The sequence below is a fragment of the Triticum aestivum genome, chromosome 2D (genome assembly GCF_018294505.1).
Source record: "Triticum aestivum cultivar Chinese Spring chromosome 2D, IWGSC CS RefSeq v2.1, whole genome shotgun sequence".
In the NCBI taxonomy this organism is placed as follows: Eukaryota; Viridiplantae; Streptophyta; class Magnoliopsida; order Poales; family Poaceae; genus Triticum; species Triticum aestivum.
Window position 1 is genome coordinate 186,598,864 of NC_057799.1, and position 72,089 is coordinate 186,670,952.

Sequence of the window (72,089 nt, forward strand, 5' to 3'; positions counted from 1 at the left end):
GACTATTCTGCAGCAGGACAGCTCAGCCCGTCAAGAGCTCGACTAGCAATTTGGCCTCCGTCTCATCCCCGATCAAGTGGCGGCATTCATAGCGCGTGTACATAACTACGCACTCAAAATTCCTTGGGCATCGACGGAGGCATAGCTAGCTTGTGATAAACAGTACGGCTCAACCGACCCCAGATACACACATACTTTCACTTTTCCCCTTTTCCCCTTTTAGGTTTCTTTCTTGCAGGCGCCCTCTGATGGCCTGATCACCGGTCCTCTCGAAGGACAAACACACCAAGACGGCAGTAAGCTTGGACGTATAGGGGAACTTCTAGGTGGTCTCTTTAAATGATCACTCTACCTGTCTTCAGGACCCACACGCAGCTCTCCCTTGGTTGCGGCATATTAAATAGCCAATTGCTTACTGCACTACTTGTATAAATCTGCTTTGATGTATTGCTCAAATTATAATGGAAATAGTTTGCGGCCTAAATTCTGTGGCTTTAGCTTACTCTCTTTCTTCTTTCTTCCTTTTTTTGATATCTCTATCAAGTAGCACCCATACACTTTGGTACGTTTCAATCTGCCAGGGGCTTCATAGCGCCCCGCAATACGGCAACAAAGTCCAAACACCTATTTACAGTATAGTTCGGCACCCTGAATTTAGCACTATATGCATTGGCTCCGAATCATGTCTTTGGTCAATAGTTGGGTTGCCCGGATCCTGTGCTTGCTACCTTACGTTCCGCTATATTAGCTAAGGTAGTAAAGGGAGAACTACTGCGATTGTGCCCTGGTTTATCCGGATGAGCACCTTAGTAGAGAAAGCCGAAAACTGACTGTGATGATGCGGCGGGAGCTAGTCAGCTCTTCGGAGGTCTCAAATCTTTAGAGATTTTTTCCACGTTACGCGAAGGATGGGTACATACCCGATCAGGTGTTTACAGCATCCTAGTTCACATACTAGGGGCTACGCCTAAATTTTTTCTTGTGAAACTCCTATGGCTAACTGAGGGTGCTAAAGCCGCATAGTCCGATTGCCTGGTTCATTGCGCTAAACACCTCCTTCAAGGACCAAATAATTGGATCAAGAGTGTTTAGATTGCATCCTGAACACCCCCGTACTACCTACGTGGGGGCAGAAGCCGATGACTGGCCAACTCTCAGATTTTACAATACACGGCCACAAATGAGGTAAAATAATTTAAATACCAAACATTATATTACATAACGGCTTTGTTTCATCATACAAGGCAGAGACAACATGAATGTATTCATTCAAAAATAATGTCTTGCGAACACTGCGTCGCTACAATACGAGACCCCTCTAGGACGTCTTCAAAATACCGCTCGGGTGTGCGGTGCTCCTTGCCCTCAGGCGGCCCCTCGGTCAGAAGCTTGACGGCGTCCATCTTGGCCCACCACACCTTGACACGGGCGAAGGCCATGCGTGCGCCCTCGATGCAGACCGACCGCTTGATGACGTCCAGCCAAGGATAGGCATTCACCAGCCGCTTCACCAGGCTGAAGGAGCTGCTGGGTATAGCTTCGGCAGGCCACAGCCGGATTATTAAATCCTTCATGGCTAGTTCATCCACCCTATGCAGCTCGACCAGCTGTTTTAGCTGGTCGTTAAAAGGCACTGGATGTTCTGGCGCAAGATATTGCAACTAGAATAGCTTCTTCGTGGAGCTCCCTTGTTCGGCCCGGAAGAACTCCGCAGCATCAGATACACTGTGCGGCAGATCCGCAAAAGCCCCTGGAGAACATCAAATCCGGGTTAGTAAAATATACTTCTTCTTCACATACTTGCTTTGCATACTAAACACCTTACCCTCCATGATCTTCCTGGCCTCCTGGATCTCCTAGAGGGCGCCCTGGGCTTCAACCCGGGCCGCTTCTGTGCTTTGGCGAGCCTTGCCGAGTTCGGTCTCTTGAGACGAAGCATTACGCTCCAAGGCCTCGCACTTTTTCACAATGTCCTGCAGCTCTTGCTGGACCTCATTGAGTCGGGCATCATGCTTTTTTGCGGGAGACTTGCTCCTTCGCAGCCTTCTCCTCGGCCTCGGCCATTGCCTTCTTAAGGGCCTCGACCTTGATCGCCACCCCTACATAGATCAGGGCACTCCGGTCAGTATACATCACTTATGCTTTCCGAATATACAGCGAGTCATTACATACCTTGCTTCTCTTGGAGCTGCCTCCTCACCTGGTCGAGCTCCTCCTCGGCCTGCTCCCGTCTCTGCTTCAGTCCGGAGACTTGCAGTGTGTGAGGCCGCGGCCAGCAGCGACGCCTGCTTATTCATATAAGACATATTTAGTTAGTTTCCTGCAATAATGGATTGATCCTTTGTCCGGCCTTCCTTTCTGAACACCGGACAGTCTCTCAGGGGCTACTGTCTATATGGGGATTCTCTCTTTTTGTGTCGCTTACCTCAAAACCTGTCAGCAGGCTGTTGCAGGCTTCAGTTAGTCCGTTCTTGGCGGACTGAACCCTCTCAATCACCGTACCCATAAGGATACGGTGCTCATCCATAATGGAAGCGCCTCGTAGCGCTTCCAGCAGATTATCCGGTGCCCCTGGTTGGACAGAGGTCACCGGCGGAATGGGCATACCCCCTTCTTTCGAAGGAGGTTGCACACCGGATTCCGGAGCCATGGGTCTCCGGAATCGTATTCGGCTGAGGGCCGAACTGTTGGGGAACGTAGTAATTTCAAAAAAAATCCTACGCACACACAGGATCATGATGATGCATAGCAACGAGAGGGGAGAGTGTGTCCACGTACCCTCGTAGACCGAAAGCGAAAGCGTTAGCACAACGCGGTTGATGTAGTTGTACGTCTTCACGATCCGACCGATCCAAGTACCGAATGTACGGCACCTCCGAGTTCAGCACACTTCAGCTCGATGATGTTCCGCGAACTCCGATCCAGCAGAGCTTCACGGGAGAGTTCCGTCAGCATGACGGCGTGGTGACGGTGATGATGTTGCTACCGACGCAGGGCTTCGCCTAAGCACCGCTACGATATGACCGAGGTGGAATATGGTGGAGGGGGGCACCGCACACGGCTGGGAGAGATCATAAGATCAACTTGTGTGTCCATGGGGTGACCCCCTGCCCCCGTATATAAAGCAGGGAGGGAGAGGCCGGCTCTAGAGGGGGCGCGCCAAGTGTGGGGAGTCCTACTAGGACTCCCATGTCCTAGTAGGATTCCCCTTTCCTTTCCGGAGTAGGAGAGAAGGAAAGAGGGGGAGAGGGAGAAGGAAAAGGGGGCTGCACCCCTTGTCCAATTCGGACCAGAGGGGGGGCGCGCGCCCTTCCTTTTGGCCTCTCTCCCCTATTCCCGTATGGCCCAATAAGGCCATTGGTAGCACACAAAGTGTTCCTCCGGTAAACGGGAGTTGCATAATCTCATAGTCATAGGAACATGTATAAGTCATGAAGAAAGCAATAGCAGAATACTAAACGGTCAAGTGCTAAGCTAACGGAATGGGTCAAGTCAATCACATCATTCTCTTAATGATGTGATCCCATTAATCAAATGACAACTCATGTCTATGGTTAGGAAACTTAACCATCTTTGATTAACGAGCTAGTCAAGTAGAGGCATACTAGTGACACTATATTTGTCTATGTATTCACACATTATGTTTCCGGTTAATATAATTATGGCATGAATAATAAACATTTATCATGAAATATGGAAATAAATAATAACTTTATTATTGCCTCTAGGGCATATTTCCTTCAGTGTCCCACTTGCACTAGAGTGAATAATCTAGTTCACATCATCATGTGATTTAACACCAATATTCATATCTGTATATGACAAACACCCATAGTTCACATCATCATGTGACCAACACCCAAAGGGTTTACTAGAGTCAATAATCTAGTTCACATCGCTATGTGATTAACACCCAAAGAGTACTAAGGTATGATCATGTTTTGCTCATGAGAGAAGTTTAGTCAACGGGTCTGTCACATTCAGAGCCGTATGTATTTTGCAAATATTCTATGTCTACAATGCTCTGCACGGAGCTACTCTAGCTAATTGCTCCCACTTTTAATATGTATCCAGATTGAGACTTAGAGTCATCTGGATCGGTGTAAAAGCTTGCACCGATGTAACTCTTTATGACGAACTCTTTTATCACCTCCATAATCGAGAAACATTTCCTTAGTCCTCACTAAGGATATTCTTGACCGTTGTCCAGTGATCTACTCCTAGATCAAAATTGTACTCCCTTGCCCAACTCAGAGCAAGGTATACAATAGGTCTGGTACACAGCATAGCATACTTTATAGAACCTATGACTGAGGCATAGGGAATGACTTTTCAGTCTCTTTCTATTTTCTGCCATGGTCGGGTTTTTGAGTCTTACTCAACTTCACACCTTGCAACACAGGCAAGAACTCCTTCTTTGACTGTTCCATTTTGAACTACTTCAAAATCTTTTCAAGGTATGTACTCATTGAAAAATCTTATCAAGTGTCTTGATCTATCTCTATAGATCTTGATGCTCAATGTGTAAGCAGCTTCACCGAGGTCTTTCTTTTGAAGAACTCCTTTCAAGCACTCCTTTATGCTTTCCAGAAAATTCTTAAGGCGTCGTCTCAATGGATTTTGATGGTGCCCTTTTTAACGTGAATGCAGCTCTCTCTAATGCATAACCCCAAAACTATAGTGGTAAATCGGTAAGAAACATCATAGATTGCACTATATCCAATAAAGTACAGTTATGACGTTCGGACACACCATTATGCTGTGGTGTTCCAGGTGGCATGAATTTGTTAAACTATTCCACATTGTTTTAATTGAAGACCAAACTCGTAACTCAAATATTCATCTCTGCGATAAGATCGTAGAAACTTTATTTCTTGTCACGATGATTTTCCACTTCACTCTGAAATTCTTTGAACTTTTCAAATGTTTGAGACATATGTTTCATCAAGTATATATACCCATATCTGCTCAAATCATCTGTGAAGGTCAGAAAATAACAATACTTGCCGTGAGCCTTAACACTCATCGGACCGCATCCATCAGTATGTATTATATCCAATAAGTCAGTTGCTCGCTCCATTGTTCCGGAGAACGGAGTCGTAGTCATCTTGCCCATGAGGCATGGTTCGCAAGCATCAAGTGATTCCAAAACCTAATCAGCATGGAGTTTTTTTATGCGCTTTACACCAATATGATCTAAACGGCAGTGCCACAAATAAGTTGCACTATCATTATTAACTTTGCATCTTTTGGCTTCAATATTATGAATACGTGTATCACTACGATCGAGATCCAACAAACTATTTTCATTGGGTGTATGATCATCGAAGGTTTTATTCATGTAAACAGAACAACAATTATTCTCTGACTTTAAATGAATAACCATATTGCAATAAACATGATCAAATCATATTTATGCTCAACGCAAACTCCAAATAACATTTATTTAGGTTTAACACTAATCTCGAAAGTATAGGGAGTGTGCGATGATGATTACATCAATCTTGGAACCACTTCCAACACACATCGTCACTTCACCCTTAACTAGTCTCTGTTTATTTTGTAACTCCCGTTTCGAGTTACTACTCTTAGCAACTGAACCAGTATCAAATACCCAGGGGCTACTATAAACACTGGTAAGGTACACATCAATAACATGTATATCAAATATACCCTTGTTCACTTTGCCATCCTACTTATCCGCCAAATACTTGGGGTAGTTCCGCTTCAAGTGACCAGTCCCTTTGAAGTAGAAGCACTCAGTTTCAGGCTTAGGTCCAGACTTGGGCTTCTTCACTTGAACAGCAACTTGCTTGCCGTTCTTCTTGAAGTTCCCCTTCTTCCATTTGCCCTTTTCTTGAAACTAGTGGTCTTTGTCAACCATCAACACTTGATGCTCTTTCTTGATTTCTACCTTTGCCGATTTCATCATCACGAAGAGCTTGGGAATCGTTTCTGTTATCCCTTGCATATTATAGTTCATCACGAAGTTCTAGTAACTTGGTGATGGTGACTAGAGAACTCTGTCAATCACTATCTTATCTGGAAGATTAACTCCCACTTGATTCAAGTGATTGTAGTACCCAAACATTCTGAGCACATGCTCACCAGTTGAGCAATTCTCCTCCATCTTACAGCTGTAGAACTTATTGGAGACTTCATATCTCTCAATCGGGGCATTTGCTTGAAATATTAACTTCAACTCCTGGAACATCTCATATGCTCCATGACGTTCAAAACATTTTTGAAGTGCCGGTTCTAAGCCGTAAAGCATGGTGCACCAAACTATCAAGTAGTCATCATACCGAGCTTTGCCAAACGTTCATAACGTCTGCATATGCTCCTGCAATAGGTCTGTCACCTAGCGGTGCATTAAGGACATAATTCTTCTGTGCAGCAATGAGGATAATCCTCAGATCACGGATCTAATCCGCATCATTGCTACTAACATCTTTCAATTTTGCTTTCTCAAGGAACGCATTAAAATTCAACGGAACAACAGCACGGGCCATCTATCTACAGCAACATAGACCTGCAAAATACTATCAGGTACTAAGTTCATGATAAATTTAAGTTCAATTAATCATATTACTTAAGAACTCCCACTTAGATAGACATCCCTCTAATCCTCTAAGTGATGACGTGATCCATATCAACTAAACCATGTCCGATCATCACGTGAGATGGAGTAGTATCAATGGTGAACATCACTATGTTGATCATATCTACTATATGATTCATGCTCGATCTTTCGATATCAGTGTTCCGAGGCCATATCTGCATATGCTAGGCTCGTCAAGTTTAACCTGAGTATTCCGCGTGTGCAACTGTTTTCACCCGTTGTATTTGAACGTAGAGCCTATCACACCCTATCATCACGTGGTGTATCAGCACAACGAACTTCCGCAACGGTGCATACTCAGGGAGAACACTTATACCTTGAAATTTAGTGAGAGATCATCTTATAATGCTATCATCAATCAAAGCAAAATAAGATGCATAAAAGATAAACATCACATGCAATCAATATAAGTGATATGATATAGCCATCATCATATTGTGCTTGTGATCTCCATCTCCGAAGCACCGTCATGATCACCATCGTCACCAGCGCGACTCCTTGATCTCCATCGTAGCATCGTTGTCGTCTCGCCAACTATTGCTTCTACGACTATCGCTGCCGCTTAGATAAAGTAAAGCAATTACAGGGCGATTGCATTGCATACAATAAAGCGACAACCATATGGCCCCTGCCAGTTGCCGATAAGTCGGTTACAAAACATGATCATCTCATACAATAAAATATAGCATCATGCCTTGACCATATCACGTCACAACATGCCCTGCAAAAACAAGTTAGACGTCCTCTACTTTGTTGTTGCAAGTTTTACGTGGCTGCTACGGGCTGAGCAAGAACGGTTGTTACCTACGCATCAAAACCACAATGATAGTTCATCAAGTTAGTGTTGTTTTAACCTTCTCAAGGACCGGGCGTAGCCACACTCGGTTCAACTAAAGTTGGAGAAACTGACACCCGCCAGCCACCTGTGTGCAAAGCACGTCGGTAGAACCAGTCTCGCATAAGCGTACGCGTAATGTCGGTCCGGGCCGCTTCATCCAACAATACCGCCGAACCAAAGTATGACATGCTGGTAAGCAGTATGACTTGTATCGCCCACAACTCACTTGCGTGCTACTCGTGCATATAATATCTATGCATAAAACCTGGCTCTGATACCACTATTGGGGAACGTAGTAATTTCAAAAAAATTCCTACGCACACACAGGATCATGATGATGGATAGCAACGAGAGGGGAGAGTGTGTCCACGTATCCTCGTAGACCGAAAGCGGAAGCGTTAGCACAACGCGGTTGATGTAGTCGTACGGCTTCACGATCCGACCGATCCAAGTACCGAACGTACGGCACCTCCGAGTTCAGCACACGTTTAGCTCGACGACGTCCTGCGAACTCCGATCCAGCAGAGCTTCACGGGAGACTTCCATCAGCACGACGGCGTGGTGACGGTTATGATGTTGCTACCGATGCAGGGCTTCGCCTAAGCACCGCTACGATATGACCGTGGTGGAATATGGTGGAGGGGGGCACCGCACACGGCTGGGAGAGATCAACAGATCAACTTGTGTGTCCATGGGGTGTCCCCCAGCCCCCGTATATAAAGGATGGAGGGAGAGGCCGGCCCTAGAGGGGGCGCGCCAAGTGTGGGGAGTCCTACTAGGACTCCCAAGTCCTAGTAGGATTCCCTTTCCTTTCCGGAGTAGGAGAGAAGGAAAGAGGGGGAGAGGGAGAAGGAAAAGGGGGCTGCACCCCTTGTCCAATTCAGACCAGAGGGGGGGCGCGCGCCTCCTTCCTTTTGGCCTCTCTCCTCTATTCCCGTATGGCCCAATAAGGCCCAATACTTCTCCCGGTGAATTTCCGTAACTCCCCGGTACTCAAAAAATACCCGAATCACTCGGAACCTTTCCGATGTCCGAATATAGTCGTCCAATATATCGATCTTTATGTCTCGACCATTTCGAGACTCCTCGTCATGTCCCCGATCTCATCTGGGACTCTGAACTACCTTCAGTACATCAAAACACATAACTCATAATACAAATCGTCACCGAACTTTAAGCGTCCGGACCCTACGGGTTCGAGAACTATGTAGACATGACCGAGACACTTCTCCGGTCAATAACCAATAGCGGAACCTGGATGCTCATATTGGCTCCCACATATTCTACGAAGATCTTTTTCGGTCAAACCGCATAACAACATACGTTGTTCCCTTTGTCATCGGTATGTTACTTGCCCGAGATTCGATCGTCGGTATCTCAATACCTAGTTCAATCTCGTTACCGACAAGTCTCTTTACTCGTTCCGTAACACATCATCCCGCAACTAACTCATTAGTTACAATGCTTGCAAGGCTTATAGTGATGTGCGTTACCGAGTGGGCCCAGAGATACCTCTCCGACAATCGGAGTGACAAATCCTAATCTCGAAATACGCCAACCCAACAAGTACCTTTGGAGACACCTGTAGAGCACCTTTATAATCACCCAGTTACGTTGTGACGTTTGGTAGCACACAAAGTGTTCCTCTGGTAAACGGGAGTTGCATAATCTCATAGTCATAGGAACATGTATAAGTCATGAAGAAAGCAATAGCAGAATACTAAACGATCAAGTGCTAAGCTACGGAATGGGTCAAGTCAATCACATCATTCTCCTAATGATGTGATCCCATTAAACGAATGACAACTCATGTCTATGGTTAGGAAACTTAACCATCTTTGATTAACGAGCTAGTCAAGTAGAGGCATACTACTGACACTATGTTTGTCTATGTATTCACACATGTATTATGTTTCCGGTTAATACAATTATAGCATGAATAATAAACATTTATCATGAAATAAGGAAATAAATAATAACTTTATTATTGCCTCTAGGGCATATTTCCTTCACGAACTAAACACGACCCTCATCGCCAGTCTCCATGGGGATTTGTTCCCCCTGGTGTCCGACAACGGAGGCTTCGCCTTCTGGCGCCTCTTGAACCTCTCCCCGGCCTGGGAAGGTCCTTCGGGACAGCACCTCGGCGTCGCCTTTGGCCTTGGAAGAGTGAGCGGCCTGCGGTGACTCGCTGGCCATCGCCTTCGAATCCAGGGAACCCCTTGATGAGGATCGCTAGGAGCTGTCGTGGGCCGGACTGCAACAGCACAATTTGACATGATTAATACCATGAAGAGGAAGTGTCGGACATGGGGACATATACAAGTTTTTTAGTACATACGATGCGGCCAGGGGCTTGGTCCGGGGGCGTCGCTCCGGACTGCTGTCGACATCCCACGCAGAGTTATCCGCAAGGGCGCCCTTCCCCCTCTTAGACGTCTCTGCCTCCAGATTTGTGGAGGCTGCCCTCTTCTTCTTTCCCCCATCAGGGGGGGTTGTTTTCCTCCTCCTCCTCCTCGTCATCGTCCTCAGCGGCGGAGGAATGCGTCTCTTCGTCTTCAGACGTCACATCCGAAGCACCCTTGCGACGGGGGCCACTTTTGGCCCCCTTGGCCTTCTTCTTGGCCTTCTTCTCCGGCGGCAGGTAGGGCGCCGGAACCAGCATCTTCGCCAGGAGCAGGATGACTGGCTCTTCGGGCAGCGGAGCCGAACACTGTATCCGCTCTGCTTTCTCCGTCCATACCTAAAAAAATATAGTAAAGATTAGACATCCTCGCCTAGAGAAGTGAAGGACTTACCGCATTAGCGGGATGGGTAAAATCGTGCCCACGGTCTGAATCTATGGCCGGCGGCTTCTCGTTGCCCTTGAAGAGCAACTTCCAGGCATCTTGGTGAGTAGTTCTGAAGAGCCTCTCCCAGGTTTGGTGCTTCTCTGGATCGAATTCCCATAAAGGAAAGCTTCGGCTTTGGCAGGGGAGGATCCGGCGAACCAGCATCACCTGGATCATGTCGACGAGCTTGATGTTTTTATCCACCATGCTCTGAATGCGCGTTTGCAGCGCTATCAGTTCGTCTGACAAAGACAAGTTGGGGCCCTTCTCTATCCAGGAGGTGAGCCGCATTGGAGCTCCGTACTTGAATTCGGGAGCCGCCGCCCAAGTGGCGTCGCGTGGCTCTGTGATGTAAAACCATTGCTTCTGCCACTCTTTGACAGTCTCCACAAAAGTGCCCTTAGGCCATGTGATGTTGGGCATCTTGCTCACCATGGCGCCTCCGCACTCCATGTGTTGACCATCCACCACTTTCGGCTTCACGTTGAAGATCTTGAGCCATAGTCCAAAGTGGGGTTGGATGCGAAGGAAAGCCTCACACATGACAATGAATGCCGAGATGTTGAGGAAGGAGTTCGGGGCCAGATCATGGAAATCTAGCCCGTAATAGAACATAAGTCTGCAGACGAAAGGGTGGAGAGGAAACCCTAACCCGCAGAAGAAGTGAGGGAGGAAGACCACCCTCTTAGTGGGCTTCGGGGTGGGGATGATTTGCCCCTTGGTTGGCAGACGGTGGGCGATTTCTTTCGCCAGATACCCGGCCGCCCGAAGCTGGTTAATGTCCTTCTCCTTGACGGAGGAGACCATCCACTTGCCTTGACCTCCGGATCCGGACATGGTTGAGTGCTTCCCTGAGATGGAGAAGATGAGAACTTGGGGGCTGGAGCTCAAGAATGGAAGGGCAGGGAAAGAGAGAAGGCGTGGGTGAAGAAAGGGAATCCTTATCTCCTTATAAAGGCCGTGAATGTCAAGTGCCTCCCCACTCACCTTAAAACTCGCCTGTTCCCAAGGGCTGTGTAAATGGCATGATTAGATTACCCATGCCCGTATTGATGAGAATCCCGCAATAAGGGGACACGATCTCTGCTTCGACAAGACATGCCAATGGCAACCACGTCTCGAAACGTGGAGCGGCAGACAAAAAACGGTTCGAAATAATGACCGGCAGACTTGATGTCATATTACAAAAAGTTGTCAGCAGATGGGACTCGTGAAATATTATACTCTCTACGGTTGTGTGTGGTACTTGTGTTGCAGAGCCAAACACGTTTGTTACGTCCGAAGACCATTGTGGAGTATTCGGAAAGGGGAACCCGCCTTGCAATGCCGAAGACAAATCTGCACGCGGGACACCTCGTCACTGAAGCCAAGTTCAGGGGCTACTGAGGGAGTCCTGGACTAAGGGGTCCTCGGGCGTCCGGCCTGATAGCCATGGGCCGAACTGATGGGTTGTGAAGATACGAAGACCGAAGAATCTCACCCTTGTCCGGATGGGACTCTCCTTGGCGTGGAAGGCAAGCTTGGCGTCCAAATATGAAGATTCCTTTCTCTGTAACCGACCTTTTGTAACCCTAGATCCTTCCGGTGTCTATATAAACCGGAGGGCTTAGTCCGGAGGATGAATACTCATTACCATAGTCATACAGGCTAGACTTCTTGGGTTTTAGCCATTATGATCTCGTGGTAGATCAACTCTTGTAATACTCATATTCATCAAGATCAATCAAGCAGGAAGTAGGGTATTACCTCCATAGAGAGGGCCCGAACCTGGGTAAACATCGTGTCCCCTGTCTCCTGTTACCATCGACCTTAGAGACACAGTTCGGGACCCCCTACCCGAGATCCGCCAGTTTTGACACCAACAATGAGCCCAAGAATAAATGGGCCCTGAGAAGGCCGAAAGATAACATGGGTTGGAAATGGCCCAATGGAATAATGGGCCGTTAATGGCTATAAAGGGGTACACTGTTCATTGCGGGCCAGATTCACCACGGGCCGTTAATGGGCCAAGAGTTACCAATTGCCTCGTATGGGCCGAAAGACATCATGGGCCATACATGGGCCGGAGGTTACAACGGGCTGGAATCATATCGGACGGCCCAAATGAAGCTACTGGGCTTAATTCTGATAGGCCGTGACGGGCCGTGAGTTAGCGGGCCGTAAATGGGCTATATAGGAACAGGCTTTCCATGGGCGGACCCGTTACCTTTTGACCAAGTCAAACGAACTGGCATTTTCACCGGAATGAGCCTCTGTTGGGCCGTGCCACGTGTCGACGTATCATAGGTGCCTCTTGTCCAATGAATGGATGACATCTGTCCCAACGGCGAGCCAACACGTGTTTCCTCCGGCCAATGAGAATTTTACATGTGGAAAATCCTCATTGGTCCGAGCTGTTAGCGTGTTATTGGATCCAAAACCGGACCCGATAGCTTAGCAACGACCTGTTACGGTGGATGCCACATGTCGGTCACCCTTGACGAAAGCACTTCCATGACGCGTGATTTATCGTCATGGAAGTGGACACTTCCGTGATGATAATTTTGATAATGTCATGGAACACTTCTACGACAGCACAGGTATGACTATCTTGATTCTGTCATAAAATTTTCATGGATGTACATGCATGACAGAAAACGGGACCTACTGTGGCAAACACGTATCATCACAGAAGTGTATTTTTTTGTAGTGTGCGATGTAAAAAACAAGGAAAAAACAGCAACTGACACTGGGCACTGGGTTAATAGGTTAGTCCCAAAAATGATATAAAGTTGCTATAAAATGATTGTGAAACATCGAAGAATGGTAAAATAACAGCATGAATACTTCATAAATTATAGATGCGTTGGAGACGTATCAAACAGGATTACCGTACCACTCTGGTGCAGAACATACTCTGGTTGACCTATGAGGTTTAGTAGTAACTTGATCTGAAGTTTCATGATCATCATCATTAGCTTCCTCACTAATTTGTGTAGGCATGACTAGAACTGATTTCTGTGATGAACTACTTTCCAATTCGAGAGAAGGTGCAACTACCTCATCAAGTTTTACTTTCCTCCCACTCACTTCTTTCAAGAGAAACTCCTTCTCTAGAAAGGATCCATTCTTAGCAACAAAGATCTTGCCTTCGGATCTGTGATAGAAGGTGTACCCAACCGTTTCTTTTGGGTATCCTATGAAGACGCACTTCTCCGATTTGGGTTCGAGTTTATCAGGTTGAAGCTTTTTCACATAAGCATCACAACCCCAAACTTTAAGAAATGACAATGTCGGCATCCTGGGAACGGGGGTCCCTAGACTTGCCTGCCTGCGGCCCATGGCGTGGCTCCACCCGTGGCCCTGTATGGCCCGTCTTCACTAGAAAACACTCAAGACACTCGCGAGGGGCCAAGCCTGACGAGGCGGACGAGACAAGACCTCCTCGGGGGCAGCCTCATCAGGCTGGCTCGCGAGGGGCGGAGAGATCAAGGCAGGGGTACCTCGCGAGATTCCCATGACGCAAGCCATGACGACCAAGGCCAGGAGGGCGCCAGGCGGGCGCCAGCGAGCGCAGTGTCCTCGTTTCCTCTTTGGTGCTAAGGAGGCAAGCGCAGGTGAGGAGTACCGAGGCATCAGGCAAAGGTTTCCATATCGGTGCAACAAGACCAAGACCAGCAGGACGGCGTCATCACCAGAGCCTTTGGCAGGCGAAGACCACCTTTAGTCAGGATAGCTTGTACTAGCTGTCCCCCTTCAAATTGGCCGTTGTGGCATCCCTTCCCGCTCAATATTTGGGAACAGGACCAGTGCCTCTATAAATAGGACTAGCCACCATAGTAGGAGGCAACTGGTCCTGAGCCACCAACCAAGCACAAGAACACCTCTCCTCCGGAGGCTGTTCTTCCCTTGTACTGTTCATCCACCGCCTAAGAGGAAATCCATCACACCACACTGGAGTAGGGTATTACACCACATCGGTGGCCCGAACCGGTATAAACCTTGTGTCTCTTGTGTTGCAGGTTCGTCGAGCTAGGCTTTCAGATCGCGGTGAGGGTGAGGGCGTGATCAGATACAAGGAGGAGAGATCTTCATGCATACCCCAGTGTTCGAACCTCAAGGGTTTTGATGGAACCCGAAATCTGATAGACAGCTTAGGTTTCTTGCCAAACCACAGTTCATATGGTGTCGTCTCCACGGATTTAGATGGTGCCCTATTTAACGTGAATGCAGCCATCTCTAAAGCATAACCCCAAAACGATAGTGGTAAATCGGTAAGACACATCATAAATCGCACCATATCTAATAAAGTACGATTACGACATTCAGACACACCATTACGCTATGGTGCTCCAGGTGGCGTGAGTTGCGTAACTATTCCACATTGTTTCAAATGAAGACCAAACTCGTAACTCAAATATTCGCCTCCATGATCAGATCGTAGAAACTTTATTTTCTTGTTACGATGATTTTCCACTTCACTCCGAAATTCTTTGAACGTTTCAAATGTTTCAGACTTATGTTTCATCAAGTAGATATACCCATATCTGCTCAAATCATCTATGAAGGTCAGAAAATAACGATACCCGCCGCGAGCCTCAACACTCAGTAGACCGCATACATCAGTATGTATTATTTCCAATAAGTCAATGGCTCGCTCCATTGTTCCAGACAATGGAGTCTTAGTCATCTTGCCCATGAGGCATGGTTCGCAAGCATCAAGTGATTCCAAAAGCCCATCAGCATGGAGTTTCTTCATGCGCTTTACACCAATATGACCTAAACGGCAGTGCCACAAATAAGTTGCACTATCATTATTAACTTTGCATCTTTTGGCTTCAATATTATGAATATGTGTATCACTACGATCGAGATTCAACAAAAATAGAACACTCATCAAGAGTGCATGACCATAAAAGATATTACTCATATAAATAGAACAACCATTATTCTGTGATTTAAATGAATAACCGTCTCGCATCAAACAAGATCCAGATATAATGTTCATGCTCAACGCTGGCACCAAATAACAATTATCCAGGTCTAAAACTAATCCTGAAGGTAGATGTAGAGGTAGCGTGCCGACGGCGATCACATCGACCTTGGAACCATTTTCCACATGCATCGTCACCTCGTCCTTAGCCAATCTTCGTTTAATCCGTAGCCCCTGTTTCAAGTTGCAAATATGAGCAACAGAATCAGTATCAAATACCCAAGTGCTACTACGAGCATTAGTAAGGTACACATCAATAACATGTATATCAAATATACCTTTCACTTTGTCGTCCTTCTTATCCGCCAAATACTTGGGGCAGTTCCGCTTCCAGTGACCAGTCCTTTTGCAGTAAAGCACTCAGTTTCAGGCTTAGGTCCAGACCTGGGATTCTTCCCGGGAGTAGCAACTTGCTTGCTATTCTTCTTGAAGTTACCCTTCTTTCCTTTGCCCTTTTTCTTGAAACTAGTGGTCTTGTTAACCATCAACACTTGATGCTCCTTCTTGATTTCTACCTCTGCAGTCTTAAGCATCGCGAAGAGCTCGGGAATTGTCTTTTCCATCCCTTGCATATTATAGTTCATTATGAAGCCTTTATAGATTGGTGGCAGTGATTGAAGATCTCTGTCAATGACACTATCATCCGGGAGATTAACTCCCAGCTGAGTCAAGTGGTTATGGTACCCAGACATTCTGATTATGTGTTCACTGACAGAACTGTTCTCCTCCATCTTGCAGCTATAGAACTTGTTGGAGACTTCATATCTCTCAACTCGGGCATTTGCTTGAAATATTAATTAACCTCAACTCCTGGAACATCTCATATGCTCCATAACGTTCAAAACGTCTTTGAAGTCCCGATTTTAAGCCGTAAAGCATGGCACAGTGAACTATCGAGTAGTCATCAGATTTAGCTTGCCAGACGTTCATAACATCCGGAGTTGCTCCTGCAGCAGGCCTTGCACCTAGTGGTGCTTCCAGGACGTAATTCTTCTATGCAGCAATGAGGATAATCCTCAAGTTACGGACCCAGTCCGTGTAGTTGCTACCATCATCTTTCAACTTAGCTTTCTCTAGGAACGCATTAAAATTGAAGGGAACGGTAGCACGGGCCATTGATCTATACAACAACATAGATATGCAAAAACTATCAGGACTAAGTTCATGATAAATTTAAGTTCAATTAATCGTATTACTAAAGAACTCACACTTAGATAGACATCCCTCGAGTCATCTAAATGATCACGTGATCCATATAACTAAACCATGTCCGATCATCACGTGAGATGGAGTAGTTTTCAATGGTGAACATCTCTATGTTGATCATATCTACTATATGATTCACGTTCGACCTTTCGGTCTCAGTGTTCCAAGGCCATATCTGTATATGCTAGGCTCGTCAAGTTTAACCTGAGTAATCTGCACGTGTAAAATTGTCTTACACCTGTTGTATGCGAACGTAGAGCTTATCACACCCGATCATCACGTGGTGTCTCGGCACGACAAACTATAGCAACGGTGCATACTCAGGGAGAACACTTATACCTTGAAATTTAGTGAGGGATCATCTTATAATGCTACCGTCGTACTAAGAAAAATAAGATGCATAAAAGATAAACATCACATGCAATCAAAATATGTGACATGATATGGCCATCATCATCTTGTGCCTTTGATCTCCATCTCCAAAGCACCGTCATGATGTCCATCGTCACCGGCTTGACACCTTGATCTCCATCGTAGCGTCGTTGTCGTCTCGCCAACTATTGCTTCTACAACTATTGCTACAAGTAGTAGTAAAGTAAAGCAATTACATGGCGATTGCATTTCATACAATAAAGCGACAACCATAAGGCTCCTGCCAGTTGCCGATAACTATTACAGAACATGATCATCTCATACAATAATGTATATCACATCATGTCTTGACCATATCACATCACAACATGCCCTGCAAAAACAAGTTAGACGTCCTCTACTTTGTTGTTGCAAGTTTTACGTGGCTGCTACGGGCTTCTAGCAAGAACCGTTCTTACCTACGCATCAAAACCACAACGATTTTTTGTCAAGTGTGCTGTTGTAACCTTCAACAAGGACCGGCCGTAGTCAAATTCGATTCAACTAAAGTTGGAGAAACAGACACCCGCCAGCCACCTTTATGCAAAACAAGTTGCATGTCTGTCGGTGGAACCGGTCTCATGAACGTGGTCACGTATGGTTGGTCCGGGCCACTTCATCCAACAATACCGCTGAATCAAAATAAGAAGTTGGTGGTAAGCATTATGACTATTATCACCCACAAATCTTTGTGTTCTACTCGTGCATATCATCTACGCATAGACGTGGCTCGGATACCACCGTTGGGAAACGTAGCATGCAATTTAAAAAATTTCCTATGATCACGCAAGATCTATCTAGGAGACGCATAGCAATGAGAGGGGAGAGTATGTCCACGTACCCTCATAGACCAAAAGCGGAAGCGTTAGTATAACGCAGTTGATGTAGTAGAATGTCTTTGCGATCCAATTGATCTAGTACCGAATGTACGGCACCTCCGAGTTCAGCACACGTTCAGCACGATGGCGTCCCTCGAACTCTTGATCCAGCAGAGGGTCGAGGGAGAGTTTCGTCAGCACAACGGCGTGGTGACGGTGATGGTGATGTGATCCGCGCAGGGCTTCGCGTAAGCACTACGCTGCTATGACCGGAGGAGTAAACTGTGGAGGAGGGGCACCGCACACGGCTAAGAGAATAACTATTGTGCTTTGGGGTGCCCCCCTGCCCCCATATATAAAGGAGGGGAGGAGGAGGCCAGCCACCAAGGGGCACGCCAAGGGGGGAGTCCTACTAGGACTCCACTCCTAGTAGGATTCGCCCCCCCCCCTTTTTGCTTTCTCATGGAGGGGAAAGAGGGAAGGAGAGGGAGAGGGAGAGGGAAAGAGGAAAGGGGGCCACGCCCCCTCCCCCTTGTCCAATTCGGTCTCCCTTGGGGGGGCGCCACCCTGCGGGCTCCCCCTCTTTCTCTCCTATGGCCCATGAAGGCCCATTACTTCCCCGGGGGTTCCGGTAACCCCTCGGTGCCCCGATAAATATCCGAAACGTCCCGAAACCATTCTGGTGTCTGAATACCTTCGTCCAATATATCAATATTTAACTCTCGGCTATTTCGAGACTCCTCATCATGCCCGTGATCTCATCCGGGACTCCGGACAATCTTCGGTCACCAAAACACATAACTCATAATACAATTTGTCATCAAACATTAAGCGTGCGGACCCTATGGGTTCAAGAAATATGTAGACATCATCGAGACACATCTCCGATCAATAACCAACGGTGGAACCTGGATGCTCATGTTGGTTCCTACATATTCTACTAAGATCTTTATCGGTCAAACCGCAATAACTACATACGTTATTACCTTTGTCATTGGTATGTTACTTGCCCGAGATTCGACCATCGGTACCCTCATACCTAGTTCAATCTCGTTACCGGCAAGTCTCTTTACTCGTTCCGTAATGCATCATCCCATAACTAACTCATTAGTAACATTACTTGCAACGCTTATAGTGATGTGCATTACCGAGAGGGCCAAGAGATACCTCTCCGATACTCGGAGTGACGAATCCTAATATTGATCTATGCCCACCCAACAGACACCTTCGGAGGCACCTGTAGAGCATCTTTATAACCACCCAGTTATGTTGTGATGTTTGATAGCACACAAGGCGTTCCTCCGGTATTCGGGAGTTGCATAATCTCATAGTCAGAGGAATATCTATAAGTCATGAAGAAAGCAATAGCAATAAAACTTAACAATCATTATGCTAAGCTAACGGATGAGTCTTGTCCATCACATCATTCTCCTAATGATGTGATCCCGTTCATCAAATGAAAACACATGTCTATGGTTAGGAAACTTAACCATCTTTGATTAACGAGCTAGTCAAGTAGAGGCACACTAGGGACACTTTGTTTTGTCTATGTAGTCACACATGTATCAAGTTTCTGGTTAATACAATTCTAGCATGAATAATAAACATTATCATGATATAAGGAAATATAAATAACAACTTCGTTATTGCCTCTAGGGCATATTTCCTTCAAACGCCGCCACCGGCCCCATGGGGCACGAGCAGCAAGCTTCGTTGATGCACCCTTCTGTGCGGCGGGATGGGCGCACCGCCAGCCCATCGCTGATGATACGTCTCCAACGTATCTATAATTTTTGATTGTTCCATGCACTTATATTATCTGTTTTCGATGTTTAATGGGATTTAATATGTTCTTTTATATTATTTTTGGGACTAACCTATTAACCGGAGGCCTAGTGCCAGTTGCTATTTTTTTACCTATTTCAGTATTTTATAGAAAAGGAATATCAAACAGAATCCAAACAGAATGAAACATTCGCGAGGATCGTTTTTGGAACAAACGCAATCCAGGAGACTTGGAGTGGAAGTCAAGGAAGCAAGCGACATGAGGCAGGAGGGCGCGCCCCCCACCCTCGTGGGCCCCTCGTAGCTCCACCGACCTACTTCTTTCGCCTATATATACTCTTATACCCTAAAAACATCCGAGGGCACCACGAAACCACTTTTCCACCGCCGCAACCTTCTGTACCCGTGAGATCCCATCCTGGGGCTTTTTTCGGCGCTCCGCCGGAGGGGGAATCGATCATGGAGGGCTTCTACATCAACACCATAGCCTCTCCGATGATGTGTGAGTAGTTTACCACAGACCTTCGGGTCCATAGTTCTTAGCTAGATGGCTTCTTCTCTCTTTTTGGATCTCAATACAAAGTTCTCCTCGATCTTCTTGGAGATCTCTTCGATGTAATACTTTTTGTGGTGTGTTTGCCGAGATCCAATGAATTGTGGGTTTATGATCAAGTTTATCTATGAACAATATTTGATTCTTTTCTGAATTCTTATATGCATGATTTGAAATCTTTGCAAGTCTCTTCGAATTATCGGTTTAGTTTGGCCTACTAGATTGATCTTTCTTGCAATGGGAGAAGTGCTTAGCTTTGGGTTCAATCTTGCGGTGTCCTTTCCTAGTGACAGCAGGGGCAGCAAGGCACGTATTGTATTGTTGCCATCGAGGATAAAAAGATGGGGTTTATATCATATTGCTTGAGTTTATCCCTCTACATCATGTCTTCTTGCTTAATGCGTTACTCTGTTCTCATGAACTTAATACTCTAGATGCATGTTGGATAGTGGTTGATGTGTGGAGTAATAGTAGTAGATGCAGAATCGTTTCGGTCTACTTGACACGGATGTGATGCCTATGTTCATGATCATGCCTAGATATTCTCATAACTATGCGCTTTTTTATCAATTGCTCTGCAGTAATTTGTTCACCCACCGTAACATATGCTATCACGAGAGAAGCCACTAATGAAACCTATGGCCCCCGGGTCTATTTTCCATCATATAATCTTCTATTTTACATCTTATTAGTTTCCCGTCAACTAGCAATTTCTGTCGCCGTTTACTTTGCAATCTTTACTTTCCAATCTATACAACAAAAATACCAAAAATATTTATCTTATTATCTTTATCAGATCTCACTTTTGCAAGTGGCCATGAAGGGATTGACAACCCCTTTATCGCGTTGGTTGCAAGGTTCTTGATTGTTTATGCATGTACTAGGTGACTTGCGTGTGATCTCCTACTGGATTGATACCTTGGTTCTCAAAACTGAGGGAAATACTTACGCTACTTTGCTGCATCACCCTTTCCTCTTCAAGGGAAAACCAATGCATGCTCAAGAGGTAGCAAGAAGGATTTCTGGCGCCGTTGTCGGGGAGATCTACGCACAAGTCAAGACATACCAAGTACCCATCACAAACTCTTATCCCTCACATTACATTATTTGCCATTTGCCTCTCGTTTTCCTCTCCCCCACTTCACCCTCGCCATTTTATTCGCCTTTTTTCCGTTCATCTTTTTTTGCTTACCTTTTGTGTGCTTGCTTCTTCTGTGCTTGTATGTTGGATTGTTTGTCACGATGGCTCAAGACAATACTAAATTGTGTGACTTTTCCAATACCAACAACAATGATTTTATTCGCACTCCGATTGCTCCTATTACCGATGCTGAATCTTGTGAAATTAACACTGCTTTGTTTAATCTTGTCATGAAATATCAATTTTCTAGCCTTCCTAGTGAAGATGCGGCTACCCATATAAACAACTTTGTTGATTTGTGTGATATGCAAAAGAAGAAAGTTGTGGATAATGATATTGTTAAATTGAAGCTATTTCCGTTTTCTCTTAGAGATCGTGCTAAAACTTGGTTCTCTTCTTTGCCTAAAAATAGTATTGATTCATGGAATAAGTGCAAATATGGTTTTATCTCTAAGTATTTGCCTCCCGCTAAGATCATCTCACTTAGAAACGATATTATGAATTTTAAGCAACTTGATCATGAGCATGTTGCACAAGTTTGGGAGAGGATGAAATTAACGATACGTAATTGCCCTACACATGGTTTGAATTTATGGATGATTATACAAAATTTTATGCTGGATTGAATTTTGCTTCTAGAAATCTTTTAGATTCAGTCGCGGGAGGCACTTTCATGGAAATCACTTTACGAGAAGCTACTAAACTCTTGGATAATATAATAGTTAAATATTCGCAGCTAGTCGTCGACCCGTGCATTCGCACGGGGCTAGCCTATAAAAGTGAGTGTTGATTAGAACTTTATGTCCGCACTCAATTTAAATTCATTGGGTGCCTTTCTTGGACCATGGTTCGTTATTTCACACTTCTTTGATAAATTATGCTAACAATTGTACACAAATATAATTTGCTGGCAATGTTATAAATTGAACAAACAAATTACCATTCAAAAATTGAATATAAAAATGTCATTCTTGTTAAATAATACACCACATTATTGAAAAAAAATCTGATATCTATGTCTTCAGTCTCAAACACTAAGAAATTTGCCTTTCTAGAATGTTTTCAATTAACGAATCATTTTTGCTGCTCCAACACTATTGAAGTTGTCGGTACAGATCACTTCCCTCTAGTTTGTAGTGTTCATGTAATAAAGTGTGTGATAACATCTTCACCAGTTTGTTTAGTCTTATCTTCTCTGGCCATATATCTTGGCTGCATATGGCAACAGTAAAAGTCTTCACATGTTGTGTGTTGGGACACCCAATTCACAACCCAATGTCTAAAATTTCCTAAGTTCCATGACTTGCGTGTGCTCCATTGACCTGTCCTACATATGTAGCTAATACAACGATGTCTTATTATAGCTGAAGCTCTGTTAATATATTACCAAAGTTGTAAATCATGTTTACAGTTACCATGTACAGACTTCCACTGTTTGAATAACTATTGATGCTTATCTGAAACTCGTAAGCAAAATATTTAGTATTCTTTCACTTTTTCCAAGAATGAATGTAATTGCCAACAAAATCTAAATATTCGCAATCATGGTTGTCATCATTGTTGGATCTGTGGCATAAACTTGTCTACTTTGTGCCTTTTACAACACCATATCATGTTGTCCTGTATTCTTGCGACAGCCATGCGACGATCTGAGAATATATATTTCTTGTCAAGTCGTGTTCATAAATACCTTGTACAGGTTTCCCCCATGTTCTTTCTTTCTCAAAACCATGTGCGACGGTATCCTACAACAATCATGATGAAGTAAGACTATATATTTGTCCACTATTAAAACCTCTAATAGTCGACTGATGATGAGAAACATTTGCTCATGTTCTTCAATAACAAAATCATGGCACTTTAACAAGAAAAAAAAGAACACACAACTTTCTATTTCATCGATATCTAGTATCCATCCGCCGGTCAAAAAAAATTGCAGGACAAATATTTGTCAAAATGTAACATTCTCTAGATCAAACCTATTCCTGGACTCTGAACCATCACTTGATGCACCTCGGCCATGACAGAGGCGCACATCAGGATGGTTGAAACAAACTGCTTGTATGCCTTTTGGTGTAAAATTTTCTCCATGTACGTCAAGATTAGTCATGATCTTTGTTACAAATTGATTGTATATGTTAGTAATTATAGAAGAATAGTAATAAGAATTCTATGTTCAAACCTTCAAACTGAGAACAATGAATCTAGGAAGAAGAAATAACATCTGGTAGGTCGAATAGCTGAAAATCGGACAAAGTTCTGAAGGATAACATATCATGTGCTTTTACCACTTTTCATATTCCATTTTTTCTTCCATGTTAGATTTTATATCATGCATATACGGTGCAACCAATCCATCTCTTACATTACTCTTTTCAGTATCATCATGGTCACAAAGATTTTACATGGATTCCACTTCCATGTGGTCAAAGATAAATGTCACGGTGGAAGATATATATATCGGTACAAATATATGATTGTGCCAATCAATACCAATCTATCGGCACCAGACGTCCGAGCCTGCTGATCACGTTTAATCCCTATACACATATAGGCATGCGTCAATGACGTGCATGATGTTTATGCTATAGAGATGAATGTGAGACCATTGTCGGCAATTCAAGCTTCTTGACGCCACACATTTCCGTGTTGTAGGCAATGAAGCTACTCCTGCTTGAACACCCAGCAACCGCTACAGCCCAAGAGAAACTGAGATCCGGCAACTCACTCAGAGAGAGCATTAAGGCATCAGATTATTACTACTACTGGTAGGGAACATAATTTGTAATTTAAAGGACAGATTGTGATAATGTATATTATATTTTTATAAATTTATATAGTGTACCCTCAGTGGAGCAACCAACATATGCTACATGCTTATATATACGCATGAATCTCTGCATTGCACAATCTAAATTAGTATGTACATTCTGAATATTATTTGCGTATAATAGAAGATTTCATACCTCAACCTGTATCTATGAAGCTCCTGGTTTTCCTGGTCTATAGAATGGGACAGAAGAAGTTGCGCCTTGCGGAGCAACGCACCCCGTAGCGCTTCTTTGAACAATCCGAGCTTATCTGCAGTCTCCATGCATTATGGCGTCCAAAGCGCTAGGCCAACAGTGTTATTCCTTTGTCAGGATATAAATTGTATTATATAGTGTACATACCATTATGTGAAAAAGAACCAAATATAATACGGCACTAAGTTATAACAAAACTCGAAAAAGAGAATAAAACCATAAGAAGTGAAACATTTCATACCCTCTCGAGCGCTCTCAATCTTCAAAGCGGTTTTCTTGGGACTGCATCATAGGCTGCTTCTGTCCATTGCTGATGTGCACGATGCAGAACCAAAAAGGCATGCACATACATCTGGTAATCTGGAGTTGGACGCCATAACATGCTCTGCTCTCCAACGATTACGGAGAATCTTCTCATGGAGTGGCATGCAGCCACATACAGGGTATATTCTCATCGTGACGGCCTTACCAAAGCCTTTTTCTATGTCACAACGGCCTGCCCGTAAGTCACTTTGATGTGGGTTGATTTAATTGACCATCTGATGTGTCTGTGTGTGCTTGTTTGGTTTTTATAGTCGATCAGAGACCATCAGTACTCCTCCTTGAGCAGAAGCAACACAAATCAATTAGAGGCTTAGGGAGCGGGATGGCAGCGAGATCGAACCTTCAACGATCTCTTCCAACTTTCTGGCTGGCCTTGAAGTTAGTGTACAGAAAGAATCAGGTTGAAGTAGGAATTGTAATGTAATTAAGGGTTCGTCTTACCTGAACCTGTTGCCGGATGTTCCGAGCAACCACATCGGCTCAGCAAGAACTCTGGGCGGGGTTGAACCTAACTTGATGAAAGCTCGAATGTCTGTTTTTCTTTCCTCACACTGTTGCTTTCAGATAGATCTAAACCTGATTACCAAAGATCATTAAATGCAATCTTGTCTCCCCAACCCAGTTACTCAAAATAGTAGCTGCACGTGGTGGTACAACAAAGCAGTCTAATAGACTTTGCTTCCATGGTGTGATCCTTTAGTTGCAGTTATACCTTATAGAGGCAGCCTTTGATTAATGTAAAGAGCTGGCACAAACTCACGAAATATATTGATCTCAACTGGCTGGACACGCATGTACAGCAACATCAAGCAGTTGGATTGATTTTTAAGGCCGGCTTCAAACACATACAACGCACACACGTGAGATAATTTGGCGAGTTGTTAGGATCCAACAAAACCAATCTGGAGCTGGCCATGATGAAGGCGTTGCTGAAGACCTTGGTAGAAATCCCCAAACATGTAGCTAGAGGGTGGAGCTCGAGGGGACATCCTTGGCATATATGCGGAGGTCGCTGGTCCCTGTCGGGGCTTCCGATCCAATCGGGGGAGATATTATTTTAATAAACTGGACATTGCCGATAGAACTTGGATGTTGGGGACGTCATGGAGGAGAGATCCAGTAGCCGGAGACTTCGAAAAGTACGGTTGATGCTGCAGCTTTGTTGGATGCGAGAGCAGAAGAGGTGGAGGAGGGTTGGGGAAGACGCATCGGCGGATCATGCAAAGGGAGACCAATTGTAATTTGCTCCTTCGTGAGGAGGAAGGAGAGAAGGAGAGGACGTTTGGATTAATTATCTGGTTCAGGGAATGGTGATTTATCACGATCTGTTGTTTCATCCAATGGTTGTAGATGGATCTATAGATGGCGGTTAGTTTTAGGACCCAGACGTGATACAATTACATGGGTTGATCTACACCGTAATAACATGGTCCCACCAGATTAACGGCTCTTAATTACTGATTAACGTGGTAATTTCTAGGGAGTCCAAAATTAGTACAGACACATGATACAATTACATGGGTTGATCTACACGGTAATAACATGGTCCGACCAGATTAACGGCTCTTAATTACTGATTAACGTGGTAATTTCTAGGGAGTCCAAAATTAGAATAGGTATAGATGGCACACCGAAAGATCTATTAGTAAAAAGGTTCATGCGATTGAAGAGATTAATGTTTTGAGTGAAAAGATGGATGAACTTATGAAATTATTTGCTAATAAGAGTGTCTCTTCTAATTCTAATGATATGCCTTTGTCCACTTTGATTGAGAATAATAATGAATCTATGGATGTGAATTTTGTTGGTAGGAACAATTTTGGTAACAACGCGTATAGAGGAAACTTTAATTCTAGGCTGTTCCCTAGTAATTCCTCTAATAATTATGGTAATTCCTACAACAACTCTTATGGAAATTTTAATAAGATGCCCTCTGATTTTGAGACTAGTGTTAAAGAATTTATGATTTCGCAAAAGAATTTCAATGCTTCGCTTGAAGAAAAATTGCCTAAGATTGATGAGTTGGCTAGGAACGTGGATAGAATTTCTCTTGATGTTGATTCTTTGAAACTTAGATCTATTCCACCTAAGCATGATATCAATGAGTCTCTCAAAGCCATGAGAATTTCCATTGATGAGTGCAAAGAAAAAACCGCTAGGATGCGTGCGAAAAAAGATTGATTTGTGAAAGCGTGTTCTTCTAGTTTTCATGATAATAATGATGAAGATCTAAAAGAGATTGATGTGTCCCCTATTAAATCTTTATTTTCTAATATGAATCTTGATAGAGATGGGACTGGAGATGAGTCAAATTTAGTTAAAAGGCGTCCCAGTGATTCGGAGTTATTAGATCTTGATGCTAAAATTAATAAAACTGGGATTGAAGAGGTCAAAACTTTACATAGCAATGAACCCACTATTTTGGATTTCAAGGAATTTAATTATAATAATTACTCTTTAATAGATTGTATTTCCTTGTTGCAATCCGTGTTAAATTCTACTCATGCGTATGATCAAAACAAAGCTTTTACTAAACATATCGTTAATGCTTTAATGCAATCTTAGGAAGAAAAACTTGAATTAGAGGTTTCTATCCCTAGAAAACTTTATGATGAGTGGGAACCTACTATTAAAATTGAGATTAAAGATCATAAATGCTATGCTTTGTGTGATTTGGGTGCTAGTGTTTTCACGATTCCAAAAACTTTGTGTGATGTGTTAGGTTTCCGTGAATTTGATGATTGTTCTTTAAATTTGCACCTTGCGGATTCTACCATTAAGAAACCTATGGGAAGAATTAATGATGTTCTTATTGTTGCTAATAGGAATTATGTGCCCGTAGATTTCATTGTTCTTGATATAGATTGCAATCCTACATGTCCTATTATTCTTGGTAGACCTTTCCTTAGAACGATCGGTGCAATTATTGATATGAAAGAAGGAAATATTAGATTTCAATTTCCATTAAGGAAAGGCATGGAGCACTTTCCTAGAAAGAAAATTAAATTACCTTATGAATCTATTACGAGAGCTACTTATTGTCGGCGTTCTGGGAACGGGGGTCCCCAGACTTGCCTGCTTGCGGCGCACTGCGTGGCGCTGCAAGCGGGCCCGAACGACCAATCTTCACCAACAAGCACTCAAGACCCTCGCGAGGGGCCAAGCCTCGCGAGGCGGATGACACGAGACCTCCTCGGGAGCGGCCTCACCAGGCAGGCTCGCGAGGGGCGGAGAGATCAAGGCAAGGGAAACCTCGCGAGGTCCCAGTGACGTGAGCCATGACGACCAAGGCTAGGCGCGCGCCAGCGACCAAAGCGTCCTCGTTTCCTCTTCGGTGCTAAGGAGGCAAACGCAGGCGAGGAGTACCGAGGCATCACGCAAAGGTTTCCATATCGGTGCAACGAGACCAAGACCAGCAGGTCGGGAGGACGGAGGTCACCGTGGAGCTCAAGACGGCGTCACCGCCAGAGCCTTTGGCAGGCGAAGACCACCTTTAGTCAGGATAGCTTGTACTAGTTGTCCCCTTTCAAATTGGCCGTTGTGGCATCCCTTCCTGCTCAATATTTGGGAAGAGGACCAGGGCCTCTATAAATAGGACTAGCCACCACCGTAGGAGGCAACTTGTCTCGAACTTATTCTTCACCCTCGCACCCACCAAACACAAGAACACCTCTCCTCAGGAGGCCGTTCTTCCTTTGTACTGTTCAGCCTCAGCCCGAGAGGCAATCCACCACCGCCACAGTGGAGTAGGGTATTACACCGCAATGGTGGCCCGAACCAATATAAATCTTGTGTCCCTCGTGTTGTGAGTTCGTCAAGCATAGCTTAGAGATCGCGAAGTGTGTGAGGGCATGATCGGTGAGGGAGAGATCTTCGTGCGTACCCCAGTGTTCGAACCTCAAGGGTTTTGCCGGAACCCGTAATCCGAGCCCTTACTCCCGGCATGCGGCAGGTGCAGTGGCTGCCCAAGTTCAAGCCGGAGATGCCACCGTGCTACGGTGGCGCAGCTGACCCGTCGGCTTTCCTGCTGACGTACGAGGAGGCCGTCCTTAAGGCCGGGGGCGACGACAAGGTCATGGCCAACTGGCTCCCCACGGCCCTCACGGGGGTGCCGCGCGCCTGGCTACTCACCCTCCCAGGATCTTCCGTAGCGTCTTGGGAGGAGCTGCGTGACCTCTTCACCGAAAGCTTCGCGGCGCCGCCGCCCCTCGCTGTCACGGCCCTCCTCGGCGGCTCGCAAGCACCGCCCTCGGATCGTCACGTCAAGTCGTTCCTTCGCCAGATCGGCGCCACTTCCAAGCGCCCGGGGGCTCCCCCGGGTTGGGCGGCGCCCGAGGCCGACCTCACCTCCGACTCAGGGGATCATCCCTTCTCCACCATCGGATCGCGTGTGCTCCCAATGCTCTGCACGCCCACCGTCTGCAACGTGTCCGTCACCAAGACGCTCATTGACGGCGGCGCTGGCCTCAGCGTGCTCTCTGTGGAAGCCTTCAGCCTTCTCCACGTACCGCTCGAGCGGCTCCGCCCCAGCAAGCCTTTCTCAGGGGGCGGCGGAGGCTCTGCCCACTCCCTGGGGCAGATCTGCCTGCCCGTAACCTTCGACACGCGCGACAACTACCGCATCGAGTTGGTCGACTTCGACGTCGCCCGTATCGGCCTTCCGTACAACGCCATCCTCGGGTACCCGGCCCTGGCTCAGTCATGGCGGCAACCCATCCAGCCTACAACCTCATGAAGATGCCCGGGAGCAAGGGCGTCCTCACAGTAGTTGGGGACACCAAGGAAGCTCTGATGACACTCAAGCTTGCCCTCAAGACCGCTGCGATAGCGCAGCCCGCCGACGCGGACACCTCCAAGGCCAAGAAAGCCGCACTAACCAAGAAGAAGCAGTTGTTCACTCAAGACAAGGCAGAAACCACGCAGGTACCAGTCGAGGAAGATGGGTCCTCGGGGGCCACCTTTACCATAGGCGTCAACCTTGAACCTGATCAAGAGGAGGCGCTGGTGAAGTTCTTGTGCGCAAACAAGGAAGTGTTCGCTTGGGAGCCCGATCAGCTGGTAGGGGTCCCGAGAGGGGTGATAGAGCACCACTTGAAGGTGTGCCCCAATGTACGCCCTGTGAAGCAGAGGGCGAGGCGGCAGTCCACGGAGAAGCATGCCTTCATCGTCCAAGAAACCCGCAAGTTGGAAGCATCGGGTGTCATTCGCGAGGTTCGGTACCCCGAGTGGCTGGCAAACCCCGTTGTTGTGCCAAAGAAAGGCGGGAAGGAGCGAATGTGTGTCGACTTCACCAACCTCAACAAGGCCTGCCCCCAAGATCCGTTCCCGCTTCCACGCATCGATCAGATCGTCGACTCCGCTGCCAAGTGCGATCTATTGTGCTTCCTGGATGCGTTCTCAGGCTATCACCAGATCAAGATGGCGGTAGAAGACATGGAGAAGACAGCCTTCCTGACCCCGTGCAGGAAGTACTGCTACACTTGCATGCCGTTTGGGATGCGCAACGCGGGCGCAACCTTCCATTGGCTGATGCTCATCGCCCTGGGTCGGCAGCTCGAGAGAAACGCAGAAGCGTATGTCGACGACATTGTGGTGAAGTCTCAGGAGGCGAGAACCTTGATTCAGGACCTGGAAGAGACCTTCGCGAGCCTCCGCTAGGTGGACTTGTGACTCAACCCGGAGAAGTGTGTGTTAGGTGTCCCTTCCGGCAAGCTGCTGGGCTTCCTCGTGTCCCACAGGGGGATCGAGGCCAACCCAGAGAAGGTCAAGGCAATCGAAGACATGAGTCCACCACAGACCCTCAGAGAAATGCAGAAGCTTGCCGGTCGCGTGACTGCGTTGGGGCGCTTCATCTCCAAGCTGGGAGAGCGCGCCCTACCTTTCTTCAAGCTGATGAAGAAGAAGGGCCCATTTAAGTGGACCCTGGATGCCGATCGAGCGTTTCAAGACCTCAAGAGATACTTGACCAGCCCCCCAGTGATGGTCGCGCCGCGCCCTCTCGAGCCCCTGGTGCTTTACCTAGCCGCCATGCCCTACTCCTCCAGTGCGGCGCTAGTGGCGGTTCGGGAAGAGCGCCAGGACAAGGGCGCGCCACGCCGAGCTACGCCCCCAGTAGGGGCAACACAAGACCAGGAGGGCGCCGCGAAGGCTGCAGCGTCGGCAGCAAAGGACCAAGCTCAGCAAGATGACGCCCTTGAACTCGCAAAGGTCCCAACAAGCAATCAGGAGTCGGGGGCTCCATCACCTCAGGAGGCATGCCAACTTCCGGAAGGCTCAAGCCTCATCAGTGCACCCGCCCTCGTCGAGCACCCGGTATACTTCGTCAGCACGGTGTTGCGGGATGCAAGGGCATGGTACCCCATGCCTCAGAAGATCTTACTTGCGCTCTTGGTGGCCTCGCGTAAGCTGCGGCACTACTTTCAAGGCCACCCTAGCAAGGTCGTTTCGGCCTACCCGTTGGAGAGGGTGCTCAGGAGTCCCAACTCCGCCGGGAGAGTCTCTGAGTGGAATATCGAGCTACAGGCATTTCGGTAGGAGTTCAGCACAACCAGAGTCATCAAGGGAGCCGCGCTCACCGACTTCGTGGCGGAATGGACGGATGCCCCGGAGCTTGAAGTAGGCGAGGACCGGTCCCTCTCGCCAGGAAGTGAAGCGCCCAATGGCTGGGTTATGTATTTTGATGGTGCCTTCTCGCGCCTGTGCGCGGGGGCTGGAGCAGTGCTCATCTCACCCACTCAGGACAAGCTCTACTACGCTGTGCAGCTCTGCTTCCAGCAGGGCGAGAAGGTCTCCAACAACATAGCAGAATACGAAGGCCTCATAGCTGGCCTGAAGGCTGCAGCGGCCCTGGGGATGAAGCGTCTCACCATCAAGGGTGACTCACAGCTCCTCGTCAACTTCTCCAACAAGGTGTACGAGCCGAAGGACGAACACATGGAGGCGTACCTCGCGGAGGTGCGCAAGATGGAGAAACAGTTCCTGGGCTTGGAGTTGCAGCACGTGCCACGTGGCACCAACAAGGAAGCCGACGACATCGCCAGGAGAGCATCCAAGCGGCCGCCCCAAGAGCCAGGCGTCTTCGAGGAATGGCTCTTCAAGCCGTCGGCAACACCAACACTTTCAAGGACGGCGCTGCCTCGGGAGGAGCTCCCCCAGCCACCTGCCACGGGAGCCCCAGCCTGTGGCCCGACCTCGGGAGCGCGTCTACTCCTGGCGCTCGAGCCTCAGGAGGGATGCTGGACCAAGGAATTCAAGGAATACCTGATATAAGGGACGCTGCCGGAGAAGGAGGAGGACGCGGAGCGTGTGGCCCGGCAAGCCACGGCATACTGCATCCAGGATGGTGAGTTATACAGGAGGCGGCCAAATGACGTTTCTCTGCGTTGCATCTCCAGGGAACAGGGGAAGGAGTTGCTGGCTGACATACACGGTGGGGACTGCGGGCACCACTCATCATCGCAAACCCTCGTCGGCAAGGCATTCCGCAGCGGATTCTACTGGCCCACGGCACTCAACGATGCAGCTGAGCTGGTGAAGTCCTGTGAGGCCTGCCAGTTCCACGCCAAGCAGATCCATCAGCCAGCTCAGGGCCTCCAAACCACCCCACTCTCGTGGCCGTTCGCAGTCTGGGGACTGGATATCCTGGGCCCGTTCCCTCGAGCGCCTGGGGCTACCGCTACCTCTACGTTGCCATCAACAAGTTCACCAAGTGGGCGGAGGTAGAGGCCGTCCGCACCATCCCAGCTGGCTCCGCGGTCAAGTTCATGAAGGGTCCCGTGAGCCCAACCACATCATCACTGATAACGGGTTGTAGTTCACTAGTAATCTTTTCAAAACATATTGTACTAACCTTGGAACACAGATATGCTACGCTTCAGTGGCGCACCCCCGGCGCAATGGTCAAGCCGAACGCGCCAATGCGGAGGTCCTGAGAGGCCTCAAGACCAGGACCTTCAAGAAGAAGCTCGAAGCCCGCGGCAGGGGCTGGCACGATGAGCTCCAGCCCGTGCTGTGGTCCATCCGCACCACCTCCATCAAGCCGATGGGCGAGACCCCATTCTTCCTCGTCTACAGAGCAGAAGCGATTCTCCCTCACGAGGTCAAGCATCACTCCGCACGGGTCCTGGCGTTTGGTGAGACGCAACAGGACGCCACGCGGGGGATGGACCTCGTGCTGGGGGAGGAACGCCGCCGCGAAGCTGCACTGCGGGCGGCAAGATACCAGCAGGCACTACGACGGTACCACTGGCGCAATGTCCGCTCCAGGACGCTCGAGGTGGGTGACCTCGTCCTAAGGCGGGTGCTCTCCAGGGAAGGGCTGCATAAGCTCTCACCCATCTGGGAGGGCCCGTTCAAGGTCGTCCATGTCTCCAGCCCTGGCGCCACGCTCCTGGAGACGCAGGACGGGGTACCCATACAGAACGGCTGGAACATCCAGCACCTCCGGAAGTTCTACCCATGAAGAAAGGCCCAACGCCTGTGAAGAAGGCCCAGTGCCTGTGAAGGTCTCTGCTCGTGACACTCTCACGTAATAATGAGTAGGGCTGTACACGCGCGGAGTCTGAGGAGTGCCGCCCTCTGGCCTCGGGGGCTCCCTCCCACGTCCTAGTGGCAGCACTTAGCTCTGCGCTGGTGAGAAGACATGAAGACTAGACTAGTTGCCGGACGCGGCTTTTCATTTTCTTTCCGTAGTTGGCTCGCCCCTCTTTAATTGAAGTTTGCTTCTGGTGTTCTTTGCTGGTTTGGTTCCGTCGCCTTCTACCTCCGTTTCCGTCTTCAGTTTGGCCTGTACTCTCTCTCACATACCTCGCGAGGGGGCTCGACAGGTGCCCTCGTGAGTGTTTTTCTTTTTTGCCCTCATGAGCGTTTTTCTTTTTCCTGTTTTTCGCTAGGCAACCTCGTTCGAGTCCGCAAGCTGGCGCACCTCTCTCAATCCGTGCCCCACGGGTACCGCGATAGAAAGCGCTGAGTCACAGCCAGCGGCGCCCGCGACCAAGGCTCGGGAAAATGACAAGTCTCTTAAAGAATTTTTTGCAGTTCCCAGGCGCCTACCAGGACGAAGAGGCCTCGCCGGGCACTGGGAAGCAAGCACCTCGCGAGGTGGAGGCTACTTCGAGCGCAACAAGCTGAGTTATTTCTACAAAAACAACGATGCTACGGCACAATCCAGGAACGATAAACATAAGCACAATAACTAGGAAATCATAGTTTTGTTGCACGCCCCCTGGGGCCCCATACTTGTCTCTCTCTTGATGTTGGAAGGAAAGGAAGAACGAAACAAAAGTAGCTGCGCCCCCACAGCTGCCCGTGAGGACAGGTCCCTGGTGTCGTCCCGAGTTCAGCCAGACCCCTCCTCGCGCTTCACGGAAGCACGGCGACGAGATGACCCGCTGCCACCCTCGAAGCGGGCGTGGCGGCTGGTCATAACCACCGCTGCTGGAGCTGGAGCCGGAGGAAGAGCCGCTGTAGCTGGAGGAGATGCGGTCGGCACTAGGGGCGGGTTCGCCTTCATCCTCGTCACGACCATCGCCAAGGCCGAGCACCTCGTCTCCATCGTTGACCTCGGGACAGCACCCGACGCGGCGACCATCTTCCCCAAACACCCTCACGTAGAGGGTCGTGTTGCCGTCGTACTTGAAGTGGAGGGTGCATCGCCCGCCCAGGCCACGCGCACGGGAAAAAGTCTGCCAGCCGCGGGCCAGGGCTGTGTTGCCCGTGACGGAGACCTCGACTGCGACCCAGGAAGCTCTGCTGCAGCAGCCGTCTGCCTGCAGCCAGAGCCCGCCTGGACCTGCGGCTGGCAGCTCGTCAGCGAAGAAGCGCGGGAGCTGAAGCCAGTTGCCGGCCGGGTTCTCCGACCACACGACGAACTCCGACAGTGCCTCCGCCGAGTGGAAGCACGGCCGGGGAGGCCGCGCGACCACGGCGCGCCTTCCTTCACCAACAGGGATGCCACGAACGGGGCGATCCCCACCACGCGAAGAAGCACCGGCGCGGCCGCGAGGGGCCACGGCAGGGGTTGCGGTGTGCTTGCGGGGGCGACCGCGCCCCCACTTGGGCGGCGGCGAACCGGGCCCCTCCAGGCGAGCCTTCCCCTTCTCCGCAGTAGAGAACCTCTTCGACGACGCCATTGGTGTCGCTACGGGCAATGGAGCAAGGGGGAGAAGCGAGCGGAATGGGAAGAGATGGGCAATGGGGGCTCTGCCCCCCGTCATTTATAGCAGAGGAAGGCCAACCAGCGGCCCCCACGATCGCAGGTAATGATGGCTTTTCCTTGCATGCAGCCATGACTCATCAAGTCGAGCAGTTGCCGAGGCGGCGTGGGGAAGCAGAGACGCCCACGTCCAATCAACCGCCACGCGTTGACCAAGGCTGCAGGCTGCAGGGGCCCGCGGTGCTCTGCACTTGCCCTTTGGCTTCGCCTCAAAGCCAAGCCCGAGCACGCCTTGGGCCCGGGGGCTACTGTCGGTGTTCTGGGAACGGGGGTCCCCAGACTTGCCTGCCTGCGGCCCACATCGTGGCACTGCAAGTGGGCCCGAACGACCCATCTTCACCAACAAGAACTCAAGATCCTCGTGAGGGGCCAAGCCTCGCGAGGCGGACGACACGAGACCTCCTCAGGAGCGTCCTCACCAGGCAGGCTCGTGAGGGGCAGAGAGATCAAGGCAAGGGAAACCTCGCGAGGTCCTAGTGACGTGAGCCATGACGACCAAGGCCAGGCGGGCACCAGCGACCACAGCGTCCTCGTTTCCCCTTTGGTGCTAAGGAGGGAAGCGCAGGCGAGGAGTACCGAGGCATCAGGCAAAGGTTTCCATATCGGTGCAACAAGACCAAGACCAGCAGGACGGCAGGACGGAGGTCACCGTGGAGCGCAAGACGGCGTCACCGCCAGATCCTTTGGCAGGCGAAGACCACCTTTAGTCAGGATAGATTGTACTAGCTGTCCCCTTTCAAATTGGCCATTGTGGAATCCCTTCCCGCTCAATATTTGGGAAGAGGACCAGGGCCCCTATAAATAGGACTAGCCACCACCGTAGGAGGCAACTCGTCTCGAACTCATTCAGTTCACCCTCGCACCCACCAAACACAAGAACACCTCTCCTCAGGAGGCTGTTCTTCCTTTGTACTGTTCATCCTCAACCCGAGAGGCAATCCACCACCGCCACACTGGAGTAGGGTATTACACCGCAACGGTGGCCCGAGCCAGTATAAATCTTGTGTCCCTCGTGTTGTGAGTTCATCGAGCATAGCTTAGAGATCGCGAAGTGTGTGAGGGCGTGATCAGTGAGGGAGAGATCTTCGTGCGCACCCCAGTGTTCGAACCTCAAGGGTTTTGCCGGAACCCATAATACGACACTTATGGATTGCATACCAAAGATGACAATACCTAGATCTATTCTTGTTTTTATGCCTAGCTAGGGGCGTTAAACGATAGCGCTTGTTGGGAGGCAACCGTATTTTATTTTTCTTCCTTGCTTTTTGCTCCTGTGTAGTAATAAATTATTCATCTAGCCTCTGGTTAGATGTGGTTTTATGTTTTAATTATTGTTTGTGCCAAGTAAAACCTATAGGATCTTCTTGGGTCATAATTATTTGATCTTGCTGAAAGAAGACAGAAACTTTCTTCTCACGAAAACAATTGTTAAAAATCACCAGAACGTGATAAAATACTGATTCCATTTGCCGTAGGTCAATAAAAAAATTATCTAGGTCGTCCTATTTTTTCAGAATTTTTGGAGTTACAGAAATATGCGTTTGAATCAGATTGCTACAGATTGTTCTGTTTTTTACAGATTGTGTTTTTTGTGTGTTGTTTGATTATTTTAATGAATCTATGGCTAGTATCGGGGGGTATGAACCATGGAGAAGTTGGAATACAGTAGGTTTAACACCAATATAAATAATGAATGAGTTCATTACAGTACCTTAAAGTGGTGGTTTGTTTTCTTACACTAACGGAGCTCATAAGATTTTCTGTCTAAGTTTTGTGTTGTGAAGTTTTCAAGTTTTTGGGTAAAGATTTGATGGATTTTGGAAAAGGGGTGGCAAGAGCCTAAGCTTGGGGATTCCCAAGGCACCCCAAGGTAAAATTCAAGGACAACCAAAAGCCTATGCTTGGGGATGCCCCAGAAGGCATCCCCTCTTTCGTCTTCGTCTATCGGTAACTTTACTTGAGGCTATATTTTTATTCACCATATGATATGTGTTTTGCTTGGAGCGTCTTGTATGATTTGAGTCTTTGCTTTTTAGTTTACCACAATCATCCTTGCTGTACACACCTTTTGGAGACACACACATGAATCGGAATTTATTAGAATACTCTATGTGCTTCACTTATATCTTTTGAGCTAGATAATTTTGCTCTAGTGCTTCGCTTATATCTTTTTAGAGCACGGTGGTGGTTTTATTTTATAGAAATTATTGGTCTCTCATGCTTCACTTATATTATTTTGAGTGTCTTTTAGAACAACATGGTAATTTTCTTTGGCTATAAAATTAGTCCTAATATAATAAGCATCCAAGATGGGTACAATAAAAACTATCATATAAAGTGCATTGAATACTATGAGTAGTTTGATTCTTTATGATTGTTTTGAGATATGAAGATGGTGATATTAGAGTCATGCTAGTTGAGTAGTTGTGAATTTGAGAAATACTTGTGTTAAAGTTTGTGATTCCCGTAGCATGCACGTATGGTGAACCGTTATGTGATGAAGCCGGAGCATGATTTATTTATTGATTGTCTTCCTTATGAGTGGCGGTCGGGGACGAGCGATGGTCTTTTCCTATGAATCTATCCCCCTAGGACCATGTGCGTAGTACTTTGTTTTGATAACTAATAGGTTTTTGCAATAAGGATGTGAGTTCTTTATGACTAATGTTGAGTCCATGGATTATACACACTCTCACCCTTCCACCTTTGCTAGCCTCTCTAACACCGTGCACCTTTCGCCGGTATCATACACCCACCATATACCTTCCTCAAAACATCCACCATACCTACCTATTATGGCATTTTCATAGCCATTCCGAGATATATTGTCATGCAACTTTCCACCGTTTCGGTTATTATGACACGCTCCATCATTGTCATATTGCTTTGCATGATCATGTAGTTGACATCGTATTTATGGCAAGGCCACCATTCACGATTTTCATACATGTCACTCTTGATTCATAGCACATCCCGGTACACCGCCGGAGGCATTCACATAGAGTCATATTTTGTTCTAAGTATTGAGTTGTAAGTAAATAAAAGTGTGATGATCATCATTATTAGAGCATTGTCCCAAAGTGAGGAAAGGATGATGGAGACTATGATTCCCCCACTTGCCGGGATGAGACTCCGGATGAAATAAAAAAAAGAGGGCAAAGAAGCCCAAATAAAAAAAAGAGGCCAAAGAAGCCCACCAAAAAAATGAGAGAAAAAGAGAAAAGGGACAATGCTACTATCCTTTTACCACACTTGTGCTTCAAAGTAGCACCGTGATCTTCATGATAGAGAGTCTCCTATGTTGTCACTTTCATATACTAGTGGGAATTTTGCATTATAGAACTTGGCTTGTATATTCCAATGATGGGCTTCCTCAAAATGCCCTAGGTCTTCGTGAGCAAGCGAGTTGGATGCACACCCACTTAGTTTCTTTTGTTGAGCTTTCATACACTTATAGCTCTAGTGCATCCGTTGCATGGCAATCCCTACTCACTCACATTGATATCTATTGATGGGCATCTCCATAGCCCATTGATATGCCTAGTTTATGTGAGACTATCTTCTCCTTTTTGACTTCTCCACAACCACCATTCTATTCCACATATAGTGCTATGTCCATGGCTCACGCTCATGTATTGCGTGAAGATTGAAAATGTTTGAGAACATAAAAGTATGAAACAATTGCTTGGCTTGTCATCGGGGTTGTGCATGATTTAAATATTTTGTGTGATGAAGATAGAGCATAGCCAGACTATATGATTTTGTAGGGATAACTTTCTCTGGCCATGTTATTTTGAGAAGATGACATGATTGCTTTGTTAGTATGCTTGAAGTATTATTATTTTTATGTCAATATTAAAATTTTGTATTGAATCTTTAGGATCTGAACATTCATGCCACAATAAAGAAAATTCTGTTGAAAATTATGCTAGGTAGCATTCCACATCAAAAATTCTGTTTTTATCATTTACCTACTTGAGGACGAGCAGGAATTAAGCTTGGGGATGCTGATACGTCTCCAACGTATCTATAATTTTTGATTGTTCCATGCTATTATATTATCCGCTTTGGATGTTTAATGGGCTTTAATATGCTCTTTTATATTATTTTTCGGACTAACCTATTAACCGGAGGCCCAGTGCCAGTTGCTGTTTTTTTTCCTATTTCAGTGTTTTATAGAAAAGGAATATCAAACGGAATCCAAACGGAATGAAACCTTCGCGAGGATCGTTTTTGGAAGAAACGCAATCCAGGAGACTTGGAGTGGAATTCAAAGAAGCAACGAGGAGGCCACGAGGCAGGAGGGCGCGCCCAGGGAGGGTAGGCGCGCCCCCACCCTCGTGGGCCCCTCGTAGCTCCACCGACCTACTTCTTTCGCCTATATATACTCTTATACCCTGAAAACATCCGAGGGAACCACGAAACCACTTTTCCACCACTTCAACCTTCTGTAGCCGTGAGATGCCATCTTGGGGCCTTTTCCGGCGTTCCGCCGGAGGGGGGATCGATCACGGAGGGCTTCTACATCAACACCATAGCCTCTCCGATGATGTGTGAGTAGTTTACCACAGACCTTCGGGTCCATAGTTATTAGCTAGATGGCTTCTTCTCTCTTTTTGGATCTCAATACAAAGTTCTCCTTGATCTTCTTGGAGATCTATTCGATGTAATTCTTTTTGCGGTGTGTTTGCCGAGATCCGATGAAATGTGGGTTTATGATCAAGTTTATCTATGAACAATATTTGATTCTTCTCTGAATTCTTATATGCATGATTTGATATCTTTGCAAGTCTCTTCGAATTATCGGTTTAGTTTGGCCTACTAGATTGATCTTTCTTGCAATGGGAGAAGTGCTTAGCTTTGGGTTCAATCTTGCGGTGTCCTTTCCTAGTGATAGCAGGGGCAGCAAGGCACGTATTGTATTGTTGCCATCGAGGATAAAAAGATGGGGTTTATATCATATTGCTTGAGCTTATCCCTCTACATCATGTCATCTTTCTTAATGTGTTACTATGTTCTCATGAACTTAATACTCTAGATGCATGCTGGATAGCGGTCGATGTGTGGAGTAATAGTAGTAGATGCAGAATCGTTTCGGTCTACTTGACACGGACGTGATGCCTATGTTCATGATCATGCCTAGATATTCTCATAACTATGTGCTTTTCTATCAATTGCTCGGCAGTAATTTGTTCACCCACCGTAATATATGCTATCAGGAGAGAAGCCACTAGTGAAACCTATGGCCCCTGGGTCTATTTTCCATCATATAATCTTCTATCTTACATCTTATTAGTTTCCCGTCAACTAGCTATTTCTGTCGCCGTTTACTTTGCAATCTTTACTTTCCAATCTATACAACAAAAATACCAAAAATATTTATCTTATTATCTTTATCAGATCTCACTTTTTCAAGTGGCCATGAAGGGATTGACAACCCCTTTATCGCGTTGGTTGCAAGGTTCTTGATTGTTTGTGCAGGTACTAGGTGACTTGCGTGTTATCTCCTACTGTATTGATACCTTGGTTCTCAAAACTGAGGGAAATACTTACGCTACTTTGCTACATCATCCTTTCCTCTTCAAGGGAAAACCAACGCATGCTCAAGAGGTAGCAGCTGAATCCGACTGGGTTGTCGTCTCATGCTTGTTGTGGGCCAGCGAATGTGCATGCTTCGTTGCTCATGGTGTGCAAGCTCCTATGCTACCGCCTCGTCGACGACCTCTACGAAGGCTGGCTGGAGTGCATCAGCAAGCTTGTCAACGCCGCCGGGGACTCTCATGCCCCGTCTCGCTCGCTGCCTCACCCACCGCCTGCCGCGGGTGACGTAGCCCACGGAGCACCTCCTCCACCTCCCCGTCAAGACGTCGCCCACGGGCTAAGGCGCGAGGCCCAGCGGCGTGACCCGCCACGCAGGGCACCAGTGCGTGAAGAGGAAAGCTGCCAGGTTGTTGTAGGGTGAAACCCTAATATGGATCTTTTCACACTTGCGGGGGGGGGGGGGAAGGATGAATACCAAGAAAACACAAAGAAGAAATCACTCCAAAAATACCCAATTACACATGCACTAGAGTAGCAACAGAAGATCCACAAGTCAAAAACACAATCAAAGGAAAGATACAAAGGTAAAGTTCTTCCCACTCCTTGGAGGTGAGGTCTTGATGATGGTAGTCTTCTCCAAGATGGAGGTCTTGAAATCCACAAGTGGATCCTCCTAAGTGGCCTTGATCTCCAATGGAGGTGGTAGAAGGAGCAAAGCTCACAAATATCTAATATAATACTTTGCTAACCCTAAACATAACCCTAGGTACAGTTTATATAGGCTTCGGGTCAAAGGAGACGAAGGGGAGGGCGAAGAGGCAATCTCAGACGGCCATCCCGGGAGGCCCGTGCACACGGGGTTAGTTGGGCCCATGCGCACGGGGATCCCGTGGGCACGGTACACGCCCGTGCGCACGGGGTGCTAGAGCCGTAGCTCCCTGTGTAGCCCGTGGACACGGGGTCTCGGGGGGCCCGTGCGCACGGGGTGCTAGAGCCGTAGCTCCCTGTGTAGCCCGTGGACACGGGGTCTCGGGGGGCCCGTGCGCACGGGGTCGCCTGGGACGTCCAGTGCTGCTATTGTGGTGCTCCATCTTGTTCCGCGTGGCCTTGGGGTGTTCCTCCTACTCCTTGGTTATGCTCCTTATCTCCTTGGGACTGTTCCTCTTTGTACCTAATGACGCGTAGAGCATTTAGGTGAGGTAGCAACCAAGTTCCATTGGTATCCATATGCAAGTCAAGTAGGAAGGAATTCACCTCAGCTTCCAATGCACGTGCTCTAGCTCTTGTCATAGGTCCACGTGGTCTTGATGTGTTGGTGTAGAGTCCATGGGGATGATGGAAGGATGCTCCGCATCATCTCCCCCCCTTGGGAGAGATCCATCCACGGATCGTGATCTTCATCACCATGGTACTTGGCCAAGTCTTTGACGTTGAAGATGTCGCTTATGTTGTACTTGTCGCGTGGGATGTCAATCTTGTAAGCGTTGTCGTTGTAGCGTGCTAGCACCTTGAAAGGTCTATCGGCTTGTGATAGTAGCTTTGACTTGCGCTCGTTGGGGGAAGCGGTCCTTGCGAAGGTGAATCCATACAAGATCGTCCGGTTGGAACACCAAGGGTGTCTTGTTGATGTCGAGCTTGGTGGTGATGTGGTGTACTTGACGGTCGATTGTTGCCCTTGTATCTTCATGCATCTTCTTGAGGAAACTTGCCCTTGCACTTGCATCCATGTTTGCGCGTTCTTGGAGCGGAAGAGGTTGAATGTCCAAAGGGGACAATGGGTTGAAGTCGTAGACATCCTCGAAGGGGGACTTGCCGGTAGTAGTGTGTCGAGCTCGATTGTAGGCGTACTCGGCAATGGGTAAGAACTCCTCCCTCTCCTTGATGTTCTTCTTGATCAACACGCGTAGGAGAGTAGATAGTGTCCGGTTGGTGACTTTGGTTTGGCTATCGGTTTGGGGATCATAGGCCGTTGAGAATAGAAGCTTGATGCCGAGCTTGGCGCACAAGGTCTTCCAAAAGTAGCTTAAGAACTTGACGTCACGATCCGACACAATGGTCCTTGGTACTCCATGTAACCTCAAGATTTCCCTACAAAAAAGATTAGCAACATGTGAAGCATCGTCTATCTTGTTGCATAGTATAAAATGTGCCATTTTTGAGAATCGGTCCACAACAACAAAGATGGAATCCTTTCCATTTCTAGTTCGAGGCAAACCAAGCATGAAATCCATATTAATATCTTCCCATGGTTGATATGGAATTGGAAGTGGCATATGTAAACCATGAGATTGGGCTTTGGACTTAGCTTTGCGACATGTAGAGCATTTGTTGGTGAAGTGTGCCATGTCGTAGAACATCTTTGGCCAAAAGTACTTGAAGGAGAGTGTGGAGAAGGTCTTGTCGCGTCCAAAATGTTCCATGAGTCCACCTCCGTGAGCCTCTTGCAAAAGCAACAAACGAAGAGAAGACTTGGGTATAGAAAGTTTGTTAGCACGCATAAGGTAGCCATCTTTGAGATAGAAGTTCTCCCAACAAGTATGAGTGATACATTTTGCATAAGTAAGTGCAAAGGAAGGATCATTCACATAAAGATCTTTAATATTCTCAAAGCCAATAACATTCAACTCTAGTTGGGTAACAAGCATGCATATGCGGGAAAGAGCATCCGCCCACAACATTTGCTTTGCCCTTAATGTACTTGATTTAGCATGTTGTTTATTCAACTTAGTTTAAACTTTTAGGTACTTAAGTGTCTCATGATCGGTATGTATGAAAAATTCATGTGGGCGAAGATAATGCTCCCAAACATGCAATACTCGCACTAAAGCATATAATTCTTTGTCATATATAGGATAGTTAAGTTGAGCACTCAAAAGTTTTTCGCTAAAATATGCAATGGCTCGCTTTTCTTGCATCAAAAGTCCACCAATTCCATGGCCACTAGCATCACAATGAACCTCAAAAGGTTTGGTGAAATCGGGTAATGCAAGAATTGGGGTATGTGTAAGCAAAGATTTGAGCTCATCAAATGCAGTCCATTGAGATGGTCCCCAAACAAAAGGTGCATTTTTCTTACTCAAAGCATGCAATGGTGCGGCAATAGTGCTAAAGTCTTTCACGAAGCGACGATAAAAACCCGCTAGACCAAGGAAACTACGCACTTGTTGCAAATTAGTGGGTTGGGCCAATTTTTAATTGCTTCAATTTTAGACTCATCTACATGAACTCCCTTGGAAGACACAACAAAGCCCAAGAAAACGATCTTGTCAACACTGAAAGTGCATTTTTCCATATTAGCATAGAGACGTTCTTTTCTAAGTGTTTGCAAAACGACCTTAAGATGATACACATGCTCTTTGAGGGATTTGCTAGACACAAGAATATCATCAAAGTAGACCACAACAAACACACCAATATAAGGACGAAGCACATAATGCATAAGACGCATGAAAGTACCAGGTGCTTCCGATAAACCCATAGGCATGACTAACCACTCATACAAACCAAACTTTGTTTTGAAAGCGGTTTTCCATTCATCACCCTCTTGTATGCGAATTTGATAGTAACCACTTTTAAGATCAATTTGGAGAAAATAGTGGCACTGCTCAGCTCATCTAACATATCATCGAGGCGTGGAATGGGATGCCTATAGCAAAAGGTGATAGCATTGATAGGTCTACAATCGGAACACATGCGAAAGCTACCGTCTCTTTTTGGCACAAGAATGACCGGTACGTCACAAGGACTCAAACTTTCATGCACATGTCCATGATCTATGAGATGTTGTAATTGCCTTTGTATTTCTTTGGTTTCTTCGGGGTTGACGCGATATGGTGCCTTGTTAGGAAGAGGTGCGCCGGGGATGAGGTCGATCTGATGTTCGATTCCATGTAGAGGAGGAAGACCGGTAGGTAACTCATCGGGAAAGACATCCGCGAATTCCTGCAACAAATTAGACAACACTAGAGGTAAATGATTAGGAGTGTTAGTCTTTGCCACCTCATCTTTGCATATTAGGACATGGTGGATGACACTCGATGGGTTCTCACACACTTCTCTCATTTCTCTTTTTGGGGCGAAGAGGATTAGGTTTTTCTCTCGTGGCGAAGAGTCGCTCAATTTTGGCTTGTGGCGCGCACTCTCTTTTTGGTGATTCACTCTCTCACTAGTCTCTCCATGATGTGTGGATGCTTGCTTGTCGGCGATCACTTGGCTCGGATACATAGGTCGTAGCACCTACTCCGTTCCCTTCATCTGGTAGCTATAGTGGTTTGTTCTCCCGTTGTGGATGACGCCACGGTCGAATTGCCAAGGTCTTCCCAAGAGAAGATGGTACACGGACATAGGAACCACGTCACACTCAATGGTGTCCTCGTAGGCGCCGATCTTGAAAGAAACATGCACGGTGTGCTCCACTTGAATTGTTCCGGAGTCGCTTAGCCATTGAACCTTGTAGGGGTGAGGGTTCTTCTTCTTGACCAATTGCAGTTGCAACATAGCTCTTCACTTGCCAAGTTATGGCAAATCCCTCCGCCATGATGACTTTCACGGAGCTCCCATTGATGTTGGCCTTGGTGTGGAAGATGTGACACCGTTGGTCATCGCCTTGTTGGTGTTGAAGCGTCAAGACCTTGGAGACCACGAGAGCGGGACTTGAGTCATTGTCACAATAGACTTGAGCATCTTCTTCTTTGTTCACTTGGCGATGCATGTCGACTTGCTCGATGGCTTCCATCTCATCTTCATTCATTGAGTCATACGTGCCATCATCATTGGCGATCATTGTTCGCTTGTTGATGCATTGGAAAGACTTGTGTCCACGGCCACCACATTTGAAACACTTGATAGAACTTGTCTTGACGGGATCGTCCGGTGGTGCCGAAGAAGTCTTGTTCTTGTAGTTGCTTGCCGGAGGACGAGTTCAGGAAGGCGTCGCTTGCTTGAAACTTGACTTGTCGCCAATACTTGGTGATGCTCTATTCGAGGTAGGAGGTGTCAAAGACGAAGTAGGGGTAGCTTGAGTGTATGAGCCTTAGGTCTTGGATGAGTACTTGGCGTACTTAAAGTCTTCTTGTACTTGTCGTTCCGCCTTGGTCGCTTGGTGAACTAGCTCGAGAAGGTTGGAATAAGGTTGGAAATCAGCAATCTTCCGTATTGGGTGGTTGAGGCCGTTCAAGAAGCGTGCCATTGTTTGCTCATGATCTTATTTGACATTGGCTCGTATCATGGCAATCTCCATTTCTTGATAGTATTCTTCCACCGTCTTCATGCCTTGCTTGAGGAGTTGCAATTTCTTGAAGAGATCTCGTGTGTAATATGTTGGCACGAAGCGGGCTCGCATGACGTCCTTCATTTGAGTCCAAGTCGTGATGGGTGGCTCGTCCTTCTCACGACGTCGCTCGATCACTTGTTCCCACCAAATGAGGACATAGTCTTGGAACTCAAGGGATGCCATGGCGATCTTATTTTCCTTGTCGTAGTTGTGAAGACGAAATATCTTGTCGAATTTCAATGCCCATGATAGGTACTCCTCGGGATCATTGCTTCCGGAGAACTTGGGCATGGTGAACTTGAGTTTTCTGTAGCGTAGTTCTTCATCATAGTGACGGTGTTGATCTCGCTCTTGTTGAGGAGGAGGATCTTCAAGTTCTCGATCCTCTTGTTGTTGCTCGTGACGTGGAGGTGGGTCTTGGAGTACTCGATCTGGTTGTCGAGGAGGAGGTCGGGGCATATGTTCCCGGTTTCGTCTTTCTTGTTGTTCTTCACGTCGAGCGGCTTCTTCTTGTATTTCCCGACAGAGAGCTTTCTCTTGCTCACGTACTTGACGACTGCGTTGAGCAACGACTTGAGTGGAGTCGCGGAGTGTGTCTTGAGCCGCTTGAGCTTGAGCTTCACGACTTTGTTGCACTTGCCGGATTGCATAGCCATCTTGAGATGCTTGACGTGGACGATTTGGTGGTAGTTTCTCTTGATCCATGTTTTCTCGCTCCTGGCGTCGTGCCTGAACTCGATCTTGGAGGGCATTGCCATGGAATGTATTTTCTTGCGCATGGCGGTCTTGAGTGTCATCGCGTTGAGGAGGACTCGCGTCGGAAGAAGAATATGATTATGAGTGGTGACTTGAGTGGCGCCTTCTTGATGAAGAAGTTGATGAAGATGCGCGGCTCACGAGCATGTTACGAAATTCATCCATTTGTTTGGAGATCTTGGCGTCGAGGTAGTCCCGTTGTCGTGCTTTCGATTTGTGTAGATCGGTGGCGAGTTGCTCGATGCGATCGCCCAAAGCTTCACTTTCTTGATGTAGAACTCGTTGTGCGATGAAGAAGTGGCCCTTGGTGACGTAGTCGCGTTCAACATCTTGCTCCTCAAAGAGAGGGTTCGCCGAGGAGGAAGGCCTATCCATCATGTGAAAGTGGTGGTGAATAGGAAAATGAGAGAACAAAACCAAAGTTACCTTTTCTGAAGATTGTGGATGTAACAAGTACGATCCCACGTGATGCTATAATAGGAGAATTAGTACCGGATATTGTTTCTCACACCTAGAAGTACAAGGCTTATGGAGGAGCTCGGTTAGGAAGTGGCACAAATAATTCAAGAAAATGTTAGTCAAGATGTTGAAAAAGTTGAGAAGATTCACGAATGGCAAGTAAGACAAATAGATCAAACCCAAGTATATCACTAGGAACACACACACGGAAGATGAATGGGATCCGCACAACCAAGGGGTGAGCTCTAAGATGTGGAACCACGTAAAATGCTTGTGTTGTATGGATACTACTAGAGAGACGCTAGCTCGATTGCTCTAATGGGCTAAATACGCTAGTGCACCAACCTAATAGAGAAACGGGACGTCTCACTATCCCATGTATGCTTATGTATGTATGAACCAAGATGATGAACTAGGTAAAGTGGCTCAATGCTATTTCTTACAAGCTCTTGCTTCTCTTCTCTTTTTGCTTAAAAGCTTTTCTTCTTCTTCTTTTTTTGACTATGCCACAATGCTTGATATGCGAGCCACAATGCGAGGTAACAAGTAGTATATGCACGGGAGAGACATAATACTAGTGGTGCACTAAAGGCGTGGCCCAGCAATACTCAACAAGCTAGTCTCGAAGGGTAAGCTACACAAAAGGGGCTCGACTCTATCAAGGTAATGGAAAGGGTAAGACAATGGTGTCGTCGTGGTTACCGTCCTTGCTTAAGGTTGGAATGAAGGTGATGCTGTCGAAGCCGGTGTGTAGTCTGACCCGATGATCGAGTGGTGGTGATGATGACGTCAAATCGCTCCTAAGTAGCCGAAACACCTTAGGACACGAGAGTAACCGCAGCCTGAAACTCAAACAACCACGAGAAATATTGCGGAAGAACACGAGTGGTGGTTGGGTACCAAAATGATGCAAAAAATGGCCGAAAGTCTCTGGATGGTCCGTGCGCACGGGGTAAGTGATGCCCGTGTGCACGGGGTCCCGATGGCCCGTGTGCACAGGGTCCTTTGTGAGCGCACGAACTACTCTGGATCCGTGGGTATTTCCCAATTTGAGGCCAAATTTGATGGATTGATGGGTGGGGAAGATGGTAGGAGGGTAGATCCACTTGCCAAACACCAAATTTATGGATCAAATCAACCAAATATCACAAGATCAACAAATTGCAAGAAAATTTTTGGGGCTATTTTTGGTGGGATTTTCGAATTAGGACGAAAAACAACAAAATCAAGCTAGAAAGTGGAAGGTAGTGACTCCAAGATGTGAATCAACCTTGCTCATGATACCAAGATGTTGTAGGGTGAAACGCTAAGATGGATATTTTCACACTTGGAGGGGGGGAAAGGATGAAGACCAAGAAAACACAAAGAGGAAATCACTCCAACAATACCCAATTATACATCCACTACAGTAGCAACACAAGATCCACAAGTCACAAACACAATCAAAGGAAAGATACAAAGGTAAAGTTCTTCCCACTCCTTGGAGGTGAGGTCTTGATGATGGTAGTCTTCTCCAAGATGGAGGTTTTGAAATCCACAAGTGGATCCTCTCGTAAGAGGCCTTGATCGCCAATGGAGGTGGTAGAAGGAGCAAAGCTCACAAATATCTCATCTAATACTTCGCTAACCCTAAACATGACCCTAGGTATGGTTTATATAGGCTTGGGGTCGAAGGAGACGAAGGGGAGGGCGAAGAGGCAATCTCAGCCGGCCATCCTGGGAGGCCCGTGCGCACGGGGTGCTACAGCCGTAGCTCCCTGTGTAGCCCGTGGACACGGGGTCTCGGGGGCCCGTGTGCACGGGGTCGCCTGGGACGTCCAGTGCTGCTACTATGGTGATCCATCTTGTTCCACGTGGCCTTGGGGTGGTCCTCCTACTCCTTAGTGATGCTCCTTAGCTGCTTCGGACTGTTTCTCTTCGTACCTAATGACACATAGAGCATTTTGGTGAGGTAGCAAACAAGTTCCATTTGTATCCATATGCAAGTCAAGTAGGAAGGAGTTCACCTCGGTTTCCAATGCACGTGCTCTAGCTCTTGTCATAGGTCCACGTGGGGCTTGATGTGTTGGTGTAGAGTCCATGGGGTGATGGAAGGATGCTCCGCATCACAGGTGGTGCAGCAGCCGCAAGAAGATGCTCGTGCACTCCCAGCACAGCCACGTCAAGACCGCATGCCACCTGCGGCGGTGGCACGCGAGCGCCAAGATCAGGCTCCACCTCCACGACGGGCTCCCGTGACCATAGCGGGTTACCGCGCCTTCACTCTGGAGCTACGCAGCGTTGTCTGGCTGGGGAAGTTCAAGCTTGACCTGCCTCCATGCTACGACGGCAGCCCCAACCCTCCCGAATTCCGACAGCTCTACGAGCTAAGCATCAAGGCGGCGAACGATGACGAGAAGGTTATTGAGAACTAGTTTCCCATGGCCCTCGAGGATGGTGCGCGTTCGTGGCTCCCGAACCTGTCCGCCGGATCGATCTCCTCCTGGGACGAAATGCGAGAGCGTTCCGTCGCCAACTTCCAGGGCAATCGCGACGGGCCACCGGCTGCGGGTGACCTGCGGCGCATCAAGCAGCAGCCAGGAGAGACCTTGCAGAAGTACATCCAACGCTTCAACAGTGTTTGCCTCAAGATCCCCAAGGTGTCGGTTGAGGCCATCATCTCGGTGTTCACTGATGGCGTCCGCGACGTTAAGATGAAGGAGGAGCTCGCCATACATGAGGACCTGTGCATGGCCCTGGAGATGGTGAACATTGCAACCAAGTGTGCGAGAGCTGAGTAAGGTCGCCTCTCCCTCCTGGAGCTCCCGGGGGCTGACCCAAAAGACAAGAAGGCCAAAGCCAAGGACGTGAAGCGCAAGGGACCGGCCGTGCTCGCGGCTGAACTAGAGATGAAGCGCGATTGCAACCACCCAGAGTCATCCAAGGGCAGCCGCCCGTTCTGCGTCTTCCACAACGTGCATAGCCACAAAACCAAAGACTGACAGGAGCTCAGGGCCATCCGCATGGGTGCCTCGGTCGTCACCCTAAGCGCAATGATCGTGGCTACGGCCGCGGAGGAGGCCGAGGTGGAGGACACTGGGATGGCCGCGACCCCCGCCAAGAGTGGCGTGATCAGCCTCGTGAGGACCACTAGCAAAGGTAGCCTCGCGAGGGCCCCTGGAGGGACCAGCCTCGTGAGGACCGTCCTCAGGGCAACGCTAGCCTTCCTTCGCTGCTGCCACCACCAAGAAGGAATGACGATCACCACCAGGATGAGGGGGCTGGGGGCTTCCAGGAGCCTCGTGCAATCGCCTACATCCTAGGTGGCGCTTAGGCCCCTGCCTCTCATCGCATCTTCAAGTAGTTTGCCCGTGAGGTGAACGTGGCCCTCCCCAAGCTTGAGGCAACGCGTCCACTCAGGTGGTCCATGTGCACCATCACCTTCAGCTCATCCAACTAGCTCAAGTGCGCGGCAACTACCGGTGCTCTCCTGATGCTCTGGTCGGCCACCATCAGCCACGTGCTCGTCACCAAGACTCTCATTGATGGTGGTGCGGGGCTTAACATTCTCTCAGTCGAGATATTCGACCGACTCCAGGTGCCCTATAACCAGCTGCAGCCTACCAAGCCTTTCTCAGGAGTGACCGACGGCTCCACCACCCTCATAGGGCAGATCCGCCTCCCTGTCACCTTCCGCAAGCGCGAAAACTACCGCACTGAGCTCATCAACTTCGACGTCGCCCACATTCGCCTTCCGTACAACGCCATCCTTGGGTATCCGGCCCTGGCCAAGTTCATGGCAGTGACACATCATGGTTACAATGTCCTCAAGATGCCAAGGAGCTACGGTGTCATCACGGTCGCCTACAAGAAGAAGGACGCGGTGTGCTCTCTCCAGCGTGCCTACCAGGCTGCGACGGTCAAGAACCCAGATGACGAAGGCGCCGTCTACCCTCCCGAGGCTGTCCCCAAGCAGCTGCTCTGCCAAGGACCTCAGGAGAGCAGGGTGTCTAGCGGCACCACCTCAGGACCTATGCCCGCTGACGGGGCGCCTCCCTCTCTCACATAGGAAGGCGCGCCTGGCGCCCCTCTCTGGCCGGGCTCGGGGGCACTCCTCTGGAGGGCCTCTGACCTGGCCAACGTCACGAGGGAGGCGCTCGGGCACCATGTGCAGGCGTGCTTCAGCGCGCGCTTCCGCCAGGAAGGTACACGGCGCGAGGTGCCACGTGCTCAAGAGTTCATCACCAAGGCAATCGAGGAGCTTCAGGAGGCAATAGCTATGCAAGGCGACCGCCGCCCACCTCCAGGCGCGGCTCCTTGTCCTGGCGAGGACAGCGAGTTGCGCGCCTGCATCAACATCCCAGGGCTCAACAGGGCCGCATCCTAGGAGCGCTTCTGGCCGTCACATGCTGGCCGGAGCGAGGGCCCCCCTCACAGCTACGTTTGCATGTTTTTCAGCTTATCGAGCGCGGCTGCTACATTCCAGCGCCACATGCGGGGCATCCTGGCGGCTCATGAGGCTGGGAACCAGGCGATCCTGTCAGAGGAGGAGACGGATCCTCGCGAGCCCCCCGGGCCCCAGAGCCTCCCAAGGTTCAGGGCCTGGGAAGCTCATGAGGAGCGACGTCTGTGGCACGTATCTTCAGCTACTCCAACATCTCTTCAACAATGGTGCCAGGTGACACTTTCTGGTTTGTTCAGTTGGGGGCGCCCCTCGGGCTGCATTATCCCCAAGCTGCGTGGGTCCGTCCCTGCGGCATGTATCGTTTTGCATCTATCACAACTAGCTCTACCCTATCCATGAGTTGATTTATGATTATCACATGTTAGTCTAATGCTTCGTCACCATGAACGTCGTACGCCCTTGCAAGCCCACCCACGACCGCCTCATGATTAAGGACTGGCACGGCATCTGTGCTTGGGTCCGTGCCTGCAGCGTCGCTAAACCCAAGTGGCTGAGCTCTGGCTCGCGGGCCAGCTCCCGTGCACGTCACCTCCCATGGTCCTTGGTGCCTTGTTCTCGCATGAGCTAATCGGGGCCGGGTAAGTTAGGGCACGCGACCCGGTGCCTCACCACCGCGGGAGCCGCACGCCGGTTGTCTTTCTTCAGGACATTCACATGAGAAGACTGGGCACGACATCTGTGCTCGGGTCTGTCCCTGCAGCATCGACAAACCCAATGATTGAGCTCTCTCTGGCAGCGCCAGCCGCGTTCACGTCACCTCCTGGGGTCGTTGGTGTTTGGCCTTCTCATGCGATAACCTCAGGAGATTCACTCGGCGCAGGTTGCCTAACCATCTCACAGGACTATCACGAGTGTTACAAATCAAATTCAGGCGCAACCCGCCTTGAGGTAGGGCCTCGTGAGTCCCGCGCCGGCTCACGAGTGCCCATACACACCTCCTCTAGCCATGTCGTGCAAGCCACGTGTCAGGGCGGGGCTGTACACGCCCCGGAGTCTCCCCTCAGAGGGAGCCACCACCCATGTACCAGTGGAAGCACCATGCTCCGTGCTGGGAGTCGACACGGTCGAGGAGCGGCTATGCCCGTGCAAGAGCATAAGCGCCATGCTCCACGCTGGTGATAAACAACTGGGGGCAGCCTAACGGCCGCACTACCTTAGGAGAGCCACCAGGCTCGATGCTCAGCCTCACCGCGCTGCCTTCCCCTCGGGAGGGTAGCACGAGGGGGCCAGGCACGGGTGCTATGCTCAGGCCATGCCTGGCATACGCCACCTTTCCAGGTCCCTCCAACCTGGTCTTTGCGCATCCCTCCCGAGCGAGAGCCCGACAAGGACACGTATGGGGGTTTTTGTTCGCACATCAAGGGGGACCCCTAGGCACCACGACCCAAGGGCCTAACTAGTCACGTAGCCCCTCACCCCTTGGTCTCGTCCTGGTGATCCGGACGCCCCAACGGCGGCTGAGATACGCGCGGGACCGGGCCCTGCCGACGCAGAACGCCAAGACCTACTCTCGCGTCTCCTTCCCGAGGGATATTCGTACGTCAAGGGGGACTCCTGAGCATCGTGACTCAGGAGCCTAACTGGCCACATAGCCCCTCACCCCTTGGTCTCATCCTGGCGATCTGGACGACCCAACGGCGGCTGATGTATGCGCGGGGGCGGGTGAGGGAGTCCTGGACTAAGCGGTCCTCGGGCATCCGACCTATTATCCATGGGCGGACTGTTGGGCTGTGAAGACTTGAAGCCCGAAGATTGTACCCGTGTCCGGATTGGACTCTCCTTGGCGTGGAAGGCAAGCTTTGTGACCAACTATGAAGATTCCTTCTTATGTAACCGACTCCATGTAACCCTAGATTCTCCCGGTGTCTATATAAACCGGAGGGGTAGTCCGGAATAGATATACTCATTACCATAGCCATACAGAAAAGGCTTCTAGGGTTTAGCCATTACGATCTTGTGGTAGATCAACTCTTGTAATACTCATATTCATCAAGATCAATCAAGCAGGAAGTAGGGTATTACCTCCATAGAGAGGGCCCGAACCTGGGTAAACATCATGTCCCCCGTCTCCTGTTACCATCGACCTTAGACGCACAGTTCGGGACCCCCTACCCAAGATCCACCGGTTTTGACACCAACATTGGTGCTTTCATTGAGAATTCCACTTTGCCGTCAACGAAAGGTTCAATGGCCCATTCAACCGTCGATAATGACGCTGTCCAAGGAGAAACCTTCCTCCCCGGACAGATTTTCGTATTCGGCGGCTTCGTACTGCGGGCCAACTCGCTTGGCCATCTGGAGAAGATCGATAGCTATGCCCGTGGCCACCAAGTCAGATATGGAAACTTGAACTACGTCGCGGATACCCATGGAGACTTGATCTTCAACGGATTTGAGACCACGACGATCGCTCCCCATCGCTCCAACGAACATGATTAAATCTGTCACCGGACCATATTCAGGAGATGGTTCCTGTAACTGCTACGGCCTTAGATCTGGAGCAGATCGCGCCATCCGAAGCCACGAAGTCCGCGGTGTTGCAGCCGCACACGGACTTAGCATCGTGCAGTACCTGCGTCAATGGAATTCTGGACTCGCTTCCGGCTATAAGTTCTGAACTACGCATGCCCGCGGGCGCAGGGCTGGATCGGTTATCAATCTTCGAGTTCAGCACCGCTGATATCTTCCAATACTCGCCCTTAGGCCAGGTTCTAAATTCACTAAAAAGCCTGTCCTTGGCGGGGGACTCACAGCCGAACTATGTCCGGTTCAAGCTAGAAGCTGACAATGGAGAATTTTGCTTCCCACCCGCCACCCACTTCTAGCCACTATCAAGGACTCAACCGACATGCTTGATTATGGCTCCGAAGACATCGACGGTATAGACAACGATGATGACAAGGAGCAAGGCCAAGACCCGCCACTCACGGGACGTGGGACGGCCACCTCTTCGTATGACGTGTAGATGGTTGATACACCGTAAGAAGCTAGCAATGATGACAAAGAAGATCCAGGTGAGAATAAACCTCCTGAGACACAGTCTAAGTACTGGCGTCCAGAACGCCGCTCTAAGTCACATCGGAGCAACACTGGTACCAGAGAAAACAGTACTCCGGACGACGTCGAAAATAATGAAGACCCTGTTGGAGCAAGATCCGAATAGAAGGAACAAGAAAACGGGCAAGACAGCCCCGATGAACAGGCCCCACCCAGTGACAATTCGGAGGACGACAATTACCTTCCGCTCACCAAAGATGAGGTAAGCCTCGGCGACGAAGACTTCATCGTTCCCGAAGAACCCCTCGAGCAGGAGCGCTTCAAGTGCAGGCTAATAGCCACTGCAAGGAGCCTGAAAAAGAAGAAGCAGCAGCTTCAAGCTGGCCAAGACCTACTCAACGATAGATGGACCAAAGTCCTGGCCGCCGAAGAATACGGCCTTAGTGGCCCAGCCAAAAGCTACCGAAGCGTAGATTGCTACCTCAGTTTGATGACGAGGCGTTGGAGCCCGTACCATAACCACACAATGTGGCAGACCATCGACAACTCTGTCCAGATAAGGAGGCAACTCAAGCTGAACACCACACCGCCCCACCTCGCCGTAAAGGCAGGAATAACACAGCTCATGGTTGTACGGACGACCTTCAACGGGACTTGGATAGTAAAGTAGGACACTCAAGATCGATCTATGGATCGCAAGGGCGTGCCACGACGTGCGACGACGGCTACCTATTTGGACGTGACAAACCTAGCCACGCCCGAGCCGAGAACCGCAAAGGGGACACTATGTAGATGCCGATGACCTAAGTCACATAATCCAGCAGCCCGGAGAGTCAGCCAGGAAGCTCTGGACTCGGTTCTTAGTCAAAAAGAACCAAATCGTCGACTGTCCGGACGCGGAAGCCCTTGCGGCCTTCAGACACAGCGTCCTAGACGAATGGCTTGCACGCCACCTCGGTCAAGAAGGACCTAAATCCATGACAGCCCTTACCGCTCTAATGACCCGCTTTTGCGCGGGAGAAGATAGCTGGCTCGCTCGTAGAAGCAACATCACCTGCGACCCGGGCACTTCCGAAATCCGAGATGGCAATGGCAAGCCACGACGAAGTAAACACAACAGTCGCAATGATAATGAAGGATCACGCGACACAGCGATCAACGCCGGATTCAGCAATCCCAAACCCGGTCAACGGAAGAAGCCCTTCAAGGTGAACCGAGACGAACCATCCAACCTAGACAGGATATTGGACCGACCCTGCCAAATTCACGGCCACCCCGATAAACCAGCTAATCATACTAACAGAAATTGCTGGGTCTTTAAGCAGGCCGGCAAGCTCAACGCCGAACACAAGGGGAGGAGGCCGCCAGGTGACAGGGACGACGGAGAGGTTCACCAACGAAATACCGGGAGTCAGAAGCAATTACCACCCAAGGATTGACTACCCCCGGAGCGGAAATAGCAGTCCGGCTTCCGCCGCCCACCGCGTACACCTGTAATATTTGTACCGCGCATACATCACTAGGCACTCAAGATACCATGGGCATTGGTGGAAGCACACTATGAACAATCCTACAAACATTCCCGTAACACTTTTCATCTATTTTCTTTTTATTTTTCACTATCTCTTAGAAACAGGTGACGAACAGGGTAAATATCTAAAACTGACTCTATCGGAGTTCGGACCTGTACACTCACCTAATGGGCTACTTCCATCAAGGATTCCCTTCACCGAGGACAGGCGGCGCAGACGTGCGACAGGAGGTCCAAAATAACTTTTTGTAAACCGCACTCTTTATTTCGAGCCTGTACTATGCCTCTTCCTCCGCCTCCGACTCCGTGCATGTCAAATAGCCGGGGTTGTGGCCTTTATATATATAAGGTAGTCATTGGCATATTGCTCAGGTCCCAGTAAACAGTATCCGAATTAATCATCCGTGTTGTTTCGCTAATAAATATTGCTCCTACGGTTATTTCATAGATATACCTTGGCATAACCTGCCAAGAGGCTTGGTATGGGAACAAATGAGTTGCCAGTAAAAGTCCGAACAACTCTATAGCGTACTTCGGCGTCGCAAGTTTGGCCTTATATGCATCAGCTCCGAATCATTGTCTTGGGTCAATAGTGGGTTTGCTCGGCTCCTGTGCTTGCTACCCTACATTCCACTCCATCGGCTAGGGTAGTAAAGGGAGAACTACTGCGATTGTGCCCTGGTCTAACCCGGATGAGCACCTCAGTAGAGAAAGCCGAAAACTGACTGTCATGATGCGGCGAGAGCTGGTCAACCACTTGACGACTTATTGGAATCTTTAGCGATTCTCCGTGTCACACGAGGGATCTTTTTCAGATCAAATATGTAAGGCACCATACACCGCATACATACCAGGGGCTATGTCGTAAGCCCACAATATAACTCCTATGGCTAAGTGAAAGTGTTAACGCCCTATAGTCCGATTGCCTGGTTCGCCGCATTATCACCTCCTTGATGGACCAAGACGTTGGATAAAGAGTGATTAAATGCTTTTCCGAACACCCCCGTACTTCCTACGAGGGGGCTGAAGCCGACGACTGGAAAACTTTCAGATTATATTAAAACGGCCGCACAGGAGGAACACAAGCTTTCGAGCAAAACATAAAAATAGATTAAACTATAAAATTGTCTTTTACAATTCTCATACACCTCACTCGAACATTATGTTTTTCGAGCACTGACCCTCTATCAAGCAGGCGGCCTCTAGGACGTCTTCAAAATAATGCTTCGGTTCGGGAAGGTCCTTGCCCTTGGGCGGACTCTTCGCCGCAACGTCGATGGCCTTCATCTTCCCCTAGAATGTCTTAACTCGGGCAAAAGCCATCCGTGCACCCTCAATGCACGTCGACCACTTCACAGCATCGATACGCGGCACCGCGTCAACAAGCCTTTGCACCAAATCGAAGTAGCTATTCGGAACAGGCTCGGTTGGCCACAACCGGATTATGACGCTCTTCATTGCAACGCCGGATAACCTATGAAGTTCAGCCCATTGGGACATCTGTTCATTCAGCACCAGAGGGCGCTTCGATGCGCCAAACTGTGACCAGAAAAGCTTCTCCGTGGCGTACCCCTCTCACGCCTGATAATACTGCGCTGCATCGGAAGAAGTCTTCGGCAAGTCTAAAAACTTGTCCGGAGAACTCCACACTCGGTCAAGCTGGGCATAGTTCGGATCGGCGAACTTAGCCTGTAGCAGAAAGGGTTTCCCAGCCGCAATCTCCCCAGCTTGCCGGATCTCCTCACGGGCTGCCCTGGATTCCGACCGCGCTTCCCTCGCCTCTTGTAAGGCCTTGTTCAGTTGAGCCATTTTGGCTTCATTCTCCTTCTCCAGAAAGTCGCAGCGGCCAGTAGCATTTTTCAATTCAAGCGCCATCGTAGATATTTTCTCCTCGTCTTGGCGTCGTGCTGCTTGTTCGGCTTTTAACTCAGCCAAGGACTTTTCGGCAGCCGCATTGCTACACCACGCCTGCTCCTTGGCCCGGGCCAGCTCCGCTCGGAGAACCTCAACGGCGACAGCACTATCTGCAGCCATGCATATTCCAGCATATATATCTTAGCATCATGCTTACACCACAAAAAATGTATGGGGATTGCTCCGAATACATACCTTGCGACTCGTCAAGACGCATATTGATTAACGCCAGGTCATCCCCCGCTACATCAAGCTTCCGCTGCAGCTCGGCAATATCCATAGTCCGGGAAATAGCTAAGGGGGAAACAGCCTGTGTTCAAGTTCATCAGATTAGTCCTTGAGTAATTCTTTTTGATCATCCGTTCGCTTCCCAATGGAAGCCGACCAGAGTCTCAGGGGCTATTACCTATATACAGGTGCATCTTTGCAAATAGAACATAGCGGAAAACATTATATCACAAACCTCGAAGCCCTTTAGCAGGCTCATGAATGCTTCATTCAATCCGCTCTTCATGGGTAAAATCTTCTCAACCACCGTACTCATCAAGGTACGCTGTTCCCCCGAGACAGATGCTTTTCGCAACAGGTCTCGCAATATATCCGGAGCCTCCGGGTCTCCGGAAGCCGCTCTAGGAGCATAACCATCCTTTGAAGGAATCCGTCCACCAGTCTCCAGAATCACCGTCGGCTGCGGGCCAGATAGTCCGGGACCTTTATTATCAGCCCCAGAATCTCGCATGGTCGGAGATCCACCTTTGGGTAACGCCTCTTCTATCCCCTGCGTAGCTTGTTGATCAAGAAAAACCCTCCACGACGACACTTCAGAGTCGTCCGCCTTATTGGGCGAGGAGGTTGGGGGGAGGCGTCTCGCTCTCCATCATCTCTGGGACGAGACCTCCTGAAGAAGAGGATTGCCCAGAAAAACTCTGTGCCGACCTGTAAAAATGCACGGACACATTACGTATACCTTCGGTAACGGCGGGACACTATCAAAGTACCCCGGATTCACTTACGGTTTGGTCGAGGGCTTGTCCTCATGTTGGAGCTGTTCAACAGCGTCGCTTTCCAAACCCAAGCCACTCGACGGAGGCATCTTGCCCCTCTTGGGAGACCGCCCCTCCCAACCTTTGGAGGCGGCCCTTTTCCTCCTGCTCGGAGAAGGGATACCGGGTCTTTTTTCGCCTCTGTCTTCAGGCGAGGAAAGGTCGATTTCTCCAGAATAGAGGTCATCTCGAGTCTTTTCACTCTCCTCTTTACCCTCCCTCGCCGGCGCCTGATACAGTGCCGAGGCCAGCATCCTTGTTAACATAGGAGTAGCTGAGTCTTCGGGAAGGGGAGCCGGACACCTAACCCATTCCACTTTCTTTATCCAGCCCTGAAAAAGGATGATTCGGTTAGTGTCTTACCACTGGGGGTCTGATTATTAGGTGTTCGGTGAATGGGTACTTACCGGGGTGTCCGGATGGTTGCAGTCTAGGCCGATATCTTCGGTGGTGTCCGGCCATTGCATTCGTTTCCCGAAAAATAATCTCCACATTCCTTCGTGCGTAGTGCCGAAGAAGTGCTGAAGAGTCCGCGGCCCTTCTAGATTGAACTCCCAAATGCAGAGAGGTCGTCGCTGGCACGGCAGGATCCGGCGGACTAGCATTACTTGAACAGCGTTGATGATATTGATGTCCCTCTCAATGAGGCTTCGGATGCGACTTTGCAAAGTCCGCACCTCGTCCGTTGATCCCCGATCCAACCCCTTATTAATCCACAATGCAAGCTGAGTTGGGTGGATGGGTCGAAATGCGGGCGCAGCTGCCCACTTGGAGCCACGGGGCTCGGTGATGTAGAACCACCCCTGCTACCACAGATCGGAAGATTTGGCAAAGGATCCTTTCAGCCAAACAGTGCTAGCAAGCTTGCTCACTACGGCGCCACCGCACTCTGCCTGCTCCCCCTCTACCAGCCTAGCGAAGATGCTGTGCAGGAAGAAGGGGTAGAAGGTGTCACCCAAGACTTCTGGTTGGGCGGAGCCGACCCGGACCACCGTCTCCCCTCCCTCATTGCTGCCGCCCGCCGTCAGCGGGAGCACGGCGGCAAGGTGCTTCTCCTCGGTGATGGAGGACGCGCTCAAGGCCGGCTCAAACCAGGAAGCCGAGCGCGCGGCAGAGGCCGATGACTTCGCCTTGTCGGTGGCCATCGGTGGCGAGTCTGGGGAAAGGATTCAGCAGATCTGGAGGCGCACTAAGCGGAAGGAGAAGGGGATCTAGAGCAAGACGGAAGAAAGGCAATGAAGGCTCAGCGGCAAGAACCAGCCTTTTTTGTCAGCCAGGGACAGTTGCCGAGGCCGCGTGGGGACACGGAGATGCCCACGTCCCATCAATGACCACACGTCGACCGAGGCCACATGCGGTTAGGGCCCACGGCGCTCCGGACTTGCCCTTCAGCTTCGCCTTGAAGCCAAGTCTGAGCGCGCCTTGGGCCCAGGGGCTACTGTCGGTGTTCTGGGAACAGGGGTACCCAGACTTGCCTGCTTGCGGCCCCCGGCATGGCTCCATCGACGTCCTGGTACGGCCCAGCTTCAGCGACAACAACTCAAGACCCTCATGAGAGGCCAAGCCTGGCGAGGCGGACGACACCTAGACCTTCAGCAAGAGCGGCCTCCTCAAGCTGGCTCCCGAGGAGCTGAGATTTCTATGCAAGCCTCACCTCGCGAGGTTCGGATGACATGAGCCATGACGACCAAGGCCAGATGGGCGCCAGCGGGCGCAGCACACTAGTTTCCTCTTTGGTGCTAGTGAGGCAAGCGCAGACGCGGAGTCCCGTGGAATTAGCCAAAGGTTTCCATTCCCGTGCAACAAGACCAAGACCGCCAGGACGGCAGGACGGAGGTCATCACCGAGCCCACCACGATGTCACGACCAGAGGCTTTTGCAGGCGAAGACTACTTTTGTCAGGATAGCATGCACTAGTTGTCTCCCTTCGAATTTGGCTGTTGTGGGATCCCTTCCCGCCTTTCATTTAGGAACAGGACCAAGGCCACTATAAATAGGACATAGCCACCACCATAGAGGAGGGAGACGAAAGAGGAGAGGGGAGGAGATCCATTCCATCCTCCCACTCACCAGCTCACTCGAGCCCAAGAACACTCCTCCTTTGGTTGTTCTCATAAGGTACTAGTTCATCCTCAGCCCCTCGAGGCCAATCCACCACAAAGCAGGAGTAGGGTTTTACACCGCAAGGTGGCCCGAACCTAGGTAAACTGTTGTGTCCCTTTTCCTTGCGGTTCGTCGATCTAGGCCGTGAGATTAGTGAGTAGGAAGGCTGGGGAGGATGAGTTCTTCGCACGCACCCCAGAGTTTGAACCTCTCAAGGGTTTGCGGAACCCGAAATCCGACATATATGAAGCCCATCCAACAACAATGCATTGATTTTCAGTTTGATAGCACATTTTGTAGTCTCTGGCCCGCCCAACTTTTTTATGGTAGCTCTACCACTGCACCCACTTTCCAGATTTTTTGTTAGAGCTACACGACATTAAGAGGTGGTACATGCTCCATCATTCCATAAGGTTGAGAAAATACACGAGACTAGATGTAGGCAACAGTTCGGGTTATAACAGGCATCGCTGAAACGTATCCGGTGTCGCTTACTAAGTAGTTGCTCGCTTGCCCCTAAGAAAAAGCTGAGTTACTCGATAACTTGAGGAGGATACATAGCCATTCTGATGACTATGAGACTCACATTTACATGATTAGAATTGCATATAGTCTATCTGAATTCGGACTGAGAATAGACTACCCTACAAAAAAATGAGATATCGAACTAAGATTGATCGGACCAGAACAGTTTGTGGAGTCTGAGCTTTATTGGTAGCCTACTAGCTGCGGGTTGCAGGCAATACCTTTTCTTTCACAGTAGCAAATTTTGGATTATTGTTTATATAATGCATTTTCATGCATTAGTAAATATATCAAGGCATTCGTTTAGATGATAATATTATATGATTTTAGTGAGCTAGGAACATGGAAAGAATTATTTGTTCTCCTATTTCAACGCACAAAAAATGTGTATGCTAAAGGTTTTTGAGCAGAGGTATTAGCAGTTGGATGTTGCGCGCTGCCACTTCAGTTAATTGCTTGCTATTGGAGGGAATATTGTGAGATTGAGAGGGAATTACAGTGAAAGATGAAGATATGGGCTCTTTTGCTAGGTGAGTAATAACTATACAAGGAATATCACCATTTTTTCATATTTCTAAGCACATACTCCCTTTGTAAACTAATATAAGATCTTTTAGAGCGCTACTTTTAAGTGTGATCTAAAAGACCTTACTTAATTTGTCTCCATTGATATGCGTGAAATCTTTCGACAATGCATATAATAAGTGTAGATGAGACGGGGGTGGCGTTCACCATCAACATAAGTTTGTGAAATTAAGTCAGTGCAGGCAGTGGCTCGCGAAGTGGAATACTGGAGGGTGATGACCAAGTTCATCACCTTGAGATTGATCATGTTTTTCGTTTCCATGAATAGGTGGCCCCTGCTGATCGACAACGACGAAGAGGGCATGTGGCAACACAGATGTCTCACTAGCGGTGTGAACTTGTTTCCCCCATTGCTCACTAGCAGCGTGGATTTGTTTCTCCCGTCGCAACACACGGGCATTTTTGCTAGTAGATACTAAATATATCCACTTTTTCATTAATAACTTGTTCAATAGGTTTACATTTTTCTTGAGTAACCTTTTTAAATTCCTCCATATCTTCAATATGATATATTTTTTAAGTGTGCTTGTTAGGTCTTCAACATTCCACTGCTCTTTAGCAATCATAATTTTTCTATAAGTGCCCTTCCTTCTTCAAGAATTAAAGACATGAAACGTCCTCATGCACTTAAATCAAGGATAGATTTTGATTCTTCGTTAATTCCATGATAAAACATATGAGGTATAACAACTCAGCATAACCATGGTTAGGGCATAGATTTAAAAATTTAGAATATCTCCCTCCAACTTCATATATACTCCCTCTGTTCCAAATTACTCGTGGTGGTTTTAGTTCAAATTTGAACTAAAACCACGACGAGTAATTTGGAACGTAGGGAGTACTTTCACCGTATTCTTCAACAAATAGGGTGAGATTTATTTGTAATTTAGTAATCTTTGAGCTCGGAAGACATTTAGCCATAAATTTTTTAGCACATCAACTAGCTGGTTATACTTCCGTGAGGTAATCAATTAATTATACCACTTTTTAGCATCACCTTTAGGGAAAACCTGAAGAGCCTTAACAATAAAATTTCTCGTGACACGTCGTTCAACTTGAAAGTTCCACATAAAGTATCAAAAAACATAAGATGTGCTTGAGGGTCTTCTTCCTTTGTTCTAGTAAAGGCATTCTTTTTTAACTTCCTGAAGAAGATCGCACTCAATCGAATACGCTTTTGCATAATTTGTAGGATATACTATAGGAGATCTTGGGGTCAACACTGGAGCACAATAATCTCTTAGAGTCTTCTTTGGCTTCAAAGTAATCGACTGATGACCCACAAGTATAGGGGATCTATCATAGTCCTTTCGATAAGGAAGAGTGTCGAACCGAACAAGGAGCAGAAGGAAATGACAAGCGGTTTTCAGTAAGGTATTCTCTGCAAGCATTGAAATTATCGGTAACATATAGTTTTGTGATAAGATAATTTGTAACAGGTAGCAAGTAACAAAAGTAAATGAGGTGCAGCAAGGTGGCCCAACCCTTTTTGTAGCAAAGGACAAGCCTAGAAAAACTCTTATATAAAGGAAAACGCTCCCAAGGACACATGGGAATTATCGTCAAGCTAGTTTTCGTCACGCTCATATGATTCGCGTTCGGTACTTTGATAATTTGATATGTGGGTGGACCGGTGCTTGGGTGCTGTCCTTCCTTGGACAAGCATCCACTTATGATTAACCCCTATTGCAAGCATCCGCAACTACAAAAGAAGTATTAAGGTAAACCTAACCATAGCATGAAACATATGGATCCAAATCAGCCCCGTACGAAGCAACGCATAAACTAGGGTTTAAGCTTCTGTCACTCTAGCAACCCATCATCTACTTCCTCTAGGCCCAAACAATGGTGAAGTGCCATGTAGTCTACGTTCACATAACACCACTAGAGGAGAGACAACATACATCTCATCAAAATATCGAACGAATACCAAATTCATATGACTACTTATGGCAAGACTTCTCCCATGTCCTCAGGAACAAACGTAACTACTCACAAAGCATATTCATGTTCATAATAAGAGGGGTATTAATATGCATAAAGGATCTGAACATCTGATCTTCCACCGAATAAACCAACTAGCATCAACTACAAGGAGTAATCAACACTACTAGCAACCTACATGTACCAATCTGAGGTTTGGATACAAAGATTGGATACAAGAGATGAACTAGGGTTTGAGAGGAGATGGTGCTGGTGAAGATGTTGATGAAGATTGACCCCCTCCCGATGAGAGGATTGTTGGTGAAGACAATGGTGATGATTTCCCCCCCACCCCCGGAGGGATGTTTCCCTGGCAGAACAGCTCCGCCGGAGCCCTAGATTGGTTCCGCCAAGGTTCCGCCTCGTGGCGGCGGTGTTTCATCCTGCAAGATTTCTTATGATTTTTTCCAGGGTAAAAGACTTCATATAGCAGAAGATGGGCACCAGAGGCCTGCCAGGGGGCCCACGAGGCAGGGGGGCGCGCCCCCCACCCTCGTGGAAGGTGGGTGGCCCCCTCTGGTACTTTCTTCGCTCAGTATTTTTTATTAATTCCAAAAATAACTTCCGTGGAGTTTCAGGACTTTTGGAGTTGTGCAGAATAGGTCTCTAATATTTGCTCCTTTTCCAGCTAGAATTCCAGCTGCCGGCATTCTCCCTCTTCGTGTAAACCTTGTAAAATAAGAGAGAATAGGCATAAGTATTGTGACATAATGTGTAATAACAACCCATAATGCAATAAATATCGATATAAAAGCATGATGCAAATGGACGTATCATCGACATCTGTGCAAACAAAGTGTTAAGCTCAACTGTTTCATTGTTTTTGTATTTTTTATTAATGAAGCTTGCTGCTCTTGAGGAAAATGAGTAATATAATCCGGTAAATACGTTCTTCCAGAACGAGTAGATCCCCTATGACTTATAGGAAGCATCTAATAACAACCCTTTCAAAAATAGTTACGAAACAATACTCTGTGCTTAGCTCCCCAGCAACGGCGCCAGAAAATGCTTTGATGCCTACAAGCCAAACAGGGTGGTGTAGCACTTTCGCAGAAGTATACCGTTGAGTAATCGTCCCAACGAAGAGCGGATGAGATTATTTATAGTAGCACTTCTGTCACACTTCTTGTGTGAAGTAACTACTTGAGCTTCTACAAATATAGTTAATATCCTGATGGATGAATAGACCAGATTGACAAGGATAAAGGGTTTTAAAGTAACAACTATAAAAGTACATAACATAAATAAAAGTGAGGGCGGTGTTTCCTACAATGAAGAGATTAGGCGCGGAGAAAATTCAGTTCATGGTAAGAATATATCAACTTTGCTAGTGCGATGGTAATACCGGTTACCTTGTATTGTACTCATAGTATTTGATTTTGATATGCGTGTTCTGTAGGCGGGTCGCCCTAAAGTTACGAAACTCCTCCTCGCGGGATTATATTTCATTCTATGGTCATGCTTCACCGTTGCCATAGAGTGGTCGTTTCCACATTTAAGGTCCTTGGATTAGAACCAAGCATTAGGTTTAATAGATCACCGTTATCTAATATTGTCTTCATTCCTCATATATATTTCGACCTGCCATGTCAGAGGTCACATATTTCGTAAACAATATGTGTTAATAGTGTATGTCTTGAGACCGTGTTGCCCGGGGCCCTTAAATTGGACAACACGCATGGGGTTCACCAAAGTGTAACAACTTACTAGACATATCATACTACTACAAATACAAGTGATGACATGTCACTACTACAAGATGCTGCTAACGCGACACTATGATCAGAGACCCTTCGACGAAACTATGTGTGATGCAATAATCGCAAACGGTGGTGTAAAAAACCCGTCAAAAAGGTGCAAAATGTTTGCGATGATGGATGCATCAAACACGGTTCAGATTTTGGTTGCGTGTGCGATTCAGGGCATACGGTTGAGTTAAATTAACTGTCTGCGATGAGGAGGAACGAAACAAATTGGCTGCCAGATGAAGGTGTGTGTGATATGCAGCATACGCTTCACTCGGATGAACTATTTGTGATTAGGCAACACAAAAGAAACGGTCAGCCGGATCAAGGTGTGTGCGTTATACGGAATGTGGTTCACTCAGGTGAACTGTTTGCGTTGAGAAAAGAGAACAGAAACAGTTCAATATGACCAGATGTGTGTGATACACGGCAAATAGGTATGTAATCAGAAATGTGTGCGAAGACTGATAATAACACAGACGATTGCTTCTAATAAGACATATGTGATATGCTCTGTCTACACACCATCTATTGGCCATTGGGGGACGGGCGGTCATCCGGATACGCCATAAGGATGCGAAGAGGCATCCTATATCAGCAAGGACTAGCTGTTCCACCAGCACCAGTAGCTCATGTAAGAGAACTCTCAAGTTAAGTGTGATTAGGTTGGAGGATCCATCAGATGGGTGACTGGATGGGAAGTTGTGTTGATGTTAAATTAACTGATAGGATGGGTCATATCTGTCAAATTAAATGACTGATATGACCCATCCCATGAGTTAATTTAACCTCGAGGTTCTTGTTTTATATTTTTTATATTTTTTAACACATGTTAAAGAAGGTCTACCACATTACTTTTGACCATGTGCGATACGTGGCATATAGTTGATCCATCCGACATGTTTGTCATGGAATAAGGCGTGTGTGTTGTGGGCAAACGCTTGCTAGTATTCAACTGTTTGCGATTGATGAATTAATCACCGACGGGTTCCCTAGTGTGGTTCATGTTCATCTGATCATCATCTACTTCTTGTGCTAGCTCGATGTTCCTTCTATGCTAAGTTTCCATTAATTGATGGCATTTTATGAACACGCCGCCGTTTCCCCCCATTTGCTCTCCTATTTCCCACCACCCAGCGATATTGCAGATAAACCTAGGCGGCGCGCGATGCACGGAGGCGACAAGTGCAGCGTGTAGCACATCCACCTTTTCCAAGCATTCCAACCCACCAAAGCACCTCCTCTGCCATCAACCTTGTCGACAAACGCACGGAGGCGACAATATGTTCTATTTCAATGTGTGTGTATACGCTTTGCATTCTATATATGTGGATGATAACAGCTAGATTCAAATTAGTATACAAAAATATATAGAAAATGGAATTCATAATATATATATATATACATATATACATATATATAAATATAAATTGTTCATTAGTTGATCATAGAATATATATATATAATATCATCACATATACGTGATGATACTTAACTACTAGGTAGAATGCATAAAATTGAAAACGAACAATACTAAAACTAATAATCCCTCCCGGGGCTAGTATTCCGACAACCCCTTGCCAGCAGCTCCCTGGTGCGCGGCGTATTCCCAGTGCAGAGGGAGTACTCCGCCTCCTCCGCCTCGCAGCGCTTGACATACCGATCTGCCTCTTGCTGGTGGACGAGCGCGAATGATCTTGCCATTTTGTTGGGCGCCGACCGGAGCTCCTTGTTGGTGGCATGATGGAGCTTATCGGCCCACCTCCATGCAGCGACGAGGCACCCAGCGCCTTTGACCTTCCTCGTGAAGTACCCGTCTTCATACACCACCTCCTCTGCACGACGACGCGCCCACCCCCAAAGCTCCGCCGCCTCCTTTTTCCATGCGGCACCACAGGCTTCACAGGCTGCCTGGTACCTGGCTTCCTCCTCCGCCATCTCCTTCTTGAACGCCACTTGCGTGGCTTTCTCAGCCGGCGGCAGCGACTTTCACAGACAAAGATTGTACTGGCCCCAAAACCAATCCAAAGTTGGGGGGTCCAGCACAACCTTGTCCAGCGGATCGTAGGGGTCCTCATCACTGCTATTCAAGTGAGTATCCTCAGGGGGAGGCAACTCCTTCTCGGCGCGTGGGCAGACCGGCTGCGCCATGGCAGAGATTTGAAAGAGAGAGAGAGACAGAGAGAGAGAGAGGGCGAGCGAGGGGAGGATGTAGATGAAAATGCAGGCGGGTCGACATGAGCAAGGTAGTATTTATTGGCGGCTTGAATCTAGATCGACGGGAACAGTACACATGTCGGTCGCAGGAATTTACGAGTACTGTAATTTGAATTACACACGATTCCCGCAGCAAAATCTGTGTGTGAACATAATAGCTGACGGTTTCCAATACGGAACCGTGTCTGATTAATGATCCCCGCCACTCACCTACCAAACCTTGAGCCACGAGATATAGTGCCAATCATGTGGGGGCCAGTTGTCTTGCCAGATCTTTACATTTTCTTTTTTGGACACCAGATATTTACATCGTCTGATGATTTAACAACTCGCACTCAAGTACACAAAATATGATTTTTCAAACCGTTATGGTTAGCAGTTGCAGGTAGATGTAGTTCAAATTTGAATTACGGTCATTAAATGGCTAGAAAATTAGGTAAATTTCCTTAAAGGGTCAAATGACAGCTGAAATTTTCCAAATTTTCACATGACAGTTGTATTAGTGCATGTTAAACATAGAAAAAAATTTGAAGGCCGTAAGAGGAAGCTATCTCCCGTTTGTCATCAAACATGCATTGTTCCCTCTCGGAACCACGAACCTTCTTGTGAGTTGCTCCGGTTTGTGAGGGGTGTGTGTCCAAACTTTCGTCAAACAGGCCAATTTTTTTACGACATCATCTTGGTGGCATGACATTACATCAAGCAAGGTTTCATGTTTTTCTGATCATTTTTTATTTTTTTGGAATTAAAATGCCATGGCACTCCATGCATGTGCCCATGCCGTGAGACCAATATGTTTGAAAACTCCTTCTATTTTACTGCACATGGAATTAACTCGCACATAAGTACACAAATATGATTTTTCAAACCGTTATGGTTAGCCGTTGCATGTAGATGTAGTTCAAATTTGAATTACGGTCATTAAATGGCTAGAAAATCACTTCAATGTCTTAAAAAGGTCAAATGACCCCTGAAATTTTCCAAATTTTCACATGACAGTTGTATTAGTGCATGTTAAACGTAGAAAAAAAATTGAAGGCCATAAGACGAAGCTATCTCCCGTTCGTCATCAAACATGCATTGTTCCCTCTCGGAACCACGAACCTTCTAGTGAGATGCTCCGGTTTGTGAGGGGTGTGTATCCAAACTTTCGTCAAATAGGCCAATTTTTTTACCACATCATCTTGGTGGCATGACATTACATCAAGCAAAGTTTCATGTTTTTCTGATCATTTTTCATTTTTTGGAATTAAAATGCCATGGCACTCCATGCATGTGTCTATGTCGTGACACCAATATGTTTGAAAATTTCTTCTAATTTACTGCACATGGAATTAACTCACACACAAGTACACAAATATGATTTTTCAAACCGTTATGGTTAGCTGTTGCATGTAGATGTAGTTCAAATTTGAATTATGGTCATTAAATGGATAGAAAATCACTTAAATGTCTTTAAAAGGTCAAATGACCCCTGAAATTTTCCAAAATTTGACATGACTGTTGTATTAGTGCATGTTAAACATAGAAAAAATTTTGAAGGCCGTAAGAGGAAGTTATCTCCCGTTCGTCATCAAACATGCATTGTTCCCTCTCGGGACCACGAGCCTTCTAGTGAGTTGCTCCGGTTTGTGAGGGGGTGTGTCCAAACTTTCGTCAAAAAGGCCAATTTTTTACCACATCATCTTGGTGGCATGACATTACATCAAGCAAGGTTTCATGTTTTTCTGGTCATTTTTAAATTTTTTGGAATTAAAATGCCATGGCACTCCATGCACACATATGCATGTGTCCATGTCGTGAGACCAATATGTTTAAAAATTCCTTCTAATTTACTGCACATGGAATTAGCTTGCACACAAGTACACAAATATGATTTTTCAAACCGTTATGGTTAGGCGTTGCATGTAGATGTAGTTCAAGTTTGAATTACGGTCATTAAATGGCTATAAAATCACTTAAATGTCTTTAAAAGGTCAAATGACCCCTAGAATTTTCCAAATTTTCACATTACAGTTATAGTAGTGCACATTAAACGTAGAAAACATTTGAAGGCCATAAGAGGAAGCTATCTCCTGTTCGTTATCAAACATGCATTGTTCCCTCTCGGAACCACGAGCCTTCTAGTGAGTTGCTCCGATTTGAGGGGTGTGTGTCCAAACTTTTGTCAAACATGCCAATTTTTTTACCACATCATCTTGGTTGCATGACATTACATCAAGCAAGGTTTCATGTTTTTTGATCATTTTTTAATTTTTTGGAATTAAAATGCCATGGCACTCCATGCATGTGCCCATGCCATGAGACCAATATGTTTGAAAATTCCTTCTAATTTACTGCACATGGAATTTCCTCGCACACAAGTACACAAATATGATTTTTCAAACCGCTATCGTTAGCCGTTGCATGTAGATGTAGTTCAAATTTGGATTACGGTCATTAAATGGCTGGAAAATCACTTAAATGTCTTCAAAAGGTCAAATGACCCCTGAAATTTTCCAAATTTTCACATGAAAATTGTATTAGTGCACGTTACACATAGGAAAAATTTGAAGCCACTACAAAAAAATACACTTCCGTGATGATACGTGTTTGTCACAGTAGGTCATGTTTTCTGTCATGCATGTACATCCATGACAGAATCAAGATAGTCATACATGTGCTATCGTAGAAGTGTTCCATGACATTACCAAAATTATCATCACTGAAGTGTCCACTTCCATGACGATAAATGCCGCGTCATGGAAGTGCTTTCGTCAAGGGTGATCCAGTTAAGCTATTGGGTCCAGTTTTGGATCCGATAACCCGCTAAAAGCCACGACCAATGCCGATTTTCCACGTGTAAAATTCTCATTGGCTGACGGAACCACGTGTCAGCTCCGCGTTGGCACAGGTGTCACTCATCCAATGGGTGAGATGCGCCTATGATATGTTGACACATGGACCAGCCCAAAAGATTAAATGGGCCGGCCCACCTGAAGGCGCACAAGATTTAGCAGACCATAATGGGACGGCCCAGCTAAAGGGCCACAAGATTTTGCAGACCATAATGGGCTGGCCCAGCTAAAGGCCCAACATTCTCAGTTAAGGCTTGTACGGCTAGTGTCAAATCGGCCCGTCAACGGCCTGTCCTAAAATTGTTATCATCGCGGCCCATGGTCACGTCTGGCCTCTTAACAGTCCGCTAAGTATTTGGGCCGAATTACGGCCCAGTGTGTTTTCGGCATCTTAAAGGTCCTGCTTCATTTGGGCCCATTTATAGGGCATTGAAACTTTCAGCCCATAAACGACTGTGAAGCATTTGGGTCATATTCGGCCATGTCTAACATTTGGCCTATTAGAGGCCCACTATAGATTTGGGCCACTTTCAGTCTGTTGTGACTTTCGGTCTGTTAACATCGGACAAAATCCATGGGCTATATGTGGCCCAACGTCACATCGGGCCTACTAACGGCCCATATAAAAACGACACTAATCAAGCCCGACCAAACTTCCGGCCTATTCAAGGCCCGTGTAGTTGGTCGGCGCATTTACGGCCCGTCTGAATTTCGCCCTGTGGACGATCCGCATTGTAAATGGGCCACCATTTCGGCCTGCTAAGACTAGTGGGTTATTTGGCACGATGTTTTTATGGGCTCAAGATATTTACACCTGTAAACGGCCTATTATTACTGAGGGCCCAAATTATGTTTAGGCCTGTTAAAGGCCCACTATGGGCACAGGCCTACCAGAAAAATATGAAAGCTTATGCTGATTTAGGCTCAGATATTTTTAGTGGGCTACATGCAAATTTTGGCCTAATCGTTTTTAGCCCAATTGGAATGGGCCCGACGAATGTTGGCATGTTGGGCTCCTATGAAGCTTTCGGCCGAATGCATTACTAAGATAAACCTACACTATACAAAAATAGCATCATAATTACTGCAGCCTTTGGCAACATCGTAAATGTTGTATCACAACAAAATAAATTCCAACCATACAACAAAAGGCCTATTGGCATAAAGTTTACAGTCCTTGTAGATAAAAGCACCATCAGATGTATAGAAGCATAGATCATTTGACGTGAGTGCTAATGTTTCAGGCTGTAGAATCTGATGGAGCAGCACGATCTTACCCTTTTTCCGCCATTGCTCTTGAACAACGAAGCAGATGTCTGATAGTCTGCTTTCAAAACCATTCATATCTTCACAACATTTGTTAACCACTATTCTTGTTTCCAAAACAATGTCCATTA